General features: G+C 33.7%; 2 protein-coding genes and 3 non-coding genes across 6 annotated transcripts; 1 reads left to right on the top strand and 4 right to left on the bottom strand.

Moving 5' to 3' along the window:
• Nucleotides 1-41,883: 41,883 nt before the first annotated feature.
• Nucleotides 41,884-44,709, bottom strand: LOC139883537 (uncharacterized). Its single transcript, XM_071867704.1, has 2 exons — nucleotides 44,469-44,709; nucleotides 41,884-42,345 (listed from the first exon to the last, which is right to left on the bottom strand). Exons 1-2 carry the CDS (start codon nucleotides 44,658-44,660, stop codon nucleotides 42,169-42,171), a joined length of 369 nt encoding a protein of 122 aa, XP_071723805.1. The 5' UTR covers nucleotides 44,661-44,709; the 3' UTR covers nucleotides 41,884-42,168.
• Nucleotides 44,710-44,999: 290 nt separating this feature from the next.
• LOC139883520 (uncharacterized) lies at nucleotides 45,000-48,671 on the top strand. 2 transcript variants are annotated; one of them, XM_071867687.1, is made up of 4 exons: nucleotides 45,000-45,135; nucleotides 45,643-45,903; nucleotides 45,997-46,914; nucleotides 47,555-48,671. In XM_071867687.1, exons 2-4 carry the CDS (start codon nucleotides 45,802-45,804, stop codon nucleotides 48,416-48,418), a joined length of 1,884 nt encoding a protein of 627 aa, XP_071723788.1. In that variant the 5' UTR covers nucleotides 45,000-45,135; nucleotides 45,643-45,801; the 3' UTR covers nucleotides 48,419-48,671. The 2 variants fall into 2 exon arrangements, with proteins under 2 accessions (XP_071723788.1, XP_071723795.1); XM_071867694.1 differs by having other exon boundaries at nucleotides 45,035-45,135; nucleotides 45,738-45,903.
• A 3,599-nt stretch (nucleotides 48,672-52,270) lies between these two features.
• LOC139887445 (small nucleolar RNA Z43) lies at nucleotides 52,271-52,372 on the bottom strand. Its single transcript, XR_011773277.1, has one exon. It is a non-coding gene; the product is annotated as a small nucleolar RNA Z43 (small nucleolar RNA).
• Nucleotides 52,373-52,442: 70 nt separating this feature from the next.
• LOC139887440 (small nucleolar RNA snR60/Z15/Z230/Z193/J17) lies at nucleotides 52,443-52,533 on the bottom strand. The gene has a single exon (XR_011773272.1). It is a non-coding gene; the product is annotated as a small nucleolar RNA snR60/Z15/Z230/Z193/J17 (small nucleolar RNA).
• A 190-nt stretch (nucleotides 52,534-52,723) lies between these two features.
• LOC139887446 (small nucleolar RNA Z43) lies at nucleotides 52,724-52,825 on the bottom strand. The gene has a single exon (XR_011773278.1). It is a non-coding gene; the product is annotated as a small nucleolar RNA Z43 (small nucleolar RNA).
• Between the last annotated feature and the right edge of the window lie 19,264 nt (nucleotides 52,826-72,089).

The raw sequence follows: 72,089 nt of genomic DNA, 5'->3' as shown, positions 1-72,089 counted from the left end.
TGGGTTATACAGCGTCATAAACTTTCCCCTTAGCTCGGTAGCGTTTAGTCATTGGTCTTTGAACCGGTGAACGCGAATCTTAGATATGGATCCATAGGGTTTGACATCCCCACTCGGGCTAGTAGCGCTAGAATTTAACGGGTGTTGAATACTTTGTAAACATATGCACTCGCCAAGTTTACTTTTAGGGGGTGATAAACGTTAAGTTATTTACCAAGTGCCCACGGTTATACATATACTTTTCATACTGTTTTGAAATGCTATTGAAGCACTGAAATCTCATGGCCTACCTTACATTACTGTTATACTTAAGCTATAGCTTACCAACCTTTGTGTTGATGTTTTTAAGCATGTTTTTCTCAGGTGCTTAAGGTTAGCCGCTTCCGCTGTTGTACTAGTCTTGCTGTAGACACCCGCTGCTTTAGAGATGTCACCGCATGAACGTTTATCTTGCATTCATAAACATTATTACTTTTGAAACTATGATTTGTAATGACCTATGGGTCACATACTATTATCCTTGCTTCTATTCGTTGAAGCATACTTTTGGTTGTAAAATATTTGACGTTAGTTATGACGTCACCTTTTTTCATGAATGCAAACGTATTTTGAAATAGCATATAGTGTTTGACCTTGTAATGATCCTGTTGTTGATTATTCGTACACGATGGTTTTGTACGGGGCATCACATTTGGTATCAGAGCATTGGTTGTAGGGAATTAGGTTGCATTAGTGAGTCTGGACCGACCCGAGTAGGATTCACTAATAGGACTAATCTACAACTTGCTAGTTTACTTGTTTCTGCGAAACTTGCTGCATGCTGCTGCTTACTTTTACTACTATATGCCGTATGCTATTACATGATTTCACTACTGCATGCTATTATCTGCTTTCGATTGCATGATACTTGTCGTTATTGCCATGCTACTTACTGTTACACATGATCTAGACTGTTGTAGTTACTTGGCCTAATACGTGCTTGCTTTATGACTTACTGACATGGAAAATTTATTTTTCCTTGTTCAGATGTCGGATATTCCACCTGCTGTCATTTTGGGCAGTGACACAGACACTTCAGCCACTTCACCTGCCACTGTTGCCGCCCCCCGATCCTGTCGGCGACACACTCTAGTGACCCAGGCGCTTCATCCTCCGGAGCTAGTAGTCATGCGCCTGCCCCAGTGGGTACTGCAGATGGAGCCCAGGACCTCCCGGAGATTCCAGCTCCACTTGCCCCGGTACCTCAGGAGCCACAGCACCATCCCGGTGGTGTTGTGATTCTCGCGGAATTTGGGGAAGGTCCATTTCATAATCAGTATCGCCATTGGTGCCAACGAGCTCCTGATGGACGACTCGTGTCGATCCCGCCTTTTAGATACCGACGGATGATGGCCGCCCGAGGAGAGCCAGTACAGCCACCCGTGCAGCCACCTCCACATGATTCAGATGACCCGTCATCTGACGACTCATCCACAGACGACTCTAGTGACGATGACTCCGACGAGGAGGACCCTGATGATGCACCTGTACAGCCACCCTCCACCCCGCCGAAGAAGCGGTGCCATTTCGATGGTACCATCATTCCGGGGATTAATGGAGGTTGAGCATTCACTGACGCATATGGTCGGTGTCGTAGGGTTACCGCCCGTAAGCGGATTGTGCCGTATCCTGCTGATCCCTTCATCCGTAAGCCTTACCGCTTCGCAGCCTCTACTTCTAGAGCCGGACCGTCTGCACCACCAGCCCCACCAGCACCACCCGTACCGACTGCACCACCTGCCCCACCATCTCCCTCTGTCGAGGAATTGATGAGGGAGGTGGAGATCCTCCGTGCTCGGGTTACTGAGCTCGAGGACCAGATGTCCCACGTATTGGACATCCTACACCCACCTTCACCATAGGACTTTTGTAGTAGATTTCATTATGTAATCTAGTTGTAGTTTTATGTATTACTTATGTATTGTACGAACCTTTACAGATGTATGCAACTTATTATTAATGAATGGAACTTTGTGTTGTTTACTTTTTGCACAAGTGTTCTGTTACATTACTGTACGATGGTATTGTGATATCGGTATCTAGTTACTCTACTTAAATAAACATGTGATATATTGATTCCATGTTGGTTACCATATACTGTATTATTACTATTTGAATACTGGATTTTGACTTGAGTCAAAATTTTTGTTTAGAACATCATGGCCAACGGACGATCAACACAAACCGTAGCCCAAATCGAGGAGATGATCAATGAACGAGTCACCGCAGCTTTAGCGGAAAGAAACCTCCAAGCGCCACCGCTACCGCCACCGGTTATCCAGCCCATTCGTAATGGGTGCACGTACAAAGAGTTTCAAAGCTGCAAACCCCACAACTTCAGTGGAACGGAGGGGCCGGTTGGTCTCACTAGATGGATCGAGAAATTAGAATCTGTGTTCCGAGTTAGTAACTGCTTGGAGGCGAATAAAACCAAGTTTGCTTCATGCACTCTATCTAACAGCGCACTAACGTGGTGGAACACGTTGGCTCAAGCAAAAGGTATTGATGAGGCGTTTGCTACCCCATGGGAGGAGTTCAAAGGGGCCCTGGTTGAGGAATATTGCCCTAGGACCGAGATCCAGAAGATGGAGACTGAGTTTATGCAATTGAAGGTCGTGGGGAACGATCTCTATGGTTATAATCGTAGGTATTTGGAACTAGCCCTGATGTGTCCTACCATGGTCACCCCGAAATTCAAGCGTATGGAGAGATACTTGTGGGGACTTCCTAAGTCCATTAAGGGAAATGTCAGCTCGTCCAAACCACCCAATGTCCCGGAAGCGATGCGCATGGCGCATACTTTAATGAACCAAATTATCATCGACGAACCGGAGAAGGCTAAGTCTGAAGCGGGTAGTAGTGAGAAGCGCAAATGGGATAACAACAGGGGAAGGACCTATGATCAAAACCCGGCGAAACGACATGAGGGTTTTAGAGGAAACAATAACGGTGGAAACCCCAATCCGAACACCAACTCCAACCCCAACTACAAGGGAACCTTACCATAATGCAAGTGGTGCTACAAGCACCATACTGGGTATTGTAACGTTGTTTGTGAAAAGTGCCAACGGACTGGACATATCGGTAAAGACTGCAAGGTCACCACCCTGAATGTGAAGGCGAACCCCAATGGACCAAAGAAGTGCTACGAATGCGGACAGACGGGTCATTTCAGAAATGCGTGTCCCAACAAAAGAAAGGACGGCGTACCACCCCGTGGTAGAGCTTTCAACGTTAACGCAAGGGATGCACGCGAGAATCCCTACTTGGTGACAGGTATATTCACTATCAACAATCTTTTAGCTTCTGTCCTATTTGATACTGGTGCTGATAGAAGTTATGTATGTAGACATTTTTGCGATAAGATTAATTGGTCATTAGTCCCTTTAAAAGAAAGTATGCTTGTCGAGGTCGCCAATGGAAAACTTGAGAAAGTTGACCATATTAGTCGAGGAGCTATTATCAACATAGGTGGTGTAGATTTCGAGATTGACTTGATACCCATTAAGTTGGGAAGCTTTGATGTTATTGTCAGTATGGATTAGTTGACCAAGATAAAGGCTGACATTATCTGTGGAGATAAGGCTCTTCGTATACCACAAGGAGATGGTGAGCCACTGATCATTTACGGAGAGAGATGTACCTCGAAGCTGAACCTCATTAGTTGCGTGAAAGCGCAAAAGATCATGAAGAAGGGACGTCTTGCTGTCCTAGCACATGTGAAAACGGTAGAAACCGAGGTGAATATCGTGAACGACGTTCGAATTGTAAACGAATTTTCCGATGTCTTCCTTGAAGAATTTCCTGGATTACCGCCAACGAGAGCCGTAGAGTTTCAGATCGATTTGGTACCAGGAGCTGCACCTGTAGCTCGCGCACCTTATAGACTCGCACCCTCCTAAATGCAAGAGTTGCAGAGCCAATTACAAGAACTGCTAGACCGTGGATTTATCCAACCAAGTTTCTCGCCTTGGGGCGCACCTATTTTGTTTGTGAAGAAGAAGAACGGATCCTTCCGTATGTGTATCGACAACCGTGAACTCAACAAATTGACAATCAAGAATCTGTATCCTCTTCCCCGCATTGACGATCTTTTTGATCAACTACAAGGATCGAGCGTTTACTCAAAGATCGATTTGCGATCCGGTTATCACTAGTTGAGGGTGAAGGAAAGTGACGTGATGAAAACTGCGTTCAGAACTCGTTATGGTCATTATGAGTTTCTCGTGATGTCATTCGGTTTAACCAACGCACTTGCCGTGTTCATGGATCTCATGAATCGTGTCTGCAAACCATACTTGGATAAGTTCGTTATCGTCTTCATAGATGATATCCTCATCTACTCCAAAAGCGAAGAAGAACATGAGCAACATCTTCGTCTAGTGTTGGAAGTCTTGAGACAAGAGCAACTTTACGCCAAATTCTCCAAGTGTGAATTTTGGTTGAAGGAAGTCCAATTTCTGGGTCATGTTGTGAGTGACCAGGGTATCAAAGTTGATCCCGTCAAGATTGAAGCTATCAGCAAGTGGGAGACCCCCACTACTCTGACGCATATTCGCCAATTCCTAGGTCTCACCGGTTACTACCGAAGATTTATTGAAGGTTTCTCTCTGGTTGCGCGTCCTTTGACCGCGTTGACTCACAAAGGGAAGAAGTTCATTTGGGAACCCGCACACGAATCAGCATTCCAAACTTTGAAGAAGAAGTTAACCACCGCACCTATCTTATCACTTCCTGAGGGCAGTGACGACTTTGTTGTTTATTGCGATGCATCGAAAAGTGGTTTTGGTTGTGTACTAATGCAAAGATCAAAGGTTATTGCCTATGCTTCCCGTCAACTGAAGATTCACGAGTGGAACTACACTACTCATGATCTCGAAATTGGAGCCGTTGTCTTTGCGCTCAAATTGTGGAGACACTATCTTTAAGGAACTAAGAGCACTATCTTCACCGACCACAAAAGTCTCCAACACATATTCGATCAAAAGCAACTGAATATGAGACAGCGTCGATGGATCGAGACGCTGAACGACTATGATTGTGAACTTCGCTATCATCCTGGCAAGGCCAATGTTGTAGCTGACGCTTTAAGCCGAAAGGAGAGGACGGCACCTCTTCGTGTTAGGGCTCTGAACATCACCATCCATTCGAATCTCAACAGTCAGATCCGAGTAGCCCAAGATGAGGCTCTCAAGGAGGAAAATATATCTCATGAACATTTGAACATTCTTGTCTCTCGATTCGAGGTTATGGATACTGGACTCCGATATTATGCCGGAAGAATTTGGGTACCTTGGTATGGAGATCTACGGAACCTTATACTAGATGAAGCCCACAAGTAGAGATATTCGATTCATCCCGGAGTGGGCAAAATGTACCACGACCTTAAAGAACAGTACTGGTGGCCAAATCTTAAGAAAGACGTTGCAACTTATGTTGGTAAGTGTTTGACTTGTTCGAAAGTTAAGGCCGAATATCAGAGGCCCTCTGGATTGCTTCAACAATCGGAAATCCCACAATGGAAGTGGGAAAGGATCATAATGGATTTCATCACCAAGCTACCAAAGACAGTGGGCGGATACGATACCATCTGGGTTATCGTTGACCGTCTTACAAAATCTGCACACTTCCTAGCTATGAAGGAAATGGATACGATGGAGAGACTTGCTTAACTATACATCAAAGAGGTTGTATCTCATCATGGTGTACCTTTATTGATCATCTCAGATCGCGATCCCCATTTTGCTTCTAGATTCTGGCGTTCTTTACAAGAAGCCATGGGAACCCGTCTCGACATGAGTACTGCTTATCACCCACAGACCGACAGGCAAAGTGAACGAACGATTCAGACCTTGGAAGACATGTTGCGTGCATGTGTCATTGATTTCGGAAAGGCCTGGGAAAGGCATTTGCCACTCGCCGAATTTTCTTACAACAACAGTTATCACTAGAGTATTAATGCCGCACCTTTTGAAGCATTGTATGGTCGCAAGTGCCGATCTCCTATTTGTTGGGCTGAAGTAGGCGAAAAGCAAATCACCGGACCCGAGGTAGTCCATGAAACAATGGAGAAGATTGCTCAGATTCAAGCGAGACTTAAGACTGCCTGCGATCGTCAAAAGAGTTATGCCGATCTTAAACGTAAAGACTTTGAATTCAACGTCGGTGACCGTGTGATGTTGAAGGTTGCACCTTGGAAATGTGTGATTCGTTTTGGAAAGCGCGGAAAGTTGAACCCACGATATATTGGTCCTTTTGAAATCTTGGAACGTGTTAGACCCGTTGCTTACCGTTTGGATATTCCAACTCAATTGAGCTCAGTTCATCCTACCTTCCACGTGTCAAACTTGAAGAAGTGTCTCGCTACACCCGAACTTATCATACCACTGGAAGAACTTACGATTGATGATAAACTCCACTTTGTGGAAGAACTTGTTGAAATTATGGACCGTGAGGTCAAAACTTTGAAACGCAACATGATTCCGATGGAATGCCAAACGAGGACCTGAGTTTACCTGAGAGCGAGAGGATCAAATGATGCAGAAGTATCCTCACCTTTTCCTGACTCCTCCATCTACCTCAGCTTAAAATTTCAGGACGAAATTTTCTTTAACAGATGGGTAATGTAACGACCCTGGATTTTTCCAACGTTTACTTATTAATATTTATTATTAATACTTGTGATTAAATGAATGTATTGTTATTCATTTACTTGTTACCATACATGACTTTAAATGCCCGACACGTCTTTGTGACACACGAACATTACACGAATAATATTTTTAGAATATTATTTACATTCTTGATTAAGTTTTATTAATCATTTTAATTAACTATGGTTACTAGTTAATTACTTGGGCTTTTACTTGAATTATTATTTATTTGGACTTGGGCTCATGATTAGTGGACTTAGAAGCCCACACTACATCCTTAATGGATTAACTAGCCCATTTTATTTATGCAAGTATCACTTTAGAACTAAACTAGACTAATTATGTTGTGTGGAATCTAGTTACATGATACTTACACATCTTCCCCATGAAAGCACCTCTAATAACCATCTTTTCAGTCAATTACATGCAAGAACCTTGTGGATTTTTCCTTCCCCCCTCCCCCTTTGGAAACCGTCGACTTTAGTAATGGATGGGGAGTGTTTTGTTTCAAATTTTATTCACTTATCTACTAGTATTCTCAACTTACTCTTTCACTTTTACACACACACAAAAAATACTTGCATTTTCCTCTCAACTTTCTCTCCATTCTTGTAAGTAACAAGGTTTCTTTTCTTCTTTTCTTCCTTTTGAAAACCGAAACCAAACACCCATAATCATCATCATCACTTGTTCTTGTTGTTATTTTGTTAGTTGTTTACTTACTTGTACTTGTTTAATGTTGTTAAGAATCAAACTTTCTAGTTAGATTCTTCATATTATCTTGTATTTACAAAAACACCCAAGAACCTAACTTACTAGTTATGTTCAACACTTAAAGTTTTAAAAGATTAAAGTTCATGTGTTGTAAAAACCATACTTGTGATTCATGTTTGTAAACTTAAAGTTTACATTCTTAAATATCAAGCCTTGGCTTGAATCTTTAAAGTATGAACAACCATGACTTGTTACTTGTTTAAATTAGTTTATTTCTTCATTTTCTTGCATCTCCAATTCGTGATTATGGTTGTTAATGGTCAAGTGTTACTAGTTAACTTTGATCTCATTTTTCTTGAACAAAAGTTAACTTGAAAGTTCAAGGACATAGAAGTGTAACTCTTTAGTTATAACTTCATATACTTGTGATGGATCTAAGTTCTATAGCTTATGGTCTACTTATTTTGTCATAAACAAAAGCTTGTAAGCTTACATACACTTTACAAGATGAAAATCTAAGTTTTATAGCTTATGGTTTCATTAAAGTAAAGATTCATGTGTTATTACTTAGGATTTAACTTAATAACTTTAGATCTAGACCTTTGGGTCTTGGATCTTCAAGATCTAACTAAGAACTATGTTCTACATCTTAAGATCTTGATTAGTTAGTTTACTTTCAAGTTTGTAGTTCAATATTACTTTTATAGTTCATGTATGTGTCGGATCTAAGATCTTGATGTAACTTTGGTTCATCAAACTACTTGCAACACTTAATTGAGTTGTGCTACTTATCTTAGACTTACACTTGTGTTATGATGGTCAAAACTTGGTAAATATGATGTAAACACATCAACGATTTGTACACTTGAAGCTACAAGCATCAAGGATGAGAACCGTGATGAACATCAAGCACCAAGAACCCACCGGAACCTACAGTTTACTGTTTTCTGGGTCTGATCAGTACAACCTAGGCTACTGTAATGTTTATATTCAGTTATCTCTGTTCGAGTAGATAACTTTTCATTTAAGACTCGTCTTAATCCAAGTTACGGTTTAGGATCTATGGCCCTCCGAACGTCACTATGTCCTTTTAACGTTGTGCTGAAAATTCTGACCTACTCGCACTTAGACCGTCGCAACGGTCAAACGAAGATGATTTTGCTTCTGTAAATTTTACCACAACTAAAGGACTCATATATGGAGCCATGGCCACTGGTCTCACCTCATTTCAGTAGGTATAGAGGTCGTGGTGACTGATCCAATTCAGCCTTTGTTTTAAACTCTTTTATTGAACGAAACTTACTTTACACCTTTTGTTTGATGATGAATGATGATGACCTTTAAGACCTAATTTACATACATTTAAACCTATTGGGACGATTTACTGACTTAGTAATATTTGACTTAGGTTGAGGACTTTTCGGACCCACGTACTTGCTTACTTCCCGACTCGATTTTACCACTACTTTACCACTGTGAGTTATAGCATCCCTTTTTACTTTAACTATTTTGGGAACTGAGAATACATGCACATTTTACGTTTTACATACTAGTCACGAGTACTTAAACTTTATATATGTGTGGGTTATACAACGTCATAAACTTTCCCCTTAGCTCGGTAGCGTTTAGTCATTGGTCTTTGAACCGGTGAACGCGAATCTTAGATATGGATCCATAGGGTTTGACATCCCCAATCGGGCTAGTAGCGCTAGAATTTAACGGGTGTTTAATACTTCGTAAACATACGCACTCGCCAAGTGTACTTTTAGGGGGTGATAAACGTTAAGTTAGTTACCAAGTGCCCACGGTTATACATATACTTTTCATACTGTTTTGAAACGCTATTGAAGCACTGAAATCTCGTGGCCTACCTTACATTACTGTTATACTTAAACTATAGCTCACCAACCTTTGTGTTGACGTTTTTAAGCATGTTTTTCTCAGGTGCTTAAGGTTAGCCGCTTCCGCTGTTGTACTAGTCTTGCTGTAGACACCCGCTGCTTTAGAGATGTCACCACATGAACGTTTATCTTGCATTCATAAACATTATTACTTTTGAAACTATGATTTGTAACGACCTATGGGTCACATACTATTATCCTTGCTTCTATTCATTGAAGCATACTTTTGGTTGTAAAACATTTGACGTTAGTTATGACGTCACCTTTTTTCATGAATGCAAACGTATTTTGAAATAGCATATAGTGTTTGACCTTGTAATGATCCTGTTGTTGATGATTCGTACACGATGGTTTTGTACGGGGCATCACACATAGAGGCAAAAATAATCATTCATATGGATTGAACACCTGGTAACCGACATTAACAAGATGCATATAAGAATATCCCCTATCATTCCGGGAAATCCTTCGGACATGATATAAAACAACATCGAAGTACTAAAGCATTCGGTACTTTGGATGTGGTTCGTCGGGCCCATAGATCTATCGTTAGGATTCGCGTCAATTAGTAGATCGGTTTACTAATTCTTAGGCTACCAAGCAAAAAGGGGCATATTCGGCTTCGATCATTCAACCATATAATGTAGTTTCGATTACTTGTGTCTATTTCGTAAAACATTTATAAAAGCGCATGTATTCTCAGCCCAAAAATATAAAGGGTAAAAAGGCAAATGAAACTCACGATACTGTATTTTGTAGTAAAAATACACATGACGACATTGAACAACTGAACAATGCAGAGTTGGCCTCGGATTCACGAACCTATATCAATTGTATATATATTAAAACACATACTCGCAATCGAACAATTTCATATATTATAACTTTATTTATTATATATTTAATTTGTATATATATTTGAAAATGATTATTATTTGTGTATATATATATATATATATATATATATATATATATATATATATATATATTTTAAAAATACTTAATTGGTTATATATATATATATATATATATATATATATATATATATATATATATATATATATATATATATATATATATATATATATATATGAATATTTATATAGAGATTGTTAATATAATTAATTCATACTTATATGTAATATTACTTATAAGAATATTATTTTTTTATATATACATAATAATATATAATATTAATAATAGTAAAAAGTTGCATTTGATTATAATAATAACATTACTTATAATAATAATAATTATAATTATAATAAGAATCCTAATAGTATTTATGATACTGGTATTAATAATAATAATAATAATAATAATAATAATAATAATAACAACACTAACAATCATAATAATAATAATAATAATAATAATAATAATAATAATAATAATAATAATAATAATAATAATAATAATAATAATAATAATAATGATGATGATGATAATAATAATAATAATGATGATGATGATAATAATAATAATAATAATAATAATAATAATAATAATAATAATAATAATAATAATAATAATAATAATAATAATAATAATAATAATAATGGAAATGAGAATAAAAGTGTATACCCTTCTAAATTGTTTTTCTAAAAAGAAATGTTCCATACGAGACTCAAACCCGCGACCTCTCGCTCACCCGCAACATAACCTAACCATTGGACCATAACTGTTTATCTATTTTATAACCCAACTGACAGCTTATAACCCGTTTCCTATTTCATCATCACCCTGCTTAACAATCATCGTTATAATTCATAATCATCATCATTATATTCGGTTTCTTCATCATGCCTCATTTCACTCGCCACCATCATCATTTTATACATCAATCGTGATCACCAACATCACATAATATCATCACCGTCATGCATCAAATCGTTTCATCATAATCAAATCTCGTTGTATATATATCATAACACAATTAATAATATCAATTCATCATCTCATCATTCTTTTCATTATGGTCATAACATCTCCGTTACCATCACATCTCATCATCATCATAATAATCATATATCATCATCATCAACAATTAAAGGATGTGTGTGTGTGTGTGTGATGTTACTGAGTGTGAACCAGAGGAAAAGGTAAGATAAATAACGTTGGGCTTTGTATATTGTGGCCCAAATTGTCTCATAATTCTAAGTAATATAGATGGCCCAAGTTACAGCCCAACAAGATTTATAAAATCTGATGTTTCGTTTTGTTCCTGGGTTGCGAGAGAAACAGAAACAAAGCAACATAAGTGGAGCAGTCAGTTAACATCTATCTTATAACATCATCTCATCGTGATCATCTTCATGATCATATATCTCACTGTATCATTATTAACAATGTTTATCATCATCCTTACATATCATTCGTCCCAATTTGAATCACTGCCCAACTAACTACCCATCAAGGATACGGCCCAACAGCAAATAGAATTTGATTTTGGCTCAAATAACAAATCAATCCACTAGCAGATTCTAAGCCCAACTTGTCTAGTCCAAGAAGAATACATACGGCCCAACTAAAAAGAAAAGGGAACAAATCGGTGGTTTCTCTGTACCCATCGTTTTCAAAAACAAATACAAGTGGGGTTACCTTGTTCATGGTTTGATGAAAAGAAAAAAAATGGACCGTGCAATCATTATCGTTATTTATCTTCAATCACCATCGTCTTTCATAATACTAAAATTATACAGTTTCATTATCTTGTCTTCATCGCCTTCTTTTTCTCCTAGAGAGAGTAGAGAGAGAAATATGGTGGTGGATGTCGATGGTGGCTGTGGTGGAAGAAGGTTGCTTGTGGCGATGGTGCTCACGGTTGTGGAGATGAGGGTGGTGGATGACTTGAAATATGGTGAAGGAGACGATCGATGATGGTGATGTGGGGTCGATGACCGAAACAAAAAGAAAATATACCTCGCAGGTTTTTCTTGGTTTATATTCAAGCAGCAACAAAAAAACACAACAAAATGGGTTATGTTAGTGTGGTGATGGTTGATGGTCGAAAAGGTTGTGAGAGTGGTGGTTGTTATGTATGACGAAAGAAAGAAAAAAAAATATAGAAACAAGGGTGTTAATGAAGGTGATCGTGGGTGGTGATGGATATGGTGGTTTAAGGTGGTGGTGCTCCGGTGAATGGTGGTGGTTTCAGTGTGACCGAGATGGTTGCTTGTTTATGGATTTTGAACAATGGTGGTTAACACAATTGTTTATCGAGCATATCGGTTCTCTTCACACACACACACACACACACACACACACACACACACACACATATATATATATATATATATATATATATATATATATATATATATATATATATATATATATATATATATATATATATATATATATATATATATATATATATATTCATGTATATATAATTTAAATTAAAGATTAAATAATATAATAATAATAATAATAATAATTAATACACAGTAATCAAACTTGTATCCCGTGAACAACCATTGTCTATATGCTACCGACATCAAATCACGGACTATTATTTCGTACTCCGTTGATAATTAGTGGCGGATAAAAGTATTCGAAAAAATCTCAAACTTTTAAATTAAGTATCTTTATTTAATTAGGTCTTTATGGTATAAAATTTGGTTATTAACGATTAATTAAAAATTACATTAATTACTCACTCCCAACCCTAAATAAAATATAAAAAGTTTTAATATTCAACAAATAGTTCCTAAATATATTTTTAATACGCCTATAGTTTATAAAAACTCATTTTCGGATCACCGTTTATTTTAAAGTCACATAAACTCCCTTTTTAACTCGTTTATTATTAATCGAATGACAAATTGAGCGTTTCTGTCGTTTACTAAATAACTTCAAAATCAAATATATGTGCATTCAATTATTTTTCATACATACATACATACATATATATATATATATATATATATATATATATATATATATATATATATATATATATATATATATATATATATATATATATATATATATATATTTTTTCTTTCTAAATGCTAATTATATATTTTTAAATCAATAAATTTATTATATTATCTTTACAATTAATATTCATATTTATATATATATGTATCTATAAAATAATAATTTCCTTACTTAGTATATTATCTTACATGATTATTTGTAACAACAAATTCATATAATGGATGAATAACATTTCGATTTATTATATAAATCTATTTATTTATATTTATATATATACATACATATATATATATATATATATATATATATATATATATATATATATATATATATATATATATATATATCCATATTGGTTTACCGATAGTTGTTCGTGAATCATCGAACATAGTCGAAGGGTAATTACATATATGAAAAACAGTTTCAAAAATTTTGAGATTAATTTAAATAGACTTTGCTTATAATGTCGAAACCATGTAAAGATTAATGTTTAAATTTGATCAAAAATTTTCGGGTCGTCACACTTTAGGCTTGTATGCTTAAAACAGTTGTAAATTTTTAATAACTGCCTTCAAAAAGTTAACATAACTGTTAACGTACAAATTTTTTGAGCACCTTAACGACAATTCTAAAAATTGTCCTTATTAAAATCCATACATGTCAAGAAGAAGAGAACAAAAGTATCATTAAACTAGATTTTTTTTTTCATAGACTAGATTTTTTTCTCTGTTGCATTAATTTGGTCACTTATTTTTTTAATAAATCTTAATTATTTATTTTGGTATTAATCATTACAATTTTTTTTGGTAAGCAAAGAAACCCTCCTACGAATGAGTACATTGACTCCCCCATAGAAGGTAAAACCTCGGGTAATCAAGCCCCCCGAGCGCGAGACCTGGTACCGGGTGAATTGCGCATTATGCGCACTCTCTTGTCACACTCCCTTTTTGAACAATTTGTCATAGCCAAGGATTGAACCCGGATGGTATGCTTCATTGGGCAACTCGGTGACCACTCAGGCACGTCTGAGTGGTTTTTTTAATCATTACATTCCATAAACATGTTTGTACTTTTATTAAATGTGGAGTGATATGTACACAATCATTTTTGCTATGTACACAACCAATCATGATTTACAATGTTTTACAGTTGTAAAATATGATTGGTTGTGTACATAACAAAAATGATTGTGTAAATGCGGACCCCTCCTTGTTTTGAGTTTTGATCTATGCCCCATTCACCTGCATATCATAATCCCGTGTTAGGTGGAACAAGTAAATTTTTGTGAATCTTTTATCCGATTAATTTTTAGTTTATTGGATTTTCGTATCGAAAACATATATGAAAAAATGTGTTAGTTTTAATAATAAAAAAATTAAAATTAAAGTAAGTAGTAAGGTTTATTTATTTTTATAATTATAAAAAATAAAATTATAAAACAATATGTTAAAAAAATAACATATATTGTTAATTATTAAATTTAATATGTTAAATATTAAATTTATTAGTTTATTAATGTTTTAATATGTTACATATTAAATGTTACATATTAAAATTTTAATCATTTTTATTATTAATTATTAATATATTTTTATATTGAAAACAAACAAACGTCTCTAGTTATTGAGTCGACAACAAGCGTCTATTTATTGACGACTGGACTGATTCTTAGAGCCTAAAGTAAATTTCATGGCGTTTCAATTTTATTTTTAATTATTTTTTTTAAATAAATTTTTTTTCTACTTATTGGCCGGAGGTCCACTCGGAAGCAATCTCTCTATCCGTTGAATAGAAAGAGGGATGACTTTCTCTATTTTTGAGAGTATTTTAACTCTTGGTGGAGAAATGACTTCTCTTTATTCTCGGATAGAAGAAGAGTTGTTTACATCTCACCTCCTCCCATACACCACGTAGGTGGTATTAGTTTTTTTGTTGTTGTATTGAAAACAAACAGAAAAAGTACTATATAAAAACAAACAGAAAAAGTATCTACGATATAAGATCGAATGTATACCTCAAGAAGGTTGACTCATTCATCACCTCGCATAGCTGCATTTCTGGCTGCCAAGTCATCATATTCAGGCAACTTAGGATGCACGTGTGGAGCCTGATTATCTGGCTGAATTGAGTTGGCACGCGCATACACTTTTTTTTTTTTTTTTTCCAAAGCAAGAAAGTTTTATTAATAAAAGTGAAGATATTTACAGGTACATGTAAGATGATCTATCTATTGCTTATGAGCTATACAGAGATACTACATTACAACGACATATGGTGGCCATGTGATTAACTAACATTGACTTATTTGGCCATCATGAAATCTTTGTCATCCAATTCTCGTTCTCTGATTTGAAGCCGAAATGTAAAAGCTGTGATTGATTAGCCGTTGATGCCATTCGATTTGAGCTTTCTTTAGACGTTTTGAGATCCACCCTAAGCTTTTAGCTTTAGCTTGTACGTTGGATAAAGCGCATACACTTTCTTTGGTGTTGATTCGCCACTATGGTTGTTTGGAAGCGAAAGTGATCTCATTGAAGGTACGTTCGTTTCTGCCACTTCATCGTTACTTCCATGATGTGCAGATATCTTGTTTTTTAACTTCCTGAAGGTACGTTAATTTTAAAAAACTAACAGTTATGTCAATAGACATCTTTTCTCTTTTCCACTCTTTGATCCTGGTCTGGAGTATTAGAGCACTGAGAGTGGTGACTGATTTCACTTGGCATGTCAGGCATGACTTGCTGAGTCAGAAAAAATGGGGAATAGTGACCTCTGTCAGTTGGGCATGTCAGTTTATATTTTTATTATTATTTTTATGATTTTAAATAATATAACATAAATGAATATAATTATAAAAATTAAAATAAATAGAAATAACTTCCATTAAAATAAAAATAAAACATTACAATTCCTAAAAATAAAATAAAATTACAATTGCTAAATAAAAAAAAACATTACAATTCCTATTTATTAAGAACAAATACGAAACGATTCAATTTCCACTTCGAAGCTTGGCCCGAATCGCCGCTTTCTTCGCTTGAAGAACCAATGCATCTTCTTCATCCATTCCCGCGGTAGACATTTGTAGTATTTTCAAATCAAAGTAACTAGTCATTGAATCAAAAGATCCGCTTGCACTTTCATCAAACGAGGATCTTGCGGAAGCGGCGGAGCTCGAAGACGTCTTTTGTGATTTTGATTTTCTTGATTTTTCGGGAGGTCGTGGTGTTGCATCCTCCCCATATAGCTCCGCATTTGAATTCTCTTCCGGTTCTTCCGGTTCCTCATCTATATCACAATCATCCAAACTAATACAATCACGTTTGGTTGTTTTAAGTGGAGTCGGGTTGTTCCACTTATGCTTGTCTTTTAAGAATTCCCAAGCTAGGTAATTGTTAAACTTCTTAAACGTCTCCACCTTGTATTGTGCATCACAACGTTCCTTGAAATTGACATCACCCTCGCCACTACGTGGAACTCGTTTGAGACGACTCACGATTCCACCATACTTTCTGCAACATTCATTCATTTTTGTCCATTTGGAGGTCAACATATCCTTTGTTCTTTTGTAAGGTGGACCCCTAGAATGGTACTCATTCATAACCACGTTTCAAAACGAAGATGACTTTTGATCAATGCCTTAGTTTGGATCTTCAGAAGCCGCAATCCACGATTGAGCTAAACGTAGCTCATCTTCGGGTTCCCACAAGTACTCAGTTCGTCTTCTAGGTTGAGACGAGTCGACCGCAACTTCTTTTCCTTTAGCCTTTGCTCTCGACTTGCGTTTTGGTGTTTGTTGTGTTTGTTCAACTTGTGTTTGCTGTGTTTGTGGAACTTGTGATTGTTGTTGTTGTTGTTGCCACAACATAAATGCTTGCATTTGCTCGGGAGACATTTGTGAAAATGATTGTTGTGAATTGGCAAAATTTGAAAAACCGAGATTAGCCTCACCACCACCACTAGCCGAACCTTGAGCCGATCCGAGTGAATAGGGTGAGAGTGGACTCCATTGTGGATGATAGTATTGGTTATTTGACATTTTTTTTTGTTTGTGAATGAAATTTGTGTTTGTGAATGAGATTTGAGTTTGTGTTTGTGTTTGTGTTTGTGTATGTGTTGTGTAAATATATAAAGTAAAAAAAAAAAGGAAAAAAAAACTCCAACGGCTCTTCCCAACGGTTCCATTTTTATTTTTATTTTTTATTTTTTATTTTATATATGTTGCAACTTTCGTCGCCACCGCGATAGACAGACAGGCGACGAGCACAAGTGACGGAATGGGGGAGTGGCCCGACTTGCGACGAGGGTCCCGACTGGGCAGGTGACCGAGCCCACTCCCACTGCTCTTAGACAACCATATATATATGAACTAGTTAAAGACCTACGATTTTGCGGGCTTTTTGAAAGGTCTAATCATTTAAGTTATAAAATTAAATATATAAATTAAAAAACTATTATTATATCTAGATGAACATTAAACTAAATATTTTTTTAGGGGCTTGAAATTTCTTTTTTTGGATAAGCGAGAAAACCCTCTTATGAACGAGCACATTGGCTCCCTCATAGAAGGTAAAACCTTGGGTAATCAAGCCCTCCGAGAGCGAAACCTGGTACCGGGTGAATTGCGCATTATGCGCACCCTCTAGTCACACTCCCTTTTTGAACAATTTGGCATAGCCAGGAATTGAACCCGGGTGGTGTGCTTCATTGGGCAACTCGGTGACCACTCAGGCAAGCCTGAATATGTACCAACGGACTATTATTAAGTCTATGATGAACATTAAACCAAATGTTTTATAGGAGATTCAAATTTTTAAAATTTCAAAATGTACTAACGAATAAATAAAATACAAAATTATGATTCAAATTAAATAAATCATCTCCGATATCGTGATGTAGTGTTAGGCGATTGAATTAAGAACTGTGGATGGTTATCTCAGATATTCATTGTATTTTCCCACATATTCGACAATGTAGTTATTCTTGTTAGATGATCATGAATTGTGAATAATGTAATAACTCTTTGTCTTGTTGTTAGTACTTTATGCATCTCTGAGAAAAAATTATTTCATAAATCGTCAGCCTATAATGAGTTGAAACATTATATTTGTAATATAAAGCATAATATTGTAATATTTTTTTTTAATTATTTAGAAGATGTATGAAGTTTATGATTTAGTATATCTCATCTATAAAGTTTTGCATAATGGTAAGCTTTCCAACTAAAAATGACATAGAATTGTGATAACTTGACATTGCCGCTTCGTCTCCTTTATTCACAAAATCTTTCTCTGTTAAAATATTTGATATTGTGACTTCTAAATTTCTAAATTTTGTAGTAAGTGCAATCTATTCGTTCGTAATTTCAGATATTAAAGATTTCACTGTTTCAAGTTTATGTCCAAAAACTTCAATATGATTGTTGATTAACTGTCACAATCAAGATTAAGTTAATGTATGTTTATCTCGAAATTGAAATATGAAAAAGTAGTTAATATAAAACCAATAATAATAAATAAGGTAAAGAAATAGTTTCGCGTACTTGCCTGTAGCATATTAGTTGACGTAATCCATCAATTCACATTATACCCCGCTGAGTAGGACACATCCAAGTACCATTTGTAATACTAAAGACATCAAATTTAGTAGCAAATTTTTTCATATTAAATAAGCTATAGAAATGTGATAATATGTTTTCGATAATCGGTAGGATGTCGTCTTCAATGAATTCTCCAATCAAACTTCTACGTAGTTGTAATATACGTTGATGATGTTCAACAAATCAATCACTATACTTTTTGCTAAAGTTAATCGGATCTTTAGGAAATATTTAAACAAAAACTTATAAGGTATACAGTATTGTTTTATAAAAAATCATTTTATTATAATAAATGAAGATGTACCACGATTGAGGTCTTGGTTCCTGGCAATCTGTAAATGTGATATAAGACTTTAGCAATGTAATTGTACATGGATTGAGAATTGAAAGTCATAAATTCATATATTTTCTATTTTTGGTGAACATGTATTAAAAAAGTACTTTTTGTAGTAATTCGTTTTTTAGTTGTATTTCCTTGTTCAGTTGTATAACCTTTTCTTCCATCTTAGTGAAGTACGTCTACAATAAAAAATATAATTATACGTTAATTATAACAGTTTAGAATTAACAATTACTATTGTCATTCTAACAACTGGAACTTTTTTTTTTTTTTGCGGTGTTTCATAACTGCTTCTCTATTCTTTGCTTTTTTCCTTTTCTTTCTGCAAATTTAAAAAAAATAAATAATATATTACTTTTATTTGACTCATGTAAATGTAGTTACAATAAATTATTTCAATTTTTGTAATCTCATACTTTATAAGTTAATAAAACATATTATGAATGCATTTGTCCTTTTAGAACTTTTACCAGAGTATATATTGTTCATATATCTGTGGCCTCCTACATATTATGTACATATACTCCTCCTGCCGATCTTAATTTTCTACAGGCAATTCAATCAACATATCTCGCTCCCTAAACAATAAACCCTAAACCTAAACCCTAAATCTAAACCTTAAACATACTAACGCTAAACTCTAAACCTTAAACCCTAAACCATAAACCATAAATTATAAAATCTAAACCCTAACCTGAAACCATAAACCCTATACACTAAACCCAAAATCTAAACCTTAGACCCTAAACCAACCCTAAACCCTAAACCACCAACCCTTTACCCTACACACGAAATCCTAAACCTTAAACTCTAAACCCTAAACCTTATACCCTAAACCCTAAATTCTAAAATCTAAACCCTAAACTTTAAACCATAAACCATATACCCTAAACCCTAAATCCTATACACCAAACCCTAAACCCTATATCTATACTCTAAACCATAAATTGTAAAAACTAAACCCTAAACCCTATACCCTAAACCATAAATATTAAAATCTAAACTTTAAACCTTAAATTCTAAATACACACTAAACCCTAAACCCTATACACTAAACTCTAAACCTTATATCTATACTCCAAACCCTAAACCCTAAACATTAAATCCTAAATCATATACACTAAACCCTAAACCTTATATCTATACTCTAAACCATAAATTGTAAAAACTAAACCCTAAGCCCTAAACCCTATACCGTAAACCCTAAACCATAAATTCTAAAATCTAAACCTTGAACCTTAATGTCTAAACCATAAACCCTAAATACTAAACCCTAAACCCTGTACACTAAATTCTAAACCCTAAACCTTATATATATACTCCAAACCATAAATCCTAAACACTAAACCCTAAATCATATACACTAAACCCTAAACCCTATATCTATACTATAAACCATAAATTGTAAAAGCTAAACCCTAAGCCCTAAACCCTATACCGTAAACCATAAACCATAAACCATAAATTCTAAAATCTAAACCTTAAACCATAAAGTCTAAACCATAGACCCTAAACACTAAACCCTAAACCCTATACACTAAACCCTAAATCAACCCTAAACTCTAAACCACCAACCCTTAACCCTACACACTAAACCCTAAACCATAAACACTAAACCTTATACCCTAAACCATAAATTCTAACATCTAAACCCTAAACTCTAATACCTAAACCCTATACCCTATATCTAAACCCTAAACACTAAATCCTAAACCATAAACCATAAAACCCTAAACTCTATACCATAAATTCTAAAAACTAAACCCTAAACTCTAAACTCTAAATCCTAAACTCTAAACCCTAAACCCTTAACCCTAGATCCTAAACCCTAAACACTAAACCGTAAACCCTATACACTAAACCCTAACCCCTAAAACATGAATTCTAAAATCTTAACCCTAAATCTTAAACTGTAAACCATAAATCGTAAACCCTAAATAGCAATTCCTAAACCTTAACCATTAACTCTCAACGTTAATCATTTTTATCCATTAAGATTATATTAGTTGTCAAAATAAATTTAGTTTGTACTATAAGTATATATAATAACCCGCGGTTTCACGAGGCTCATTGTGTTAACAATTTTTAAGATATTATTAACTTATGATATTACCATTAAATAACTCATAGATGCTAGTTACATGTTGAACCCATGATTTGACTACCAAAACCTTTCCTGTGTGTATTTCTTTCAAGCATCTGAAAAGAGATAAAAGGGTAACTAACTAATCTTCTGGTTAGCTCGATTAATGTCACATATAAAAGAAGAGATGTCAAAGGATGTTAAAACTTGAATCTTAGGAAAATATAACTTATCATAGGCTAAAAGTTGATTTCCATTTTTTCATTCCTTGTTACATTCCTTATTTCATTCTTGCACGACAAATAGTAAAAAAAAAAAAAGTGAGCGTAAACATACAAGACAGCGTATAAATTAAAGAAAAAGATGAGATATACTACATACCAGTGGTTTCTATTAGGATACCTCAAACATTCAATCATTTACTTGCACACTCAAAGAGTAACCATGTTTAACAACACAAAACGATAAAACAATGATGCACTCGATACCCATTTTCATCTCGTGTTCCTTATTATGATCCGTCATTGCTTCTTTGACCCATTTAGTATCTATCTTCTATGACGCCATGACTTGATGCGCCGTTTATTATAACCCAAGAAAGTTTGTCTCAACATTTGACATCCATATCGGTAATGAGCGAGTGAAAAACATAGTTGTCGTATCACTTCTCGTTTCTATTCGGCTCATTCTACAATCACTTACGTTGCCGCTAATAAAAATTAAAATATTACTTAACAAAATATTGGTTTAAAATTTCATGTCAATTTAATATATGTACAAGGACAAGGCTCTATCAAACAATAAAGTCCCAATAAGGTCACTGATATTAGCGCACGTTTACTAGAACTACTCAAACATTTGCAGAGTAACATGGACTACCAACATTTAAACCTAACTTATTAAAATGCAGTGGAAATATTTAAATGCTTAATTGGCATGTATTTTACTAATTAACTATGCTAACGAAGGGTTGTGTTCGAATAGTCAAGAGGACATATTTAAAGAGGAAATTGGCGGTGCTATTATTTTTTCATGATTATGTGCTCTCAAGTTCTGATACTAATGCAATCAAAATAAGTTTGAAAAGTACACATTAGACCAAGAAAGTACATACCAACCGTTTTTCATTAATTAAATTTTGATCTCTTATTCAACACAAGTTGCAATGTAGTCATGATGTCCATTTGCTCAGCATGGGCCGGTGCAGACGCAGCTACCTCAACATGATGAATAACTTTCGGTCTGCAAAATTTATACAATTTGAAATTTTAAAACAACAATATATCTTAAATGTTTATTCAAAAAAGTCAAAAGAACAACAAATATCTTTATTACCTAAAAAAATATTCGATTTGGCCTGTCATCCTTAGAAATGCTATCAGTGACATGGCAATCCTAGTGCTACACATAAAAAAAATGGTTGCCATGATTGTACCTTCAAAAATATTTTGGTAGGCAATTAGAATGGGTACCTTCAAAAAATTTAGGGTCATAGAAAAACTATTATAAATATGAAACTAAATGCTACTAATCATAGAAATATGAAAGAAAATTAACGCGACTCAAGCCAATATACATCAAGATAGATCGAGATAGATGAAGGATAGGAATACGGAGATCACACATTACAACTACTAAAATACCGGTGGTGGATAAGCTAAACCAAACTGATGCATATGTGTATGATCCAGGTGGGTCTAGTCCAACAATAGTTGCTAGTTAGTTGGATGGAGGATAATTGGGTTGTGTTGCTAATTGGACCAAAGAATGAAATTTGGGTCGGTTGATGAAAAGAATAAAAAAAAGAATTGGAAGTATTGCTAGAAGAATAGAAGGGGACGATTGGGTAACAGTTTGATACCAAGTCAACATATTAATTTAAATTAAGTTAAGAATAAAAATCATTGGATAACTACATTGGAGAACAACCCGATGACAATTGGGAAGCTGCTTCTTGTTTTTGAATTTGAATATTTGTTCTCATCTTAGATTTAAATATGCTCCGTAGTATTTAAATTACATACATTGAGTTTTGAGACTTAGTTTTGATATATTTTGTGAGTTAATAAAGTTTAGACAGTGAAGGTTTTTGTTATCTTGAACTGAGAAGGTTCATCGGGTTAAACCGTGAAGGTTTAATCATTTATCTATCTTTGTTGTTTTAACCACGATCCTTAATATCCATTATTTGGTATCAGATATCAGGCATGGCTAAACACACTGAGTTCGAGAGATTGAATCGCAAGATTCAAGAGTTGGAAGACATGAAAAATCTCTTGCGTAATATAGAGATGAAGCTTGACAACCTTGAATTTTCGGGAGAGGCTCAATCGGATGACTTTGTTGATTCGGTTGATGAAATTTTTAATTTGGAGTATCCCGAACCTTTTGTGACGGAAGATACTGAGCCTATTTATGATACCGATAGTGAGGAAGAAGAGGGTGTTATTAGAAACATTATTAACAATGAAGGAATTGATGAGAATTCTATTTTCATCAAGGATCTCTCATTAAGTACTACACCAACTATGTTGGATGATGAGTATATAAGGTTTAATTTCATTAAATCCAATGACACTCAAGTTCAAAGTATCATGCAACATGATATTTATTTTGGCTTTATTAAAATTGAGGCTCCTGATGTTGTCCACAACTTAATTGATGGATGTAATGCTGTCATTGAAGATAAGATTAAACCAAAGGTTCGTGTGTTAGGAAAAATTAACTACAATGCATGCAAGATTGAACTTCCAGGTCATTACAACGATATGGTCACGTTTAATGTTTTTGATTTGTTCCGCGATGTAGACTCGGGGACGAGTCTTTTTGAAGAAGGGGAGAATGATGCATATGTGTATGATCCAGGTGGGTCTAGTCCAACAATAGTTGCTAGTTAGTTGGATGGAGGATTAATTGGGTTATGTTGCTAATTGGGCCAAAGAATGAAATTTGGGTCGGTTGATGAAAAGAATAAAAAAAAGAATTGGAAGTATTGCTAGAAGAATAGAAGGGGACGATTGGGTAACAGTTTGATACCAAGTCAACATATTAATTTAAATTAAGTTAAGAATAAAAATCATTGGATAACTACATTGGAGAACAACCCGATGACAATTGGGAAGCTGCTTCTTGTTTTTGAATTTGAATATTTGTTCTTATCTTAGATTTAAATATGCTCTGTAGTATTTAAATTACATACATTGAGTTTTGAGACTTAGTTTTGATATATTTTCTGAGTTAATAAAGTTTAAACCGTGAAGGTTTTTGTTATCTTGAACCGAGAAGGTTCATCGGGTTAAACCATGAAGGTTTAATCATTTATCTATCTTTGTTGTTTTAGCCACGATTCTTAATATCCATTACAAACCTAACCCATATTAACCAGTTGACCTGAAAATAAAAATTACTCATTTTGACCCATTATCACATCCGATTTACTGACAGCGTAATGTGTTTTTACTTGCAATAAGTGCACCCAAAGCACCTAATATATGGTCTCGTCTATTAAATTTATTAGTGAATACAACCCAAAGCACCAGATGAAGGATAGGAATACGAAGAAACGGTGATATCAGCATTTTTGTAAATGCGATTCAGTTTGTAAATGTATGAAGCCTAGTGAAAAATACGTACCAAAGAGGGTATTGTTACTTCATTATGATCAATCAACTCAGAAGATACATCTGAAACCACAAATTGCGCCAAATCATTATTGTAAATATAAGTATGTTACGTTTTATTGTATTTGCAAACTTGATATGGTTACGATAGAGGTAATCTAGCATCTTGCACTATCAACCAATTCAAATAAGAGAAAGTGAAAAGAAATTAGAACTTTTTTATCTTATATTCTATTAACTTAACACATTTATAGATAAAGAAAAGCAATTAGAAATTTTTATGTTATACCATACAACCAAAATGATTACAGTTGTACTTCGTGTAGAAAAAGAATACTTCAAAAGTGTACTCTTTCCTGTCACAAACACAATCATACTTTCAGATGTAATATCGAATATTTGTGTTGACGAAAGACCCTACTTTCAACATGTACCTACACATTTTAATCGAAATGCAAGCTAAGTACCGAATTAATCATCGACGGTTGGCCTGAAAACAGTTATCGAGATTGCAAAATTTAGTGTAGGAAGTATATGTAGTGACCCGAATTTTTCCATGTTTATATATATATTAAATGAAATTGTTATTTACATGATTAAGTGTTTCCAACATGTTAAGCAATCAAACTTGTTAAGACTTGATTAATTGAAATAGGTTTCATATAGACAATTGACCACCCAAGTTGACCGGTGATTCACGAACGTTAAAACTTGTAAAAACTATACGATGACATATATATGGTTATATATATAGTTAACATGATTTTATTATAAGTATGTATCTCATTAGGTATTTTAATAATGAGTTATATACATAAAAATGAGACTATTAATTTAAGAAACTCGAAAACGATATATATAACGATTATAGTTATAACAACGTCTTACTAGGTACATATGAATCATATTAAGATATTGATACACTTGGTTAATTATGTTAAATGATAAGTAAATATATTATTAAGTGTATTAACAATGAAATACATATGTAAAAGTAAGACTACTAACTTAATGATTTCGAAACGAGACATATATGTAACGATTATCGTTGTAACGACATTTAACTGTATATATATCATACTAAGATATATTATATATCATAATATCATGATAATATAACAATTTAACATCTCATTTGTTATAATAAACAATGGGTTAACAACATTCAACAAGATCGTTAACCTAAAGGTTTCAAAACAACATTTACATGTAACGACTAACGATGACTTAACGACTCAGTTAAAATGTATATACATGTAGTGTTTTAATATGTATTCATACACTTTTGAAAGACTTCAAGACACTTATCAAAATACTTCTACTTAACAAAAATGCTTACAATTACATCCTCGTTCAGTTTCATCAACAATTCTACTCGTATGCACCCGTATTCGTACTCGTACAATACACAGCTTTTAGATGTATGTACTATTGGTATATACATTCCAATGATCAGCTCTTAGCAGCCCATGTGAGTCACCTAACACATGTGGGAACCATCATTTGGCAACTAGCATGAAATATCTCATAAAATTACAAAAATATGAGTAATCATTCATGACTTATTTACATGAAAACAAAATTACATATCCTTTATATCTAATCCATACACCAACGACCAAAAACACCTACAAACACTTTAATTCTTCAATTTTCTTCATCTAATTGATCTCTCTCAAGTTCTATCTTCAAGTTCTAAGTGTTCTTCATAAATTCCAAAAGTTCTAGTTTCATAAAATCAAGAATACTTCCAAGATTGCAAGTTTACTTCCAAGTTTTCTAAATCCATTCCAAGTAATCATCCAAGATCAAGAAACCTTTGTTACTTACAGTAGGTTATCTTTCTAATACAAGGTAATAATCATATTCAAACTTTAATTCAATTTCTATAACTATAACAATCTTATTTCGAGTGGAAATCTTACTTGAAATTGTTTTCGTGTCATGATTCTGCTTCAAGAACTTTCAAGCCATCCAAGGATCCTTTGAAGCTAGATCTATTTTTCAAATTTCCAGTAGGTTTATCCAAGGAACTTGAGGTAGTAATGATGTTCATAACATCATTCGATTCATACATATAAAGCTATCTGATTCGAAGGTTTAAACTTGTAATCACTAGAACATAGTTTAGTTAATTCTAAACTTGTTCGCAAATAAAAGTTAATCCTTCTAACTTGACTTTTAAAATCAACTAAACACATGTTCTATATCTATATGATATGCTAACTTAATGATTTAAAACCTGGAAACACGAAAAACATCGTAAAACCGGATTTACGCCGTCGTAGTAACACCGCGGGCTGTTTTGGGTTAGTTAATTAAAAACTATGATAAACTTTGATTTAAAAGTTGTTATTCTGAGAAAATGATTTTTATTATGAACATGAAACTATATCCAAAAATTATGGTTAAACTCAAAGTGGAAGTATGTTTTCTAAAATGGTCATCTAGACGTCGTTCTTTCGACTGAAATGACTACCTTTACAAAAACGACTTGTAACTTATTTTTCCAACAATAAACCTATACTTTTTCTATTTAGATTCATAAAATATAGTTCAATATGAAACCATAGCAATTTGATTCACTCAAAACGGATTTAAAATGAAGAAGTTATGGGTAAAACAAGATTGGATAATTTTTCTCATTTTAGCTACGTGAAAATTGGTAACAAATCTATTCCAACCATAACTTAATCAACTTGTATTGTATATTATGTAATCTTGAGATACCATAGACACGTATACAATGTTTCGACCTATCATGTCGACACATCTATATATATTTCGGAACAACCATAGACACTCTATATGTGAATGTTGGAGTTAGCTATACAGGGTTGAGGTTGATTCCAAAATATATATAGTTTGAGTTGTGATCAATACTGAGATACGTATACACTGGGTCGTAGATTGATTCAAGATAATATTTATCGATTTATTTCTGTACATCTAATTGTGGACAACTAGTTGTAGGTTACTAACGAGGACATCTGACTTAATAAACTTAAAACATCAAAATATATTAAAAGCGTTGTAAATATATTTTGAACATACTTTGATATATATGTATATATTGTTATAGGTTCGTGAATCAACCAGTGGCTAAGTCTTACTTCCCGGCGAAGTAAAAATCTGTGAAAGTGAGTTATATTCCCACTTTTAAAATCTAATATTTTTGGGATGAGAATACATGCAGGTTTTATAAATGATTTACAAAATAGACACAAGTACGTGAAACTACATTCTATGGTTGAATTATCGAAATCAAATATGCCCCTTTTTATTAAGTCTGGTAATCTAAGAATTAGGGAACAGACACCCTAATTGACGCGAATCCTAAAGATAGATCTATTGGGCCTAACAAACCCCATCCAAAGTACCGGATGCTTTAGTACTTTGAAATTTATATCATATCCGAAGGGTGTCCCGGAATGATGGGGATATTCTTATATACGCATCTTGTTAATGTCGGTTACCAGGTGTTCACCATATGAATGATTTTTATCTCTATGTTTGGGATGTGTATTGAAATATGAAATCTTGTGGTCTATTATTATGATTTGATAATATATAGGTTAAACCTATAATTCACCAACATTTTTGTTGACGTTTTAAGCATGTTTATTCTCAGGTGATTATTAAGAGCTTCCGCTATCGCATACTTAAATAAGGACGAGATTTGAAGTCCATGCTTGTATGATATTGTGTAAAAACTGCATTCAAGAAACTTATTTCGTTGTAACATATTTGTATTGTAAACCATTATGTAATGGTCGCGTGTAAACAGGATATTTTAGATTATCATTATTTGATAATTTACGTAAAGCTTTTTAAACCTTTATTGATGAAATAAAGGTTATGGTCTGTTTTAAAAATGAATGCAGTCTTTGAAAAACGTCTCATATAGAGGTCAAAACCTCGCAACGAAATCAATTAATATGGAACGTTTTTAATCAATAAGAACGGGACATTTCAGTTGGTATCAGAGCGTTGGTCTTAGAGAACCAGAAATTTGCATTAGTGTGTCTTATCGAGTTTGTTAGGATGCATTAGTGAGTTTGGACTTCGACCGTGTTTTCTTTAAAAATGATTGCTTAACATTTTTGTTGGAAACTATATATTATTAACATGTATATATTATGTGATATATTAATCTCTTAACATGTTTGATATTGTGTGATAGATGTCTACCTCTAGCACAAATCCCATTGTCTCACCTAATAATAACGAAGAGTCGAATATATATTGGACTGATTCACAAGTTCCCGAAGAAGAACCGGAAGAAGAATCAGAACCGGAAGAAGAATCAGAACCGGAAGAGGAGGAACCGGAGGAGGAAATAGAACCGGTGGGGGAAATAATAAAACGGTTAAGTAAAAGAAAATCCTCAACCAACCGACCAAGGTTAATTATGGTCAATGGTGTTTCCGCCAAGGAAGCAAAATATTGGGAGGATTACCAATTCTCCGATGAATCGGATTCCGACGAGAATTCCGATGATGTTATAGAAATTACCCCAACTGAATTTAAAAAGGCAAAAGAAAATAATAAGAGAAAGGGCATAAAAATAGGGAAATCTAATTCCAACCCCGATGAACTTTATATGTATCGTCAACCCCCGAAGCCCTTAAGTTGTAACAATGACCCGGGAACCTCTAAACCACCAGGTTTTTCTAAACCGTCGTGGAAAATGACAGCTCGTATTAGGGGAACATCATATATCCCTAGAAACTTGGCAAAACGAACCAAAATCGAAGAAGAAGAAACGAGCGAGTCGGAATAAGATAGTTGTATTCGTGTGGTGTAATATATGTAATATAATGTGCTTATGCTTTATGATATATGTAAAAATTGCTTGTATTAATAAGTATTTTTTTTTATGAATCTAACTCTTGTCTATTTTACAGTATAAAAACACAAAATGGATAGACAACCCAATATTTTAAGAGACCTACCCGGAGACATGATTGATGAAATCTTGTCTAGAGTCGGTCAGAATTCTTCGGCACAACTATTTACGGCGAAATCAGTTTGTAAGACATTCGAAGAACGTTCCAAGAATGTCTTGGTTTATAAGAGACTTTCGTTTGAAAGATGGGGGATATCACATTGGGAAACCCATAAGTTACGATGTGTTTACTTTGACGCATATATTGCGGGGAACCCAAATGCTATTTTACGCAACGGGTTAAGAAATTATTTTGACTCAATGTATCCGAATATAGGACTTCATGATTTAGAAAAAGAGGCTAACATGCAACATAAAGAAGCATGCTATGCTTACGGGTTAGTAATGTTCGCTTCTCACCAAAGTGAGAAAAAGAACATCGGGCTACAACTATTAAACAAAACATTCCCACAAGTGACGGAGTCGGTAATTGGGGTAAGAAATGAGGTTTTTAGGTTATTACGAGACTGTTGGTCATTACATAACCCTCGTCCCTTTGATGACGTTATAACACGCTGTCTTATCAACGGCCATAATGGTTATGTTCCATAAGACCAAGGATGGGAAGTAGTCCTAGTAAAACCAGAATGCATGACTTGTTTCTGGACGTATGAATTACGTGTCTTTATTGCCTTTGATGAACGACTTGTGTACTAGCTAGAATTATCTTCACAACTATCTTGTATCAAAGTTATTGTGTGCTATATTTCATGCTTTATGTAAAATAAGCGGTATTGTAAGTTTGTAAAATATTGTATAAAAGTTTGAACGCGAAATATTATTATAATCAGTTTTTCATATAGAATTGTAGTAGTTGAATTATATATTAGCTACTAAGTATGAACTTAACGGGTAGGTACTACCCGAATTTAAACTTATAAAACGCTAATATGAAGAAAAAAGCTTTTATAAATGAGTTCATTTTATGCTACGAAATACTATTAACTACTCTTAATATTCTGTATGATTAACTTGTTCCATTTGACTATTTTGAAGGAAATGGCACCGACTACTCGACACACCGTGAATATGAATGAAGAGGAATTCCGTACTTTTCTAGCTTCAAACATAGCCGCAGTACAGGCTGCGCTACATACCAACAATAACCTTGGATCTAGCAGTACAGGAAATCGTGTAGGATGCACCTACAAAGAATTCACTGCCTGCAAACCTTTGGAATTTGATGGAACCGAAGGACCGATCGGATTGAAACGGTGGACCAAGAAGGTCGAATCGGTGTTTGCCATAAGTAAGTGTACTGAAGAGGACAAAGTGAAGTACGCTACGCATACCTTCACAGGTTCTGCGTTAACATGGTGGAATACCTATCTAGAGTAAGTGGGACAAGATGATGCGTACGCACTACCGTGGTCAGCATTCAAGCACTTGATGAACGAGAAGTACCGTCCCAGAACCGAGGTTAATAAGCTCAAGACAGAACTTAGAAGGTTACGAACCTAAGGATTTAATATTACCACGTACGAAAGACGATTCACAGAATTGTGCCTATTGTGTCTGGGAGCGTTCGAAGATGAGGAAGAGAAGATCGACGCGTTTGTGAAAGGATTACCGGAAAGAATCCAAGAAGATATAGGTTCACACGAGCCCGCCTCCATACAACAGGCATGTAGAATGGCTCACAAACTAGTGAACCAGATTGAGGAAAGAATTAAAGAACAGACGGCTGAAGAGGCCAATGTGAAGCAAGTCAAAAGAAAGTGGGAGGAAAACGGTGATAAGAATCACCAATACAACAACAACAGCAATTACAATAATAATCGCAACAATTATCCCAACAATCTCAACATCAATCGCAACTACAACAAACGGCCCAACAACAACAACAACAACAACAACAACAACAACAACAACTACAACAATCATCCCAACAACAATAACAACCGCAACAATAACAACAATCAGAAGCAGCTATGCCAAAGGTGTGAAAAGTATCACCCGGAGTTCTGCACCAAATTTTGCAACAAGTGAAAAAGAAATGGTCATAGCGTGGCGAAGTGTGAGGTCTACGAACCAGGGGTTAACAGAACGAAAGGAACAAATGGTGTCGGAACGAGTAATGGCGGAGCAAGTAGTGTCGGAGCAAGTTATGCCAATGTAGTTTGTTATAAATGTGGAAAATCGGGCCACATTATTAGAAATTTCCCGAACCAGGAGAACACGAATGGACAAGGCCGCGGAAGAGTTTTCAATATTAATGCGGCAGAGGCACAGGAAGACCCGGAACTTGTTACGGGTACGTTTCTTATTGACAATAAATCTGCTTACGTTTTATTTGATTCGGGTGCGGATAGAAGCTATATGAGTAGAGATTTTTGTGCTAAATTAAGTTGTCCATTGACGCCGTTGGATAGTAATTTTTACTCGAATTAGCAAACGGTAAATTAATTTCAGCAGATAATATATGCCGGAATCGAGAAATTAAACTGGGTAGCGAAATATTTAAGATTGATTTGATACCAGTAGAGTTAGGGAGTTTTGATGTAATAGTTGGCATGGACTGGCTGAAGAAGGTGAAAGCAGAGATCGTATGTTATAAAAATGCAATTCGCATTGTACGAGAAGAAGGAGAACCCTTAATGGTGTACGGAGAAAAGGGCAACATGAAGCTACATCTTATTAGTAATTTGAAGGCACAAAAACTAATAATAAAAGGTTGCTATGCTGTTCTAGCACACGTCGAGAAAGTACAAACTGAAGAAAAGAGCATCAATGATGTTCCCGTCGCAAAAGAATTTCCCGATGTATTTCCGAAAGAATTACCGGGACTACCTCCACATCGATCTGTTGAATTTCAAATAGATCTTGTACCAGGAGCTGCACCAATAGCTCGTGCTCCTTATAGACTCGCACCCAGCGAGATGAAAGAACTGCAAAGCCAACTGCAAGAACTATTAGAACGTGGTTTCATTCGACCAAGCACATCACCATGGGGAGCTCCTGTTTTGTTTGTCAAGAAGAAAGATGGTACATTTAGGTTGTGTATTGACTACAGAGAGTTGAACAAACTTACCATCAAAAACCGTTATCCACTGCCGAGAAATGACGACTTATTTGATCAACTACAAGGCTCGTCGGTTTATTCGAAGATCGATTTACGTTCTGGATATCATCAAATGCAAGTAAAGGAGGATGATATTCCAAAAACTGCTTTTAGGACGCGTTATGGTCATTACGAGTTTATGGTTATGCCGTTTGGATTGACTAACGCACCAGCTGTGTTCATGGACCTTATGAACCAAGTGTGTGGGCCATATCTTGACAAGTTTGTCATTGTTTTCATCGATGACATACTTATTTACTCAAAGAATGATCAAGAGCACGAAGAACATTTGAGAAAAGTGCTAGAAGTATTGAGGAAAGAAAAACTGTACGCTAAGTTTTCAAAGTGTGCATTTTGGTTGGAAGAAGTTCAATTCCTCGGTCACATAGTGAACAAAGAAGGTATTCAGGTGGACTCGGCAAAGATCGAAACCTTTGAAAAGTGGGAAACCCCAAAAACTCCGAAGCATATACGTTAATTTTTAGGAATGGCTGGTTACTACAGAAGATTCATCCAAGATTTCTCCAAAATAGCAAAACCTTTGACTGCATTAATGCATAAAGGGAAGAAATTTGAATGGAAGGATGAACAAGAGAAGGCGTTTCAATTATTGAAGAAAAAGCTAACTACGGCACCTATATTGTCATTGCCTGAAGGGAATGATGATTTTGTGATTTATTGTGACGCATCAAAGCAAGGTCTCGGTTGTGTATTAATGCAACGGACGAAGGTGATTGCTTATGCGTCTAGACAATTGAAGATTCACGAACAAAATTATACGACGCATGATTTGGAATTAGGCGCGGTTGTTTTTGCATTAAAGACTTGGAGGCACTACTTATATGGGGTCAAAAGTATTATATATACCGACCACAAAAGTCTTCAACACATATTTAATCAGAAACAACTGAATATGAGGCAGCGTAGGTGGATTGAATTGTTGAATGATTACGACTTTGAGATTCGTTACCACCCGGGGAAGGCAAATGTGGTAGCCGACGCCTTGAGCAGAAAGGACAGAGAACCCATTCGAGTAAAATCTATGAATATAATGATTCACACTAACCTTACTACTCAAATAAAGGAGGCGCAACAAGGAGTTTTAAAAGAGGGAAATTTAAAGGATGAAATACCCAAAGGATCGGAGAAGCATCTTAATATTCGGGAAGACGGAATCCGGTATAGGGCTAAAAGAATTTGGGTACCAAAATTTGGAGATATGAGAGAAATGGTACTTAGAGAAGCTCATAAAACCAGATACTCAATACCTCCTGGAACGGGGAAGATGTACAAGGATCTTAAGAAATATTTTTGGTGGCCAGGTATGAAAGCCGATATTTCTAAATATGTAGGAGAATGTTTGACGTGTTCTAAGGTCAAAGCTGAACATCAGAAACCATCAGGTCTACTACAACAACCTGAAATCCCGGAATGGAAATGGGAAAACATTACCATGGATTTCATTACTAAATTGCCAAGGACTGCAAGTGGTTATGATACTATTTGGGTAATAGTTGATCGTCTCACCAAGTCAGCACACTTCCTGCCAATAAGAGAAGATGACAAGATGGAGAAGTTAGCACGACTATATTTGAAGGAAGTCGTCTCCAGACATGGAATACCAATCTCTATTATCTCTGATAGGGATGGCAGATTTATTTCAAGATTCTGGCAAACATTACAGCAAGCATTGGGAACTCGTCTAGACATGAGTACTGCCTATCATCCACAAACTGATGGGCAGAGCGAAAGGATGATACAAACGCTTGAAGACATGCTACGAGCTTGTGTTATTGATTTCGGAAACAGTTGGGATCGACATCTACCGTTAGCAGAATTTTCCTACAACAACAGCTACCATTCAAGCATTGAGATGGCGCCGTTTGAAGCACTTTATGGTAGAAAGTGCAGGTCTCTGATTTGTTGGAGTGAAGTGGGGGATAGACAGATTACGGGTCCGGAGATAATACAAGAAACTACCGAGAAAATCATCCAAATTCAACAAAGATTGAAAACCGCCCAGAGTCGACAAAAGAGCTACACGGACAGTAAAAGAAAAGATATAGAGTTTGAAATTGGAGAAATGGTCATGCTTAAGGTTTCACCTTGGAAAGGCGTTGTTCGATTTGGTAAACGGGGGAAACTAAATCCAAGGTACATTGGACCATTCAAGATTATAGATCGTGTCGGACCAGTAGCTTACCAACTGGAGCTACCTCAACAACTCGCGGCTGTACATAACACTTTCCACGTCTCAAATTTGAAGAAATGTTTTGCTAAAGAAGATCTCACTATTCCGTTGGACGAAATCCAAATCAATGAAAAACTTCAATTCATTGAAGAACCCGTCGAAATAATGGATCGTGAGGTTAAGAGACTTAAACAAAACAAGATACCGATTGTTAATGTTCAATGGAATGCTCGTAGAGGACCCGAGTTCACCTGGGAGCGTGAAGATCAGATGAAGAAGAAATACCCGCATTTATTTCCAGAAGATACGTCAACACCTCCAACTGCTTAAAATTTCGGGACGAAATTTATTTAACGGGTATGTACTGTAGTGACCCGAACTTTTCCATGTTTATATATATATTAAATGAAATTTTTATTTACACGATTAAGTGTTTCCAACATGTTAAGCAATCAAACTTGTTAAGACTTGATTAATTGAAATAGGTTTCATATAGACAATTGACCACCCAAGTTGACCGGTGATTCACGAACGTTAAAACTTGTAAAAACTATACGATGACATATATATGGTTATATATATAGTTAACATGATTTTATTATAAGTATGTATCTCATTAGGTATTTTAACAATGAGTTATATACATAAAAATGAGACTATTAATTTAAGAAACTCGAAAACGATATATATAACGATTATCGTTATAATAACGTCTTACTAGGTACATATGAATCATATTAAGATATTGATACCTTGGTTAATTATGTTAAATGATAAGTAAATATATTATTAAGTGTATTAACAATGAAATACATATGTAAAAGTAAGACTACTAACTTAATGATTTCGAAACGAGACATATATGTAACGATTATCGTTGTAACGACATTTAACTGTATATATATCATAATAAGATATATTATATATCATAATATTATGATAATATAACAATTTAACATCTCATTTGTTATAATAAACAATGAGTTAACAACATTCAACAAGATCGTTAACCTAAAGGTTTCAAAACAACATTTACATGTAACGACTAACAATGACTTAACGACTCAGTTAAAATGTATATACATGTAGTGTTTTAATATGTATTCATACACTTTTGAAAGACTTCAAGACACTTATCAAAATACTTCTACTTAACAAAAATGCTTACAATTACATCCTCGTTCAGTTTCATCAACAATTCTACTCGTATGCACCCGTATTCGTACTCGTACAATACACAGCTTTTAGATGTATGTACTATTGGTATATACACTCCAATGATTAGCTCTTAGCAGCCCATGTGAGTCACCTAACACATGTGGGAACCATCATTTGGCAACTAGCATGAAATATCTCATAAAATTACAAAAATATGAGTAATCATTCATGACTTATTTACATGAAAACAAAATTACATATCCTTTATATCTAATCCATACACCAACGACCAAAAACACCTACAAACACTTTTATTCTTCAATTTTCTTCATCTAATTGATCTCTCTCAAGTTCTATCTTCAAGTTCTAAGTGTTCTTCATAAATTCCAAAAGTTCTAGTTTCATAAAATCAAGAATACTTCCAAGATTGCAAGTTTACTTCCAAGTTTTCTAAATCCATTCCAAGTAATCATCCAAGATCAAGAAACCTTTGTTACTTACAGTAGGTTATATTTTTGTAATACAAGGTAATAATCATATTCAAACTTTAATTCAATTTCTATAACTATAACAATCTTATTTCGAGTGGAAATCTTACTTGAAATTGTTTTCGTGTCATGATTCTGCTTCAAGAACTTTCAAGCCATCCAAGGATCCTTTGAAGCTAGATCTATTTTTCTCATTTTCAGTAAGTTTATCCAAGGAACTTGAGGTAGTAATGATGTTCATAACATCATTCGATTCATACATATAAAGCTATCTTATTCGAAGGTTTAAACTTGTAATCACTAGAACATAGTTTAGTTAATTCTAAACTTGTTCGCAAATAAAAGTTAATCCTTCTAACTTGAATTTTAAAATTAACTAAACACGTGTTCTATATCTATATGATATGCTAACTTAATAATTTAAAACCTGGAAACACGAAAAACACCGTAAAACCGGATTTACGCCGTCGTAGTAACACCGCGGGCTGTTTTGGGTTAGTTAATTAAAAACTATGATAATCTTTGATTTAAAAGTTGTTATTCTGAGAAAATGATTTTTATTATGAACATGAAACTATATCCAAAAATTATGGTTAAACTCAAAGTGGAAGTATGTTTTCTAAAATGGTCATCTAGACGTCATTCTTTCGACTGAAATGACTACCTTTACAAAAACGACTTGTAACTTATTTTTCTGACTATAAAACTATACTTTTTCTGTTTAGATTCATAAAATAGAGTTCAATATGAAACCATAGCAATTTGATTCACTCAAAACGGATTTAAAATGAAGAATTTATGGGTAAAACAAGATTGGATAATTTTTCTCATTTTAGCTACGTGAAAATTGGTAACAAATCTATTCCAACCATAACTTAATCAACTTGTATTGTATATTATGTAATCTTGAGATACCATAGACACGTATACAATGTTTTGACCTATCATGTCGACACATCTATATATATTTCGGAACAACCATAGACACTCTATATGTGAATGTTGGAGTTAGCTATACAGGGTTGAGGTTGATTCCAAAATATATATAGTTTGAGTTGTGATCAATACTGAGATACGTATACACTGGGTCGTGGATTGATTCAAGATAATATTTATCGGTTTATTTCTGTACATCTAATTGTGGACAACTAGTTGTAGGTTACTAACGAGGACAGCTGACTTAATAAACTTAAAACATCAAAATATATTAAAAGCGTTGTAAATATATTTTGAACATACTTTGATATATATGTATATATTGGTATAGGTTCGTGAATCAACCAGTGGCCAAGTCTTACTTTCCGACGAAGTAAAAATATGTGAAAGTGAGTTATAGTCCCACTTTTAAAATCTAATATTTTTGGGATGAGAATACATGCAGGTTTTATAAATGATTTACAAAATAGACACAAGTACGTGAAACTACATTCTATGGTTGAATTATCGAAATCGAATATGTCCCTTTTTATTAAGTCTGGTAATCTAAGAATTAGGGAACAGACACCCTAATTGACGCGAATCCTAAAGATAGATCTATTGGGCCTAACAAACCCCATCCAAAGTATCGGATGCTTTAGTACTTCGAAATTTATATCATATCCGAAGGGTGTCCCGGAATGATGGGGATATTCTTATATATGCATCTTGTTAATGTCGGTTACCAGGTGTTCACCATATGAATGATTTTTATCTCTATGTATGGGATGTGTATTGAAATATGAAATCTTGTGGTCTATTATTATGATTTGATAATATATAGGTTAAACCTATAACTCACCAACATTTTTGTTGACGTTTTAAGCATGTTTATTCTCAGGTGATTATTAAGAGCTTCCGCTGTCGCATACTTAAATAAGGATGAGATTTGGAGTCCATGCTTGTATGATATTGTGTAAAAACTGCATTCAAGAAACTTATTTCGTTGTAACATATTTGTATTGTAAACCATTATGTAATGGTCGCGTGTAAACAGGATATTTTAGATTATCATTATTTGATAATCTACGTAAAGCTTTTTAAACTTTTATTGATGAAATAAAGGTTATGGTTTGTTTTAAAAATGAATGCAGTCTTTGAAAAACGTCTCATATAGAGGTCAAAACCTCGCAACGAAATCAATTAATATGGAACGTTTTTAATCAATAAGAACGGGACATTTCAGTATAACTCTTGTATCCCTTGATATGTCATCTTCTTGAAGCATAATTTATCCATTGCTCTGAATATCATTTCTATAAATTTGTGACTCCTACAAGTTAAACAAAAACCAGTAATTGTGTATTATAAAATCACACGATTTTAAAGTCAGCAAGGTTTGTTTCTTACCTCCGAGGGATAATGTTTGAGAAGAACGAAATGCCCAAACATAGAAGAGGGAGTTGAGATATCAAAGAAATCATGCTGAATAAAAAGATCAAACCTTTAATTTAAATATATATAATCATGATATTTAGTAGAAATTGAAAGAGGGTAATAATCATCGCCATACACCTAAAGTGAATGCCTTTTGTGAAACAGGAAGATGTGAAACAAAGTGAACCAAACCCAAACCAAAGTGTTGTTTTTATATCATCATTCCACATTATTAAATCATTAACCATCCAGGTCGATCGAGATTATACTTGTATTCATCGTTACCATAAATTTCTTCTAAAACTCATAACACAATCAAGATAAGCAAGAAGTCAAGAAACCGTAAAATTGAAATCAAAAACGAAAAAAGATTGAATTTTTTTCCCCTTAGAGATGGAACTGAATGGGAAGAAATTGATGTATACATATTACATGAACCCTAATTGTATTTCGATGAATGCTTCGATAACAAAGAACCCTAATTTGAAATTGATGTATATATATTACATGGGCCTTAACATTGTTAGTTCCATTTGTTATCTTTTACCTATTGATGCAACTTTTATTATGCTTCTTGAACAAACACAATTAGGAGCAGCATATAGAATTTGGTATAAATAAATTGAATTGAGCAAGAAAATAGTCTTCACTTCAAATTATGTAGTTTATATACTTAATACTTGATGTAAACAGAAGTCAAACCTATTGATTTGAACCGATCAAACCCTCCAATTATTCATGTAAACATAATTATTCTAAATACTAAAAAAAAATCCATTGAATTAGTGGAAAGTATAAATTCAAATTCAAAATTTATGTACATAATATTGACTAATACTGCAGCTGTGACTATTGCATTAGCTGCACCTGCAAACTCACATTGAGTTTGCTGACTTAATAAATATGAAGCCCATATCCTAATATATAGAAGTCAAAAATGTTAATAAAGTAGAAAAAAAAAAGTTTACTATATGAGCTGATATACATGTTTTGTATATAAGTCAGCAATGTGAAGCAGATATCAATCATTAATTTTATTTTATTTTTATAAAGCTCTCCCAATGGTAATGCTACAAAAAGTTAAATGCTTACATTCATAGTATTTCGTGTATATATGCTTAATTGTTCCTGCTGAAATCAGTTCCAAACGTTACCTAAACACCACTTCTTCTTGAATATGCAACTGACAATTGTAAAATTATTAATCAATCAAGCAGATAAAATTATCGTATACAGAAAACAAAACATTCAGAACAAATGACCTCATTAGTTTCAACAAAGGCGCTGAAAAATAATGCAAGCAATAAAAGCCTACACTGATTATAACATTTTCGAATCAATCAAATAATACCCAAGAAAATTAACAGATTATAATTCAAACAACATACTCAAAATAACAGATAACATCCAAATAACATCATTCTCTAAAATCGAAAATTGATGCTAAGCATGAAAGGGGATAAAAAAAAATTAAAATTCATCAAATCAAATACTTACAAATGTATAACACAATGAGAATCGATGAAACACGTGACAACACGTAAACACGTGCTGTCTAGGTATGATTTTAAGAAATCAGATCTAAACTAAAATCATCAAATCCAATTCTCCCTTGAAGATCGCCAAGTAAATCAGATTCATCAGACGTATGGAACGAAATCTAGTTAGAGTTTGGTGAGGATCGGTTTTGGTATCCTCACAAAAAAAAAAAGATGAGAAGATGAAGGGAACGACATCTAGTTAGGGTTTGGTGAGGATCGGTTGGTATTATCACAAAAAATATGAGAAGGTAATGCAGGTGTTCCGAGTTTTTTTTTATTAGTAAAAGGGTATTTCAGGAATGAAAAGTAGGTAAAATTAATGTTTTGAAAACATTTATTATTTATTAGCTAATCGAGACTCTATACTGAAGTGATAGTGATGATTTAGAATAAAGTGGGTTACCTTTAGATATGAATGACGTACTTCAAGAAATTAATAAAGTTGGTTACCTTTAAATGAAATCTTTAATGAGAAAATAGACAATGTCACAAAACTTTACACTAATTTTCATCACCAGTCACTGTAACTTGCGCAGCTGAATATATTTACACACGTACCAAGCACATTACATGTGATGTATAAGTGCTTCGAATTGTGAAAAAGACTTAAACACACATAATTTGGTAAACCATACTACCTAGTATTATTTATAATCTTGTCTGTAAATTTCTTACAGTTTTCATGACTTTTTTGCTAAACAAGTCTATAAAACTAAAGGTTCTAGGTATAAGGTGGTTAATTTTTTCTTTATTTATTCTTTTTTGGCAAAACTTATATAAATACGGAAAACATTTTCGCATGGAAAACGTCTTTAACGAGAGATACAAAAGAGAACTTTGAAGAGACTCGTATATAAAAAGCTGCAAACGTACAAACTATCTATACTGAGCTTTATCTTGGATTCTTGTCACTACCAAAACAAAACCGAGACAAAATGAGACAAACAAAAACAAACACTCTAAATCGAAAAACACAACGAAACTCGAATCCGAGAACCGTTCTCAATATCTTTAATGAAAACGCCAAAAGTCTCCATCTCCGCGCCTTGAACCAATTTTTTCTCCCTCTTCTGTTCAAACTCAATTTTAACCGGCATAGTATGGAGTACGTTAGGATTAATAAGACTAGCATTAACCGGTACCTTAGAATTATAAGTTGGTTAGTTGGAAGACAATGTTATCCAAGTTTAATATCACTATTCACTATAAGTTATTATAATATACTACTGAATAGTTATGAATTGTTGTATCTCTATAAATAATTCAATTGTTATACATGTAATAAGTGTTTTGTTCCATCATCTTGGCTAATAAAAAATTTAAATTAACATGTGCAACAGAATAGAGACCATGATTTTACATATAACATAGATTACATTTCTTTGTAGACTCCATAGACATTATTATAGGGGACACGGAATCATCAATTCATCATTTAGCTCATAAAACGTCCTTAACCATCATTAGAATCCTCAAGAAAAATCTCAACTTTTCGTCGAACAAAAATGAAGTAGAAGAGAATTTTATCTATAACCTTACTTGTCTTGTTCTTCCTTGTCCGGATCCTCTTCATCATCTTCTTTGTTCTCTTCGTCCTCCTCATCGTCTTCAACGGTAGGGTCATACGGCAATGGAGGTGGCAACGGTGTTTTCATTGGACTGAACTGCGGAAATATATCAGGTCTTCTTCCTGGTTTTGGTCTCTCCCATTCCTGTAAAATAATAAATTTAAAATAAAAAAAATTAACACAATCACACCAAAACTTCAATTTGTAAACACTTGAGCACACTTAAAAAGTTAGAATAATAATACCTCTACAGATTTGTTTAACTAAAGTTCAGTATAAAAAGTTACTATGTAGTGTAAAAATGTACACGACGGTAGTAGCATACAAATGCTGAATTAAGAGTCAAGTAGATAAATATGAAGTGGATAAAAACCCTATTAGTCTATGTAAAGATTATAATATCTTTTTTAACACTATATTTGCAAGTAAACCCACAGGTGCACCTTTATAAGCACGAGCATATATAATAGATAATTCAGGTAACTTCAAATCAAACCAACGATTAGTGTACTGTCTGACTAATTCTAGAAAAATATAAACACTACGCAAACTAGGATCTCTATCCCTCATATACATATTACACTGGTATGTATACATACAACCACCTGCGGGTGAACCAATTGGTTAATTTATACTGCATTGCCTATAAAAATGATATATTGAACTGTTGAAGTCCAGTCTATGACATCCTTAAAAAAAAAAAGAACTTTGTGTTATGCAAATAGGTTACACGACAACATCCCTATGAACCAAAATAAAACCTTCTTAAACATAAATTTAGGGCCTTGCATCCACTTTTAATCATAGCTGTTAGATTCGAGTCAAAAATCCCAAAAAACAAGGAGATTTAAACCCCAACTCTCAAAAGACTAAAACTCTTACGGATCATCGTCGACTCTTTTGAGTCGTGTCCAGTGGCGGAATCGGGAAATGTTTTCACCGGGAGCGAAATTTTTTTTAAAAGCATTCGCATTTACTTAAATTTTTTCTTCCATTATTTCATGAAAATACAACCTTTTGGGGCCATGGGCTTTTGGGTTGGGGCAAAATCTGGAGGCTTTTGGGCAAAATACGAAGGTTTTTGGGGCAAAATTAAATTTTAAGCCTGAACATTTCAAATCCACTGTGGGCAACATCAAAAAAACTAAAATTTAACACTGAAAATTTCAAATCCAGTAGGGCAGGTGCCACCCCCTACCCCTACATACTTTCGCCCTGGTCGTGTCAACTTGTGACTCTTACGGGTCACCAAAACATGCAGGTTTTTGTGTTATATCAAAAATAGGAAGAAAAAAAGGAAAAACAAAGTTTGTTTTGAAGTACACAGTTGTGGTTGTTGTCAGTCAGTGACTTCACCGTCGACGAGACTATGAGAAGTAGTAATTTAGTAAATGGTTAGGGGTTAATGGCTGAGTGATGAGTCAATTATTTACAAATTACAATCGTGTTACCCAGTGGATTTCAAAGCTTAATCTCATATCTCATTCTCATATTCCAATTATAACAAACACAATATACTCTTATTACTGGGAGTTTATTATAATTTACTTGAATATTATAAAAACTAATCTAATTTCTTGAGAGTTTTAGATTATGTAAACTTGTACTATTAACCTTGAAGGATCAGGATTTATAAGATATGTTGATACTTAGTAGTGTCTAATTTTGTGTATTACAAGTCGAGTCATGAGACAAATGACGAGTTGAAATTTACGATTCCAAGTCCCGAGTTGACAACTATGCTTTTAACTAACCCTTCTGTAACATTTAAATTAAGATACGTTAACTTTCACTTAGAGCATTATATTATTTCTAGTGGCCAAACCAATTGATAAAAGTTCACTAAATGAGCTTATACTGTGAACTTTAAAGGTTAGATATTACATTTCAACAGCCTTCATGATAATAATAATAATGATGATACTCCTATTATTTTCATATATACCTTTCAATCAAACATAATGATTCATATAGTCCAATATCCTTAATCTTCTTCTCATATATCTTTGATTCAGATTAATGAAACAAATAAGAACACATAATTGAAACGTTTAATTCCACTAGTAAAGCACTAAAGCTATAGAATTGAGTTATAAACAATCTACTTTTAAGCCTTTTAATCTCAAAAGGTAATTAACTGTATATCACATTAAAAACTCACAAGATTACAAGAGCACAAACATTAACCTATAAGTCAGTTAATATAATATTATCAAAATTCAATACAAATAAATACATGATAGAAAAAGAGGGGAAAAGAAACATACAACAGGGAAATCAAGGGGATTTCGTCGAGTTAATTTCTCTTCATCGGGAGCCATACAAACAATCATCCTTGTTGTCGTACGATGAGCACGTGGACCCCATCGAGATGACCTGGAAGATAAACTGGAAGTTGTGAGAAGTAATGATGACGAAGAACACGGTGGTGCAAAACAGGTGCTGCAAATCGCCGCCATATCACAACTCTATCCACACCCAACCCAATGCCACAAGCCCACAACCATAAATGGGTAGAAGAAGTAAGGTTAATAATATGAGGGGACTTATGTGTAATTAACAGTAAATTGTACATAAAGTTTATGGTCCCTTAAGTATTCATTGTTGTACATAATTAGTCCCTTTGTAAAAAGTTGCCATTTTAAGAATGTGTAAGGACTGTTTTGAAAGCTTTCTGGATGAGATAATCAAGAAAAAACGTGGCAAAATAATCTCCAGTAAATATGAAAAAGAGTTTGCTCATTTTATTAAACTGGCAACCTCAAGAAAAAAGAAAGATTGAATTTTCAAAACATTATTTTGGATTTCTTGATAATATATGTGGATAAGATTTTACCAAGATGTCACTAGACAACAATTGTCTACATGCACATACAAAGATTCATTATTCATCTCCATTCTTCTTCTTCTTTGCATTCTGCTTCACCAATACAGGTATGTTCACACTTAGTTTCAAATGGTACATTTAGGGATGTTTTATTTTATGAGCACCAATATCACTTTATGCTGGTTCACTTTCATTTACTAATGTTTAAAAATGCAATCTTGGAATGGTTAGTGTTCAATTTCTAATTTTCTTGAAACTGTAGAAAAATGGCCAAGTACAATCTATTATATGATGCAGGTTATATTTGATTTACAGAAGTGAAATTTTTTTCTTGAAATATTTGTGTCATGTTATCTGGTACTGTTTTGATAGTTATTCTTTTGTTGATGAATCTTACGTTATTTTAAGACACACTTTTGCTCCTTTGAAATTTTGATTGATACCGATTAGCTTTTTGGACTTGTAATAATCTAATCTATAGTTTAGAGAAATCAGATGCTAAAGTTGATCATAAATGCCCAAATGTTTCAACCTGTTATTGAGCCATTTTTAGTGTTTTGACCATCAAAGTCATACTTTTGAGATTAATATTCACTCATTTATGTCAAATATAGGATGTCTAAGATGCATACCATCATGTATATGCTAAGAACCTGAATATGAAGTCAAAGTCAACACCAAGAAGTTAAATTATCTTTGGTGCTGCCAGTTGAACACATCAAATTGGTGCAAAAGTTTCATTTCAATAATCTTGAGAACCATTTACATGAGAAATGGGAGAATTTGGTAACGAAAAGTTACATTCTGTCAGCATCGTCAAGCACCGAAATGGACCAATCACAAGCAAGTCAAAGATTCAAGCATCTTCTACCATGGTATATCACAACTTAAGAAGTCATTATATATCATATCTGTCAAACTTAAAAAAGGTTACTTTTTCAACTAAGTGTAATATGCATATGTTACAGGAGACACATCTTAACGAAAAGGTCCATTTCGGTACGGTTTCAGCCGTTGTGAGTTCACAAACCCAATCCCGCTGCAACATCTGTCTCGAAAACAAAAACGACAGTTGCCAAACAGTCCGTTCACGAACCAAACTAATGAAGATCTTAATCGAAAAGAAAAAGCCACATGAAGTCCAATCAATCATGAGAGATTTAATCGAAGAAGGACACACACCAACACTCGTTACATACACAACTGTTTTAGCCGCTTTAACATTACAAAAGCGTTTCAATTCCATTCCGTCCCTCTTATCAAAAGTCGAATCCAACGGCTTAAAACCCGATTCCATTTTCTTCAATGCAATGATCAACGCCTTTTCTGAATCGGGAAACATTAAAGAAGCCATGAAGATGTACAAGAAAATGAAAGATAGTGGATGTAAGCCTACAACAAGCACGTTAAACACGTTAGTTAAAGGGCTCGGGATTATTGGTAAGCCCGAAGAATGTTTAAAATTATTAGAAATTATGACAATCGAAGAAAAAGTGAAGCCAAACGATCGAACTTTTAATATAATTGCTCAAGCTTGGTGTAGTAAGAAGAATATTCTAGAAGCATGGAATGTTGTTGAAAAGATGATTGCTTTTGGTATAAATCCGGACGTTGTGACGTATAATACGATAGCGAAAGCTTATGCTTTGAATGGAGATACGTATAGAGCTGAAGAAATGATATTTGATATGCAGTATAATAAAGTTGCACCGAATAAACGAACGTGTGGGATTATTGTTAATGGGTATTGTAGAGAAGGTAATATGGATGATGCTATGAGATTTGTTTACCGAATGAAGGATCTTGGAGTGCTTCCGAATGATGTGGTTTTCAATTCGCTTATTAAAGGGTTTCTTGATGCTGCAGATTCTGATGGAGTTGATGAGGTATGTATCAGAGGTGGTGATGTGGGCGGGTCGGGTGGGCTGAGTAAAAAGCCAGGTGGCAGGTTCTAATTTAAGTGAGTCATGTTTGGTATGTTTGTTTTTAGAGGGGGCAAATATGCAGGTTGGTAACAAGTCGGATTTTGATTAAAATTGACCGTTGTTGGTATGTAAATGGTGGGTGGGGGGGGGGGGGGGGGAATAAAAACCTTATTAGGTTGATACTTGTGGCTATTATGGTATGGGACAAATGGGTCGATTTAATTATGGGTCAAGTTAAACAAACATTGATTTCCCTCTAGAAATACCTACTTTATTTTTATTAAAATGAATTCGGAGGTGTATGCATTAACCAATAGACTCCGGTGAGATTTTTGGCCCGTCCAACCCATTTGGCAAGTTCCCCGTTAGCTAATTCGACCCGTTTATAAGTTCCGCTTTATCTAAATTGACCCATTTATAAGTTAAAGGTTTGGAATTACCACCTCTAGTATGTATGTATATACTATATCTTAGACTATATGCAAATTCTTTAAGCAAAGACTATGCTTTTCACATTTAAACTTTCAAGAATACTGAAAGTTAAGGAATCTTGAATTTTTCTTGAACAATAAAACTGATTATGTTTGTTCGAATCTGGCAGACATTAGAGTTAATGGAAGAATTTGGGGTCAAACCAGATGTGATTACATTCAGTACCATTATGAATGCCTGGAGTTCAGTAGGATTAATGGAAAAATGTCAAGATATATTCGAAGACATGATAAAATCCGGGATAAAACCCGATATTCACGCATTTAGTATCTTGGCAAAAGGGTACGTTCGAGCAGGTGAACCTGAAAAAGCTGAAGCAGTTTTACAAGTTATGAAAGAATCAAAAGTAAGCCCAAATGTGGTGATTTACACTACTATCATTAGTGGATGGTGCAGTGCAGGAAAAATGGATTATGCTATGATGATTTTTGATATAATGTGCAAAATGGGTATTTCGCCTAATTTGAAAACATTTGAAACCCTAATTTGGGGTTATGGAGAAGCAAGGCAGCCATGGAAAGCTGAAGAGTTGTTGCAAATTATGGAAGAGAAAGGAATTGTTCCACAAAAGAAGACGATCGAGCTTGTTGCAGAAGCATGGCGTGGTATTGGTGTTACTAATGAAGCTAAAAGGATTATGGATTATGTTGAAGAAGATGATAATGATGATTATAATGATAATGGTGATGCTGATGAAGATAGTGCTTTTGAAAGAGTGACGAAAGATGATTATTTGGAAAGTGTGATTAATACGGGAAACGGGTCGCCAAGAAAAAAGTTAGGAAGTGGAGTTATCATTGAAAGATCAAAACTTTCAGCCGAAAGCTTAAGTAGTGTGACAAGAAAGTCGATTTTGATTGCACATAGTTGTCAATTTGGGGTGAAAGCCAAGTCAATGTTGCAAAAGCATGTTCAAGTGAAGGTGCATGTTGCACTTTGCGGACACATTAACGCTTACAAACTAGTGTTTTGAGGTTTACAGAACAAAAAGTTGTTGATATGAAGTAGAAAAGCCTTGTGAAGTTTGCAAGATTGAAGATTTAATTGAAACTTTTAGCAGAGCTCTATTCATGCTTATAAAGATATTGTAAACAAATTGTGTAGGTTCTGTATAAAAAATGCCTAATTCACAGGCATACATACAAAATTCATTGCCCCCTCAAACCATGAATTATGTACATGTTTTTCATTCTGTTTATTTACTAAAATGATATGAAATGGATATTTTCTTGATGAAATTCTGACCACCTGACTATCAATTGTCTCATTTAACAAACTAACAATTCAAATGTAGCAACATAAATAATCAGTAACGCTGGATCAGCCATCAACTTTTCAACTGAGCTGCTGTTTGATAGACTTATCTGTGCCGCTAAATCAACAGTTTGTTTCATTATCAATACTACACTTACGCCATACCTACGCAACATTCAAGAATGGGCATTTAGATGAGCGTTCTATGCCTTTTTAGGGCTTATAGTACCCACACGTTATTATGACCATAATGGCCTCACTAACATTTTTACAATATCAAAAAAAAATTATGGTTGCAGTGTTACTCTTTAAAGGTGTCATGATGTTAGAAAAATGTTGTTAAATAGAGACAGTAACATCATATTACATTGTAATGATCATAATTTAGAAATTTCCATCCAAGCGTCTAACATGTTAGCAAACTAAAGGAAACATCAACTAAAAGGCTTCATAATATATATACCTGTGTTTCAGAATAAGCAAAATCTGGAATTGACTAAATAACTTAGAATTATCTTTACTATTTTGCATATACAGACCCGGCACAACAACACTATTACAAATTACAAATACACAACAATAACATTAAATAGCTCGCGAACTCTTGAGACTCTTTTTAAGACTCGTTTTCATCTTCTTCTGTCGCCGTACTTGTTAGCAATCCTTACATCAGTATCAATAATTTCAAAATACATTTAAGTAAAGCATCAGCATTATATGGTCTATTGACACGAGCATGAGAAGTGAAACTAGATTAACATAAAATAGAAAAACAATACTTTCTACGTCGTGTTTATACAACACCTTTATTTTCTTAACTAGTACCTACAGAGGTAGGGACACTATGCCCAACGTCCCATCCACACAATATGCTGAGACAAAAGTACAAAACCAGGAACGGCAAAATGGATTTAATTAGTACCTACATTTAGTATATTAGCAAAAGAGTATGTTCGAGCAGGTGAACCTGAAAAAGCCGAAGCAGTTTTACAAATTATGAAGGAATTAAAAGTAAGCCCAAATGTGGTGATTTACACTACCATCATTAGCGGATGGTGCAGTGCAGGAAAAATGGATTATGCTATGACGGTTTACAATATAATGTGCAAAATGGGTATTTCGCCTTATTTAAAAACATTTGAAAGTCTTATTTGGGGTTATGGAGAAGCATGGCGTGCTATTGGTGTTACTAATGAAGCTCAGAGGATTATGGATTATGTTGAAGATGATGATAATGATGATTATAATGATAATGGTGATGGTAATGAAGATAGTGCTTATGAAAGAGTGACAAAAGATGAATATTTGGAAAGTGTGATTAATATAGGAAACGGGTCGCCAAGAAAAAAACTTTGGGCCGAAAGCTTAAGTAGTGTGACAAGAAAGTTGATTTTGATTGCACATAGTTGTCGATTTGGGGTGAAAGCCAAGTCAATGTTGCAAAAGCATGTTCAAGTGAAGGTGCATGTTGCATCAAACCACTATTACTCTTTTTTAAAACTCGTTTCATCTTTTTCTCTTGCCGTACTTGTTAGCAATCATCAGTATCAATAAGTTCAAAATACATTTATGTAAGGCATCAGCATTATATGGTGTATTGACACGAGCATAAGAAGTAAAACTAGATTAACATAAACTAGAAAATACTTTCTACGTGTTTATACAACACCTTTATTTTCTTAATGCAACTTCGACTTTTGTTTTAATAGTAGTTCATAAAGAGGAAGGGGCACAATCCCCGGCGTCCATCCACACACTCTGCAAGCAATCCTAACTAACTTATTAAAAAAGAGGTGAGCTTTCGGAGCCCCTACAAGTGACTCTTTAAAATAAAACCATTTGATTCAATTCATGAATTAGCCCACTATGAGAGGGAACATGATCACTTTCTTTCAAGACATATCTAATCAAACTGAATTGAATTGTAAGAATTGTCATGATCATTCACCTCCTAAGAGAAGGACGACTTACCTTACACAAGAAGATGAAAGACTTGTTACAGAGAGGGAATCATTTGCAAATTTCAAAAAGATTGAAGTTCTCAATTGAAAAAAAAATAAAATAATAAGTCTGCATTTGCTGGACGATTAAGTTCTGAATAATTCAAAACCTTTAATAAAAATGAATGATTTGGCACTAAAATTCAATTCAGAAATCTGAATAGTTCAAAACCCTATCATTCTCAATGAAATTCAACGATTGATAATGATTCTATATCAACACTTTAAATAACATAAAATTGCCATTTCATACTTATGCAGCATTCATATGCACAGTTAAACTATCACTACTCACTACTATCCACAATTACATGCACACTTAAAAACAACTTGATATCTTGATATCCAACCGACTGTAACTTTATTCAAAATATAGTTAAAACAACAAAATATAGGAACACTTTTAAAAATAATTTATCAAATCAAAAGCAAAATTCTAACACTTCAATACATGATAATAAACCTTCAAACACATAGAATTCATCTAATCAACAACAATCCATCCTTACTTGCATCGTTCCTAATCACATATCTAGTTTCAACTTAGATTTTTACAGTAAAAACCTACAGGATCCACCTCCATTCAAAATAATGGTAGAAATATCGTTATAAACTAAATTACTAATTATATCACCATTAATGGAAAAATATACTACTAGATAGATACGTTTAGCAAAGTAGCAATATATACTTATAGTCATAAGGTACATGTATATTTACAAAGAAAAACATAAACAAAAGATAAAACTTAAAATTTTTTGTTATAATAAAACATTTAAATCAAGTAATTAAATCTTTAATCGTGAAGTGGTGAAAAACAAATTGTGTTTATATATAAATCAATATGTATGTGCATATAGATGGTATATAAAAGATGAGTAATATTCATTTGAATCCATAAATTAAGTTGAGATCCAAGGGATCAATGCTATGGCGAAAAAAATCACATGTAATTGCAAAAAAATTCAAAAGTTTTTCAATCACATGTGATTTTGGCGCAACATGTCGCGCTCTCATTGGTCACTAAAATTTCAAGCGAATTAAAGCAAATTAATGAATGTAAGGGATTACAACTCTATAAAAAATACAATAAACATTAAAATTTAAAGTTGAAAAATATTGAGAACCAAACATGAATTTACCTATTGAATAATGTTCAAAACAGACCAAAGATATGAAAAGCAAAAACAAATGCGAAATAAATAGGGTATTAAAAGAACCATGGAACTGAATAGTAAAAGTTGGAAGATGAATGGTTCTGTTTTTTTTACTCTTGTTCAAAACAGCTTTCAGAGACAAATGGAACACAAATGAACACCAAACGATTCAACATTCTGTTCTGAATGGTCCCATTGAAAAGTAAATTAAATACAGAAAAACATAAAATAAATTCCATATGAATCAGCTAATATAATGGCATCATAAATAAAGAATTACAACATAAGTTGATTCAGACATATGCTTGTCATTGTGTAAGTTTTTCTTAATCATTTGCCAACAAAAGAAATAACATATACTCGGTAAGTAATAAATAAAAAATAAAAACCAAAAATACTAATTTAATAAAAATGAGATTCAGTTTATGGGTGGTGATATAACAGGATGGTCGGCAAGGTAATTATTCATTACCGTTACGACGAACGAGACCTTATCACATGGCGTCTTCATTATCCCAATTTCTTTTTAAATAATCTTAAAAATCATATGTTAATGTAAAAAAAATATAATGTTTTAATTTTTGAGAAAGTTCATCAGATAGGAGCGAAAGACTAATTTCTAATTTCTAATCACAATATATCATGTGAACTATGCAAATAGTCATCATTTGAACCTGTCAAATTACATTACTCCGTATATCATTTTCGAAATAAATATATATAAAAAGCCTCAGAAGGAAGGCAACATTTGTTGTAATCATGATTTTGATCATACAATACGCAATTAAACATGTAATCATCATTGGCGTGCTTAATTGAAGTAAAAAAAAAATATACAAAAATATTCAAAGATATAAAATAAAAATTAGGCTCAGTTTATGGGTGGTGATATAACAGGATGGTCGGCAAGGTGATTATTCATCACCGTTACGACGAACGAGACCTTATCACGTGGTGTCTTCATTGCCCTAAAATTTTTTTTTTTTTAAAAGACAAATAAATAAATAAAAATAATAAGAAAAATTACCAGACTAGAGGCTTAATTAAAGAACAATATGTCGAAATAGAGATGACGGCGATGTTAGGTTGAACAGATCATGCGTCTTCTACTTATAGATACAGATGGCTGCTAGGGTTTAGGTTTTATCGTTACACAGGAGGGATTTACTATTACTCCGTACTAAGCTGTATGCTAACGGACCAGACCTGGTCCTATGCAACTGGGCTTTAGTTATATGATGAATTGGGCCACTGTGGTATGTCAAGTCCAATTAGTTTGCTTTTCATATTTTCTCTTAGTTTTTTTATGTTTTTTTTACAAACTAGTTGTGTTCCCTCGCGTTGCGCCGGGTTTGTTAGGCGTTGCGGCAGTTGTTTACGGATATAATTTTTTGTATACAAAATGGCAATGGTGCCGCACATTGCTTAGCAACTTGAAAATAAGTTGCATATACAAAAACAAAATAGATGCATACACATAACACCAACTGACGAAAGTGTGTAAATTGTCCAAAATATATGCATACACTATGAGTTAATAATACATAACACACAAACACAATATGTTGGTTTCAGATCTGCAACAAATCGATCATCTGTTCAACATATTGAACTTATGAAGCCAATCTTGGACTTGTTAGATGGACAAAATTTGTACTTTTAACTAATTTCGTTAACATGCTTTCGAGATAAAGATTGAAGGTGTGCGTAAATTGTACCATCTGACTCGTAACGAATATTATATATAATATATTACATGGTGTTACCAATAGCTAAATTATAACCTTATACACATTCCATTGTTATTCATTGTTAAGGACGACCGTACTGAACCATCTTACTCATAACGCATTTTGATCCGTGACCCAACCTAACTCACCCATTTACCATACATGTTTGACTTGAAGACAACTTATGAACTACATTACTTTCTTAATATATTCAAGAATTACTAAAATGCTACAAAACAGTAGTTACAAACAGCATATATACAAAACAAATCAAACAACAATTGAAAAATTACCATGAGTCATAAGCCTTGCAGATAGTGAGCTACGTATGTGATAATGCTAAAAACGAACATATATTTCATAGCATTATCCCTCAAGAAAGACAAGCTTTTAGTTGCAACTGTTCTATTTACAAGTGATATTCGTTTAAATAATAAAAGGTGAAGACAAAAGACAGATTCGATGAATTGAAGACGCAAACGATCAAAAAGCTCAAAAGTACAAAATACAATCAATGAGGTTCCAATTATTGATAAGAAACGTCTCAAAATTACAAGAGTACAAGATTCAAAACGCAAAGTACAAGATATTAAATTATTCGCAAGGACGTTCGAAAATCCGGAACCGGGACCAGAGTCAACTCTCAACGCTCGACGCAACGGACTAAAAATTACAAGTCAACTATGCATATGAATATAATATAATATATAATTAATTCTTAAAATTAATATATATATTATATTATATTTAAATAAACGTCGGCAGAAGAAAACAACCAAATGTGGCTCTCCCCAGCTGGCCATGCGATCGCAAGGCCTGGAAGGCATAAATCCATGCGATCGCATGGTGCACAGTTCCAGCCCACATGCCTATAAAAATCGAGCTTTGGTGTAACACAAAACACATCTTTTTCTTCTCCTCATTCATACGTAGTATATATTTATATTTATATTTTAATTTTAATTTTAATTTTAATTCTAATAATAAGGGTATGTTAGCGAATGTTGTAAGGGTGTAAGTCAAAATTCTGTCCGTGTAACGCTAAAGCTATTTTTAATCATTGTAAGTTATGTTCATCCTTTTTACATTAATGTCTCGTAGCTAAGTTATTATTATGCTTATTTAATCCGAAGTAATCATGATGTTCGGCTAAAAATATTAAAATTGGGTAATTGGGCTTTGTACCATAATTGGGGTTTGGACAAAAGAACGACACTTGTGGAAATTAGACTATGGGCTATTAATGGGCTTTATATTTATTTAACTAAATGATAATTTGTTAATTTTAATATAAAGATTTACAATTGGATGTCCCTATAAATAACCATATACACTCGATCGGACACGATGGGCGGGGTATTTATATGTACGAATAATTGTTCATTTAACCGGACACGGGAATGGATTAATAGCCACTATAATTATTAAAACAGGGGTGAAATTATGTACAAGGACACTTGGCATAATTGATAATAAAGTATTAAAACCTTGGGTTACACTCAGTCGACATCCTGTGTAATTATTAAACAAAGTATTAAAATCTTGTTACAGTTTAAGTCCCCAATTAGTTGGAATATTTGACTTCGGGTATAAGGATAATTTGACGAGGACACTCGCACTTTATATTTATGACTGATGGACTGTTATGGACAAAAACCAGACGGACATATTAAATAATCCAGGACAAAGGACAATTAACCCATGGGCATAAAACTAAAATCAACACGTCAAACATCATGATTACGAAAGTTTAAATAAGCATAATTCTTTTATTTCATATTTAATTTCCTTTATTTTATATTTAATTGCACTTCTAATTATAGCACTTTTATTTATTGTTATTGTATTTAATTGCACTTTTAATTATCGTACTTTTTAATTATCGCAAGTTTATTTTATCGCACTTTTATTTATCGCAATTTCATTATCCTTATTTACTTTACGCTTTAAATTAAGTCTTTTATTTATTTAATATTTTACATTTTGTTTTAACTGCGACTTAAGTTTTAAAATCGACAAACCGGTCATTAAACGGTAAAAACCCCCCTTTATAATAATAATATTACTTATATATATATTTGTATTTTTATAAAATAAAACTAATATAGCGTTAAGCTTTGTTTAAAGATTTTCCCTGTGGAACGAACCGGACTTACTAAAAACTACACTACTGTACGAATAGGTACACTGCCTATAAGTGTTGTAGCAAGGTTTAAGTATATCCATTCAATAAATAAATAAATATCTTGAGTAAAATTGTATCATATTTAATAGTATTTTCTTGTAAAATTTAATAGTATTTAATGATATTCGTAAAGCTAAGGGGTATAAAATACTATTAAATTTTACAAGGAAATACTATTAAATACGATACAATTTTACTCAAGATATTTATTTATTTATTGAATGGATATACTTAAACTTTGCTACAACACTTATAGGCAGTGTACCTAATCGTACAGTAGTGTAGTTTTTAGTAAGTCCGGTTCGTTCCACAGGGAAAATCTTTAAACAAAGCTTAACGCTATATTAGTTTTATTTTATAAAAAATACAAATATATATATATAAGTAATATTATTATTATAAAGGGGGTTTTTACCGTTTAATGACCGGTTTGTCGATTTTAAAACTTTAGTCGCAGTTAAAACCAAATGTAAAATATTAAATAAATAAAAGACTTAATTTAAAGCGTAAAGTAAATAACGATAATGAAATTGCGATAAATAAAAGTGCGATAAAATAAACTTGCGATAATTAAAAATACGATAATTAAAAGTGCAATTAAATATAATAACAATAAATAAAAGTGCGATAATTAGAAGTGCAATTAAATATAATAACAATAAATAAAAGTGCGATAATTAGAAGTGCAATTAAATATAAAATAAAGGAAATTAAATATGAAATAAAAGAATTATGCTTATTTAAACTTCCGTAATCATGATGTTTGACGTGTTGATTTTAGTTTTATGCCCATGGGTTAATTGTCCTTTGTCCTGGATTATTTAATATGTCCATCTGGTTTTTGTCCATAACAGTCCATCAGTCATAAATATAAAGTGCGAGTGTCCTCGTCAAATTATCCTTATACCCGAAGTTAAATATTCCAACTAATTGGGGACTTAAACTGTAACAAGGTTTTATTACTTTGTTTATTAATTACACCAGGATATCAACTGCGTGTAACCCAAGGTTTTAATACTTTGTTAACAATTATGCCAAGTGTCCTTGTACATGATTTCACCCCTGTTTGAATAATTCCATAGACTATTAATCCATTCCCGTGTTCGGTTAAATGAACGATTATTCGTACATATAAATACCCCGCCCATCGTATCCGATTGAGTGTATATGGTTATTTATAGGGACGTTCAATTGTAAATCTTTATATTAAAATTAACAAACTATCATTTAGTTAAACAAATATAAAGCCCATTAATAGCCCATAGTCTAATTTCCACAAGTGTCGTTCTTTTGTCCAAACTTCAATTATGGTACAAAGCCCAATTACCCAATTTTAGTAATTAGCCCAACATCATGATTACTTCGTTTTAAATAAGCATAATAATAACTTAGCTACGAGACATTAATGTAAAAAGGTTGAACATAACTTACAATGATTAAAAATAGCGTAGCGTTACACGGACAGAATTTCGACTTACACCCTTACAACATTCGCTAACATACCCTTATTATTAGAATTAAAATTAAAATATAAATATAAATATAAATATATACTGCGTATGAATGAGGAGAAGGAAAAAATGATTTTTGTGTTACACCAAAGCTCGATTTTTATAGGCCTGTGATCTGGAACAGATGCTCATGCGATCGCATGAGCTTTACCCTTCAAGGCCATGCGATCGCATGGCCAGCTGGAGAGACTCAAAAGTCTTTGTTTTTTTATGCCGACGGTTTTTAATTAATATAATATATATATTAATTTTAAGAATTAATTATATATTATATTATATTCATGTGCATAGTTGACTTGAAATTTTTAGTCTGTTGCGTCGAGCGTTGAGAGTTGACTCTGGTCCCGGTTCTGGATTTTCGAACGTCCTTGCGTACAATTTAATATCTTGTACTTTGCGTTTTAAATCTTGTACTCTTGTAATTTCGAGACGTTTCTTATCAATAATTGGAACCTTATTGATTGTATTTTGTACTTTTGAGCTTTTTGGTCGTTTGCGTCTTCAATTCGTCGAATCTGTCTTTTGTCTTCACCTTTTATTATTTAAACGAATATCACTTGTAAATAGAACAATTGCAACTAAAAGCTTGTCTTTCTTGAGGAATAATGCTATGAAATATATGTTCGTTTTTAGCATTATCAAATATTCCCACACTTGAGCGTTGCTTGTCCTCAAGCAATATCGTCTTGAAATACTAGAATCACTTCTTTATTCTTCACACTTTGTACATCAGTGATTTCAATACGGCGGTATAAACAATGGTAGTAACGATGTGGTTTACAGTCTCACATGACTTATGAAAATTTAGATCCTTTAGGAAATTGGATCTTTATGAAAACATTTGATTTTTTTGAAAATTAAATCTAGCTTTTACCCTAGATAAGTTTTCTGGAATAACCCTTTACCGGTGTTTGCAAAATATTTTTATGGGTTTGGTGGGTTTCAGATTTGAAAATTTTAGCTCAAAACTTGCGATTTTGTGTCACCCACTTGCTAACCTTGTATTGGGAAAGCAACACGTTCAGTTTACTTGCTCCGTATATTACCTTTTGATAAACTACCATCCGGTTGTAAAGGAAAGCGTTGAACAAGCAACTGTTAAGGCAATGTCCCCTGACATGCTTTTAATTATGGTCTATAACGTGTCGGACGCAATTACTATCCTTGGTAGGAGCAATAGTAAAGATCATCCTATGATTTTTCGGTCTGGCACAAGGTCCTGTCTTCGACCATGCTATGCAACCACCGTTCTTACGGTTGACACCCGATTTGGTTCAGATGACCTAATGAATTCCAGATGAATTCCTAGGATTTTACGTTCAATGGTAATGAACGCATTGAAAATGGGTTTTCAGAAAACAAATCGGTTTGTAATTTTATCAAAATATTTTCTCGTTCAAGCTCGAGTTTAGATATCATTGAATTCCATGAGTTTGAATTCTCAATCTTTAAGGTCAATATCAAGGATTGAGTAATATCAGGCTTATAAGCTGATTTTTGATCTTTAAGGAGATTATCCTTTCTGGGGATCTGATTCATTAGTCTTATCCAGCTAATTTGCATGGTGCCCCCCATTGTATGAGATAAATCCTTCTCATGGTTAGGATAAATCTGACCACTTGGCGACCCTGTTTTATGCTGAGGTCCGTGGATTTCCTGCTGATTTTAGAGATGACTTTTCTAGATTTTTCATCAACCTACAGCTGGTCTGGACGACAACTTCATGACCTAAATCAAGAAGCGCGTTTCTTTTTCGAAATACTTTACTTCCTTTTAACGATGGAATTGATTCATCGTGTAGATCCATCTCTTCTTTTCTTTCATCGAGTAAAACAGTTTAGTTTAGTCCAAAGCAAAAGTATCTTCAATTATTTGTTACACAAATACGTGACATATGTTTAAGATAACTTGGTAATTTTTCCCACACTTGGCTTTTATTTTCCTTTTTATTGTCCTCTATTCCATTTTAAATGAATTTTAACATTTTGGTTTGTTTCTCAATTTATGTCCTTTCTGAGGTAACAATAATTTCGGTGTTAACACCTAGTTTTATCGTTCATAAATATGTATAAACATGATTTTGAATTCATTCAATTGGAAATTTTAAAAATTTTACTAGAATTGGGTAGTCAGTATATAAGACTAGGGCTGTTCTTTATTATCAGAGAGCACTAGATTATAATACAACTACTGCTTTACTAGTATTTTTAATGGTAACCAAGTGTTTTAAGTTAAAAATTTTTAAAAATCCGAAAGAATTTAACCCCTTCCCACACTTAAGATCTTGCAATGCCCTCATTTGCAAGAAATCAGTAACAATTTAATATTATTGAGGGTGATTAGCGTAGAAAAATGATTAAATTTTACCAAAGTTTCCAAACATATTGGCGTTTGTTTGCTGAATGATAAATGGTGCATATCATTTGTTCATTCCGTCTGTTGTTACATCACATTTATTTGTCATCTTGTCGTCAAAATTAGTAGCTTTTGCTGAACTTAATGCCAGTCTTTGAAAATGCGCTGTTTTACCCTGTTTTGTACAATTTACAATATACATACATACAAATATAAACATGCATGGCAATTTGAAATGGGACTTAATATCCCATTTTCAAATCCTAAATGTGAAATATTAGTACACAATAATAATAAAAATGATAAAGATTACATAAGTATATTCAATAACATAAGTTTAAACATGAATAAGTAAAAAGATAAAAACATAAAAATCATATAAATAACCAAATGGAACCAAATCAGTCTGGATAGGGGTTCCAGTTCATCTCATCAGGTGGGTTCCATTGTTGGTTATAGGTGTTCTGATAGGCTTGGTTATAGTCATACCGGTTAAAGGGTGGTCGGATATCGGAGCTGTGTGGCGAAAAATGAGCAGGTCGAGTAGGTACATAGTTATTTGGTACCTGATATGATAGCTGGCTCATGATCTGGTGCTGATGAACTACCCAGCTATCGTGTTGGCGTCGCCTATAATCCTCGTATACTCGCTCGGAGTTCCACTGCTCGTACATACTATGTCTGGCCGCGTTCGTCATTGCTTCCTCATATATACGAACGTGGACGTCAAGAATAGCATCTCGAAAGACATCCCTAATGTCTTCTGCCTCCTCCATTTCCTCGTCTGAGCCTCTCTCTACCTGAGGATGAGATCCCTCATAGGGTACTGCCTGGTTACGTCTACTTTTCAATACCTTAGCACCCACATAATCTTTCAATCCTAAGGGCTCAACCTGTTCTCTACAAAGCTGTAATGGACCCCCTTGGTTCCTATCAACACCTAAATACTCTCCAATGAGAGTAACAAAAATACCTCCTCCTATTATACTCCCGTCCTGCATTCCCTCTACCATTTTAGATAAATAAAAAGCAACACAGTAAGGGATATTGACAAAGCTTCTAGGATCCCGAATACACTTTAGGCAGAATAAATCATGTAAGGTAATTTTTTCTTTATTGTGACCTCTCTGTGTAATTGAGTTAGCCAAAAATCTATGAATAATACGAAGCTCGGCTCTGTCAATATGTGTATAGGAGTGTCCTCCTGCTCGTGTAAAAACATCAAAATGTGACATACGCCTCCAAATGGCGTCAGCGTCAAAGTTACTATCTACCCTTTCACCATAATGAATCAAATTTGTACAATCGGGTAATAGCAACTCACCAGGAGTATATATCTGTAAGGCCCTGGCCATGTCCAGCATGGACATTCTGTACATCCTACCGCCAAGGATAAACCTAAGAAATCTTCTATCATCTATTCTAACTATATTTGTATCAAGTGATACAGTACTCATCAACTCAACACACCATTCCTTATATACAGGCCTACGAATGGTGAAAAGACGTTCCCAATCTGTAAAAGAAGAACTGCCATACCTTTGTACCAAAAGCTGTCTAACACGGTCAGCTAGATGGACCGTTTCCAAAGGGGCCCAATCGATTACCCTTGGCACCTCTACATTTTTTGTTACCAATTTGAATTTGTTCCTTTGATATGTCTCGTAATCTCTCCATCTCCTATCAAAACTTAGATTAGGATGCAGAGTGTGCTCAGGAATCGTTGGGAATTCTACTAGCGGCCTCATTGGGAATACTATGAATTCATCAACAAACTGTACCGGATCATAATAAGGTATGTGCTGATCAGGCTGTTGTTGTGGTTCTTGTTGTGGTTCTTGTTCGTGTTGCATTTCTGGTTCTGGTGCTGGTGCTGGTCGTCTAGATGATGATGCTCATGAACCTCCAGTATCGGCTTTCTGCAAAACACATTAAACACAAAATTTGTGCATCCAAATATGCATTAGTGTTAGTAAAATAACAACTTAAAACAATCACTATAACATGTTAAATCAAAATTAAACTTATACACATTTTCACAATTTTTCACAATTCTACACTTTTCAAATAAGCACATATGAAAATGTATACAAAGTTCATAAGCTTTTAACTCAAATAACATGTCAAAATAGTCATTACTAATAATTAAACAAGTCTCAAATGGCAATTACATCAAATTAATCAAGTTCATGAATTTTGGACTTAAAAAGTCCACTTTAATCTCCAAAAATCATGTTTAGGATCAATGTTTGGATCATTTAACTATCTAAACATGTTACACTACTCAATTTAGCAATAATTCATGACAAAAATCGGCCATAACCTGTTTATATCAAAAAGCCCCAAATTGCTCAAGAACACAAACCCTAGATTTCTAAAAATTTTAAAGTTTTTGGCTTCAAATCATGTTAAATAGCATCAATCTAGGTTATACATGCATAAAATACTAACAATTTAACACTAATTACACTAGAAATTAACAAAATTGCATTAGGTAAAAAATTGGTAATTATCACAAAAACTAGGAATTTATAGAGTTTAGGGGTGTAATTTTTACCATTTTGCTGAAGAATGAGAATCTAGGCATGATTAGAGCAAGAAAAATGACGAATTACGGTGGAAAATTGCGAATTTTAGAGGTGATTTTGGGGTTGGTTCGTATATGTGTGTGTGTTTTTTGTGCAGAACAGCGAGCTGTTCTTTTTATCAAACTGGCCTGGAATCCAGCCTCATGCGATCGCATGAGGTTGAAGAGTAAACCCCATGCGATCGCATGGGGTTCCGGGTACAGTACTTTCGGATTTTTTTTTTTATATAAAACCTTATTCTTAATAAAACATAAAATTAATAAAATTTTAAAAATTTGTTTCTTTTTAGGATGAGGGCGTTTCGGATCGATGTCCTAGTCTGTCTCTCGACAAAAATTTTAAAATTTGTCAAATCAAATCGCGGTTTTAAAAGTAAAGATTTTTGGATTTTTTAATGTTTTTGGCATACTTTAATTCAATAAGATTAAAAATAATGATAATAAAAGTTCTCGTCCCTCCCTCGGGTAAAGCAATTTCGGTTCAACGACCTAGTCTTCAACTCACGACGAATTTTAAAAATCATATTTTTAACTTAGCGAAATAAAGTAAATTTTTGTTTTTAAATTCACACCAAACTTAAATTTAAAATGCATAAAATTAAAAATTCATATTAAACTTAATTAAAAATTCATATTATAAATTTACACCAAACTTATATTATATTTTTGTTTTTATACATACAAACTTATATTAAAAAGATTAATTTTTCAAATATTTACAATTTTAAATATATTAATTTTAAAAAGTTTACAATATTATTTTAATTTTTATATATTAATTTTAAAACATGGTAAAAATAAAATTAAAAATCTTTTTGGCTTTTATCCCACTTTAATCAATCAAATATTATCAAAAATATACGCCCCTCTTTTTGGTAAAGTAATTTCGGTTCCATGACCTAATTTAACTCATGAAGAATTTTTGAAATATTTTGGGTTGATTGATTAAAGATATTTATACCTTAAGAATAAACGTTAAATTTCGCAGTGATGTAATAAATTTTTGAATGATATCAATAATTTCGGTCGCCAAACCTAATTTTATTCAATACCAATTTAATACTTTATAGCGAACAAATTAGCGTTTATTATCAAAAGGTTAAAAAAAAAAAAATAAAATAAAAACTGCACAGACTTACCTGTAAGATAGTATTCTTAGTTATATGATTTATCTCATTCATAAGATAGTCGGTTTAATTGGTTTTCCATAGCTACATAGGCGTAACCTCGAGCATTCAGTGTTTTTTCTTCTAAACATATGAACGGTCCGTCTCTGCATAAAGTAACAAATTCGGTGTTTGAATAGGTTTGATTATTTGAACATTTACCTCCATGTGACCATTTTCCGCATTTGTGACATCTTTCAAGGTGTCGTGCTCTTCTTTTTGCTGCGGATTTTGATTTTCCTTTACCAAATTGTAACTTATTATCTTCGCATCTGGATTCTTTTCTTACTCCATCAAATCTTTCTCTGATTACTGATACTAGATCACTCGGAAGTGTGTCATTATTACGTTTAGTGATCAAAGCGTGTAGCATTAGACCATGGTTTAGTTCACAGGCAGTCTTCATTTCGTAAAAACCTAAAAAAATAAAAATTCAGAATGGGGGGAGAAGACTAGTTCTTTAGGGTCTGCTAGGGAAAGACCATTCGGGTTCCATTTTCGAGAACTACACGAAAACAGAAAATCTAACTCTAACAAAAATACATATTATCCTTTAAAGACTTGATTCTCCCCACACTTAGTTAGCTGTGGTATCGAAATTGTGATTAACTTCATTGTCGATTTCCATTGGACTATCTATGTAGTGTTTAACTCTGTGACCATTAACTTTAAATTCAATCCCATTTGAATTTATTAACTCTACTGTTCCATATGAGAAAACACTTTTGACTATGAATGGTCCAGACCATCTTGATTTCAATTTTCCAGGAAATAGCTTGAATCGTGAATTGAAAAGAAGAACTATGTCTCCTTCTTTAAATTCTTTTGAACTTCTGATTCTTTTATCATGCCATTTCTTCGTTCTTTCCTTATAGATTAACGAATTTTCGTATGCTTCATGTCTTAATTCTTCTAATTCGTTTAATTGACTTAACCGTAGACGTCCAGCTTCATGTAAATCAAGATTACATGTCTTCAAAGCCCAAAATGCTTTGTGTTCAATTTCTACTGGAAGATGACATGCTTTTCCGTAGACGAGTTTAAAAGGTGTGGTTCCAATTGGAGTTTTGTAGGCTGTTCTAAAAGCCCAGAGTGCATCCTCCAATTTAATGAACCATTCCTTCGGATTTGATCCTACGGTTTTTTCTAGAATACGTTTTAAAGCTCGGTTGGTATTTTCAACTTGTCCACTTGTTTGTGGATGATATGCGGTAGAGATTTTATGAGTTACTCCATATCTTTTGAGAACTTTCTCAAGTTGATTATTACAGAAATGAGTACCCCGATCACTTATTAAAGCTTTCGGTGTTCCAAACCTTGCAAAAAGACGTTTTAAAAAGTTGACTACAACTCGTGCATCGTTAGTTTGGAAAGCTTGTGCTTCCGCCCATTTAGATACATAATCAATGGCTACGAGAATATAGAGATTATTATGAGATTTTGGAAATAGACCCATAAAGTTAATACCCCAAATGTCAAATACTTCGCATACTTGAATGACATTTTGTGGCATTTCATCACGTTGACTTATTTTTCCGGCCCTTTGACAAGCATCACAGGATTTGCAAAGAAGGTGTGCGTCTTTGTAAATTGTAGGCCAATAGAATCCAGCATCATAAACTTTTCTTGCTGTTAGTTGAGGCCCATAATGCCCTCCTGTTGGTCCTGTGTGACAATGGTTTAAAATTTTACTAGCTTCATCTCCGAATACACATCGGCGTATTATTCCATCTGGACAACTTTTAAACAGATGTGGATCTTCCCAGAAATATTGTTTTATATCACTAAAGAATTTCTTTCGTTTTTGGTACGATAATCCTTTATCAAGGAATCCACATACTAAGTAGTTTGCATAGTCTGCAAACCATGGAATTTCATTATAATCTATCTTCAATAAATATTCATCAGGAAAGTTGTCTTGTATGGCTGATTCATTTAGAACTTCTAATTCGGGATTTTCAAGACGAGAAAGATGATCAGCGGCGAGATTTTTTGCTCCTTCTTTATCTCGAATTTCAATATCAAACTCTTGTAAGAGTAAGATCCAACGGATTAATCTTGGTTTGGCATCTTGTTTCGAAAATAGGTATCTAAGAGCAGAATGGTCGGTATAGACCACCGTTTTTGCTAGAACGAGATATGAACGAAATTTGTCAAAAGCAAAGACAATAGTAAGGAGTTCTTTTTCAGTAGTTGTGTAATTCATTTGTGCTCCTTGTAACGTCTTACTAGCATAATATATAGGTTGAAATCGTTTTTCAATCCTTTGTCCTAAAACGGCTCCCATTGCAAAATCACTTGCATCGCACATTAGTTCAAACGGTAGATTCCAATTTGGTGTTATCATGATCGGCGCATTAGTAAGTTTCTCTTTAAGAATATTAAAAGATTTGATACATTCATCTGAAAAGATGAATGGAGCATCCTTTTCTAGGAGTTTATTCATAGGAGTGGCAATTTTAGAAAAATCTTTTATGAAACGTCGGTAAAAACCGGCATGCCCTAGAAAACTCCTAACTCCTCTAACATTGGTGGGATGTGGAAGTTTAGCAATTACATCTACTTTAGCTCTATCCACTTCAATTCCTTCCTTTGAAATTTTATGACCAAGAACGATGCCTTCTTTAACCATGAAATGGCATTTCTCCCAATTAAATACTAGATTTGATTGTTCGCATCTAATAAGCATTCGTTCCAGATTAACTAGACATGATTCAAAAGTATCACCGAAGACTGAAAAGTCATCCATGAAAACTTCCATGCATTCTTCTATCATGTCGTGAAAAATCGCCATCATGCACCTTTGAAAGGTTGCAGGGGCGTTGTAAAGTCCAAATGGCATGCGTTTGTAAGCAAAAGTACCATAAGGGCACGTGAACGTGGTTTTCTCTTGATCTTCGGGTGCTATTGGAATTTGAAAGTATCCAGAAAAACCATCTAGAAAACAATAGTAACTATTTCCTGCTAATCTTTCCAACATTTGATCAATAAAAGGTAAGGGAAAGTGATCTTTTCTGGTGGCGTCATTTAATTTTCTATAATCAATACATACACGCCATCCTGTTACAGTCCTAGTATGAATAAGCTCATTTTTCTCATTTGTAATGACAGTCATGCCACCCTTCTTAGGCACGCATTGAACTGGGCTTACCCATGGACTATCAGAGATTGGATAAATTAAACCTGCATCTAGCAGTTTAATAATTTCTTTTTTAACTACATCTTGCATATTAGGATTTAGTCTTCGTTGGCGTTGCATATACGTTTTATGACCTTCTTCCATAAGGATTTTATGTGTGCAATACGAAGGACTTATTCCTTTAATATCATGAATTTTCCATGCAATGGCTGGTTTATGAGCATTCAACACAGAAATGAGTTGTGATTTTTCATTTTCAGTAAGAGAAGACGATATTATTACAGGTAATTCAGATTCACCATGTAAATAAGCATATTCCAAATGGTTTGGAAGTGGCTTTAACTCTAATGTCGGAGGTTCTTCTATCGATGATTTATATCGATATCTGTCTTCTTCTTTTAGCATTTGAATTTCTTCTGTTGTTGGTTCATATCCATTAGCTATTAGTGTAGCTAACATTTCAGCTTCATTAATTGGTTCATTACCTTCTCCTAAAGAACATTCTCCCGTTCCTTGTAATTCTGAAAATTCTTCTAACAATTCTACTTGTGAATCTATAGTTTGAATATAATAACATGTATCATCTGCAGATTGCGGTTGTTGCATTGCTCTATCAACTGAAAAGGTAACACTCTCGTCCTCTATACTTAGGGTCAGTTTCTTACCAAACACATCTATCATTGCCTTAGCCGTGTTTAAGAATGGTCTTCCTAATATGAGAGGAACTTGAGAATCTTCTTCCATGTCCAGAACAACAAAATCTACTGGAAATACTAAAGTACCAACTTTAACTAGCATATTCTCCATTATCCCTCTAGGATATTTTATTGATCTATCGGCTAGTTGTATACTTATTCTTGTTGGTTTCAATTCTCCAAGGTCTAGTTTAGTGTATAATGAATACGGCATTAAATTTATACTAGCACCTAAGTCTGCCAATGCTTCTATTGAACTCAGACTGCCCAGAAAACATGGAATTGTGAAACTTCCTGGATCAGATAGTTTTTCTGGTATCTTATTCAACAGCACTGCTGAACAATTAGCATTCATAGTAACGGCCGAGAGTTCTTCCATTTTCTTTATATTTGAGATTAGATCTTTCAAGAATTTAGCATATCTAGGCATTCCTGAAATCACATCAATGAAAGGAAGATTTACATTTATCTGTTTAAACATATCCAAGAATTTGGATTGCTCGGCTTCAAGTTTCTCTTTCTTCATTTTACTCGAGTAAGGAAGTGGTGGTTGGTATGGTTTAACATAAGGTTTATCCTTAACTGTATTATCTTCATTAACCTTTTCAACTACTGGTTCTTTTTCCTTATCTTGTTCAGGTTGTGGTTCTTGTGGAGTAGGAATAGCTTCGTCAGAAGTTACAGGTATTTCAGGTGGTCTAAGTATTGTACCACTTCTTGTGGTAATGGCTTTAGCTGTTACTGTAATGACCCGGAAATTTCCGATCAAATTTAAACTTTAAACTTTACATGTTTCCGATACGATAAGCAAAATCTGTAATGTTGAGACTAGAAAGCTTGAAATCTATATTTTTTTTATTTATTTTTTTTATTGATTTAAACATTGATATTGTTTAATAAATATTATTTTGAAGTATAGAAATCAATTAGTAAAGGATTAGATGGGATTCTGATTCTGAGCCGATTCAATTCTTGAAGAAGATGAGATGAAACAGAAAAATTAGTAAGATATAGATGGGTATGGTTATAATCAGGAAATCAAAGTCAGAGGAATGGTTAACAGGGTGTTATGGTGAACGAGAGATCCCTGGTTCGAAACTCAGCATGGATGTTTGTATTTTTTTTGTTTTTGGAAACTGGGTTGTTGTCAAATCTTAGTTGGGCCGTATATGATTTCAGAATTTGGGCCGAGTATTAGGGTTAAATGAAATTAATATGAATAATTAATAAGAAAAACTGAATGGATTCAATGGTCAAGAGTGTTAGTTGTAGTGACCCGAACTTTTCCATGTTTATATATATTAATTGAGATTTATGTTTACATGATTAAATGTTTCCAACATGTTAAGCAATCAAACTTGTTAAGACTTGATTAATTGAAATAGGTTTCATATAGACAATTGACCACCCAAGTTGACCGGTGATTCACGAACGTTAAAACTTGTAAAAAAAAAAAACTATATGATGACATATATATGGTTATATATATAGTTAACATGATATTATGATAAGTAAACATATCATTAATTATATTAACAATGAACTACATATGTAAAAACAAGACTACTAACTTAATGATTTTGAAACGAGACATATATGTAACGTTTATCGTTGTAACGACATTTAATGTATATATATCATATTAAGAGATATTCGTACATCATAATATCATGATAATATAATAATTTAAAATCTCTTTTGATATTATAAACATTGGGTTAACAACATTTAACAAGATCGTTAACCTAAAGGTTTCAAAACAACACTTACATGTAACGACTAACGATGACTTAACGACTCAGTTAAAATGTATATACATGTAGTGTTTTAATATGTATTTATACACTTTTGAAAGACTTCAATACACTTATCAAAATACTTCTACTTAACAAAAATGCTTACAATTACATTCTCGTTCAGTTTCATCAACAATTCTACTCGTATGCACCCGTATTCGTACTCGTACAATACACAGCTTTTAGATGTATGTACTATTGGTATATACACTCCAATTATCAGCTCTTAGCAGCCCATGTGAGTTACCTAACACATGTGGGAACCATCATTTGGCAACTAGCATGAAATATCTCATAAGATTACAAAAATATGAGTAATCATTCATGACTTATTTACATGAAAACAAAATTACATATCCTTTATATCTAATCCATACACCAACGACCAAAAACACCTACAAACACTTTCATTCTTCAATTTTCTTCATCTAATTGAACTCTCTCAAGTTCTATCTTCAAGTTCTAAGTGTTCTTCATAAATTCCAAAAGTTCTAGTTTCATAAAATCAAGAATACTTTCAAGTTTGCTAGCTCACTTCCAATCTTGTAAGGTGATCATCCAACCTCAAGAAATCTTTGTTTCTTACAGTAGGTTATCATTCTAATACAAGGTAATAATTATATTCAAACTTTGGTTCAATTTCTATAACTATAACAATCTTATTTCAAGTGATGATCTTACTTGAACTTGTTTTCGTGTCATGATTTTGCTTCAAGAACTTTGAGCCATCCAAGGATCCATTGAAGCTAGATCCATTTTTCTCTTTTCCAGTAGGTTCATCCAAGGAACTTAAGGTAGTAATGATGTTCATAACATCATTCGATTCATACATATAAAGCTATCTTATTCGAAGGTTTAAACTTGTAATCACTAGAACATAGTTTAGTTAATTCTAAACTTGTTCGCAAACAAAAGTTAATCCTTCTAACTTGACTTTTAAAATCAACTAAACACATGTTCTATATCTATATGATATGCTAACTTAATGATTTAAAACCTGGAAACACGAAAAACACCGTAAAACCGGATTTACGCCGTCGTAGTAACACCGCGGGCTGTTTTGGGTTAGTTAATTAAAAACTATGATAAACTTTGATTTAAAAGTTGTTATTCTGAGAAAATGATTTTTATTATGAACATGAAACTATATCCAAAAATTATGGTTAAACTCAAAGTGGAAGTATGTTTTCTAAAATGGTCATCTAGACGTCGTTCTTTCGACTGAAATGACTACCTTTACAAAAACGACTTGTAACTTATTTTTCCGACTAGAAACCTATACTTTTTTTGTTTAGATTCATAAAATAGAGTTCAATATGAAACCATAGCAATTTGATTCACTCAAAACGGATTTAAAATGAAGAAGTTATGGGTAAAACAAGATTGGATAATTTTTCTCATTTTAGCTACGTGAAAATTGGTAACAAATCTATTCCAACCATAACTTAATCAACTTGTATTATATATTATGTAATCTTGAGATACCATAGACACGTATACAATGTTTCGACCTATCATGTCGACACATCTATATATATTTCGGAACAACCATAGACACTCTATATGTGAATGTTGGAGTTAGCTATACAGGGTTGAGGTTGATTCCAAAATATATATAGTTTGAGTTGTGATCAATACTGAGATACGTATACACTGGGTCGTGGATTGATTCAAGATAATATTTATCGATTTATTTCTGTACATCTAACTGTGGACAACTAGTTGTAGGTTACTAACGAGGACAGCTGACTTAATAAACTTAAAACATCAAAATATATTAAAAGTGTTGTAAATATATTTTGAACATACTTTGATATATATGTATATATTGTTATAGGTTCGTGAATCAACCAGTGGCCAAGTCTTACTTCCCGACGAAGTAAAAATCTGTGAAAGTGAGTTATAGTCCCACTTTTAAAATCTAATATTTTTGGGATGAGAATACATGCAGGTTTTATAAATGATTTACAAAATAGACACAAGTACGTGAAACTACATTCTATGGTTGAATTATCGAAATCGAATATGCCCCTTTTTATTAAGTCTGGTAATCTAAGAATTAGGGAACAGACACCCTAATTGACGCGAATTCTAAAGATAGATCTATTGGGCCTAACAAACCCCATCCAAAGTACCGGATGCTTTAGTACTTCGAAATTTATATCATATCCGAAGGGTGTCCCGGAATGATGGGGATATTCTTATATATGCATCTTGTTATTGTCGGTTACCAGGTGTTCACCATATGAATGATTTTTATCTCTATGTATGGGATGTGTATTGAAATATGAAATCTTGTGGTCTATTGTTACGATTTGATATATATAGGTTAAACCTATAACTCACCAACATTTTTGTTGACGTTTTAAGCATGTTTATTCTCAGGTGATTATTAAGAGCTTCCGCTGTCGCATACTTAAATAAGGACAAGATTTGGAGTCCATGCTTGTATGATATTGTGTAAAAACTGCATTCAAGAAACTTATTTTGTTGTAACATATTTGTATTGTAAACCATTATGTAATGGTCGTGTGTAAACAGGATATTTTAGATTATCATTATTTGATAATCTACGTAAAGCTTTTTAAACCTTTATTGATGAAATAAAGGTTATGGTTTGTTTAAAAATGAATGCAGTCTTTGAAAAACGTCTCATATAGAGGTCAAAACCTCGCAACGAAATCAATTAATATGGAACGTTTTTAATCAATAAGAACGGGACATTTCAGTTGGTATCAGAGCATTGGTCTTAGAGAACCAGAAAATTTGCATTAGTGTGTCTTATCGAGTTTGTTAGGATGCATTAGTGAGTCTGGACTTCGACCGTGTTTTCTTTAAAAATGATTGCTTAACATTTTTGTTGGAAACTATATATTTTTAACATATGAATATTATGTGATATATTAATCTCTTAACGTGTTTGATATTATGTGATAGATGTCTACCTCTAGAACAAGTCCCATTGACTCACCTAATAATAATGAAGAGTCAAATGTAAATTGGAATGATTTGTGGACTGATTCACAAGTTCCCGAAGAGGAACCGGAAGAAGAGTCGGAACCGGAAGAA

The sequence above is a fragment of the Rutidosis leptorrhynchoides genome, chromosome 1 (genome assembly GCF_046630445.1).
Source record: "Rutidosis leptorrhynchoides isolate AG116_Rl617_1_P2 chromosome 1, CSIRO_AGI_Rlap_v1, whole genome shotgun sequence".
Classification (NCBI taxonomy): domain Eukaryota; kingdom Viridiplantae; phylum Streptophyta; class Magnoliopsida; order Asterales; family Asteraceae; genus Rutidosis; species Rutidosis leptorrhynchoides.
This window is presented reverse-complemented; position numbering and strand designations above follow the sequence as displayed.

Coding starts and splice junctions, on each gene's coding strand:
- LOC139883537 (XM_071867704.1), bottom strand. CDS start 44,660: ATGGCGGCGATTTGCAGCACCTGTTTTGCACCACCGTGTTCTTCGTCA. Junction 42,346..44,468: donor ATCCCCTTGATTTCCCTGTT/GTATGTTTCTTT, acceptor ATTATTTTACAG/GAATGGGAGAGACCAAAACC.
- LOC139883520 (XM_071867687.1), top strand. CDS start 45,802: ATGGGAGAATTTGGTAACGAAAAGTTACATTCTGTCAGCATCGTCAAG. Junction 45,904..45,996: donor TTCAAGCATCTTCTACCATG/GTATATCACAAC, acceptor CATATGTTACAG/GAGACACATCTTAACGAAAA. Junction 46,915..47,554: donor ATTCTGATGGAGTTGATGAG/GTATGTATCAGA, acceptor CGAATCTGGCAG/ACATTAGAGTTAATGGAAGA.